This window comes from Leiobunum rupestre, chromosome 5 (assembly GCF_980474605.1).
Source record: "Leiobunum rupestre chromosome 5, qqLeiRupe1.1.hap1, whole genome shotgun sequence".
In the NCBI taxonomy this organism is placed as follows: Eukaryota; Metazoa; Arthropoda; class Arachnida; order Opiliones; family Sclerosomatidae; genus Leiobunum; species Leiobunum rupestre.
Genome location: NC_143388.1, coordinates 64,214,481 through 64,286,569, shown reverse-complemented (window position 1 = coordinate 64,286,569; position 72,089 = coordinate 64,214,481).

The window sequence follows — 72,089 nt, the reverse complement described above, 5'->3', positions numbered from 1 at the left end:
TCAAATCAGGATAAAATAATTTTTATCAAATCAGGATAAAATACTTTTTATCAAATCAGGATAAAATAGTTTTTATCAAATCAGGATAAAATACTTTTTATCAAATCAGGATAAAATACTTTTTATCAAATCATGTTTAAAGTTATTTTTATCAAATCACGTTTAAAATTATTTTTATCAAATCAGGATAAAATACTTTTTATCAAATCAGGATAAAATACTTTTTATCAAATCAGGATAAAATACTTTTTATCAAATCAGGAAAAAATACTTTTTATCAAATCATGTTTAAAGTTATTTGATCAAATCATGTTTAAAATTATTTTTATCAAATCATGTTTAAAATTATTTTTATCAAATCATGTTTAAAATTATTTTTATCAAATCATGTTTAAAATTATTTTTATCAAATCAGGATAAAATACTTTTTATCAAATCAGGATAAAATACTTTTTATCAAATAAGGATAAAATACTTTTTATCAAATAAGGATAAAGTGATTTTTATCAAATCAGGATAAAATACTTTTTATCAAATCAGGATAAAATACTTTTTATCAAATCAGGATAAAGAAAATTTTTATCAAATCAGGATAAAATACTATTTATCAAATCAGGATAAAATACTATTTATCAAATCAGGATAAAATACTTTTTATCAAATCAGGATAAAATACTTTTTATCAAATCAGGATAAAATACTTTTTATCAAATCAGGATAAAATATTTTTTATCAAATCAGGATAAAATACTTTTTATCAAATCAGGATAAAATACTTTTAATCAAATCAGGATAAAATACTTTTTATCAAATCAGGATAAAATACTTTTTATCAAATCACGTTTAAAATTATTTTTATCAAATCAGTATAAAATACTTTTTATCAAATCATGTTTAAAATTATTTTTATCAAATCATGTTTAAAATTATTTTTATCAAATCAGGATAAAATAATTTTTATCAAATCAGGATAAAATACTTTTTATCAAATCAGGATAAAATACTTTTTATCAATTCAGGATAAAATACTTTTTATCAAATCAGGATAAAATACTTTTTATCAAATCATGTTTAAAGTTATTTTTATCAAATCACGTTTAAAATTATTTTTATCAAATCAGGATAAAATACTTTTTATCAAATCAGGATAAAATACTTTTTATCAAATCAGGATAAAATGCTTTTTATCAAATCAGGAAAAAATACTTTTTATCAAATCATGTTTAAAGTTATTTGATCAAATCATGTTTAAAATTATTTTGATCAAATCATGTTTAAAATTATTTTGATCAAATCATGTTTAAAATTATTTTTATCTAATCATGTTTAAAATTATTTTTATTAAATCATGTTTAAATTTAGTTTTATCAAATCAGGATAAAATACTTTTTATCAAATCAGGATAAAATACTTTTTATCAAATCAGGATAAAATACTTTTTATCAAATCAGGATAAAATACTTTTTATCAAATCAGGATAAAATACTTTTTATCAAATCAGGATAAAATACTTTTTATCAAATCATGTTTAAAATTATTTTTATCAAATCAGGATAAAATACTTTTTATCAAATCAGGATAAAATACTTTTTATCAAATCACGTTTAAAATTATTTTTATCAAATCAGTATAAAATACTTTTTATCAAATCATGTTTAAAATTATTTTTATCAAATCATGTTTAAAATTATTTTTATCAAATCAGGATAAAATAATTTTTATCAAATCAGGATAAAATACTTTTTATCAAATCAGGATAAAATACTTTTTATCAAATCAGGATAAAATACTTTTTATCAAATCAGGATAAAATACTTTTTATCAAATAATGTTTAAAGTTATTTTTATCAAATCACGTTTAAAATTATTTTTATCAAATCAGGATAAAATACTTTTTATCAAATCAGGATAAAATACTTTTTATCAAATCAGGATAAAATGCTTTTTATCAAATCAGGAAAAAATACTTTTTATCAAATCATGTTTAAAGTTATTTGATCAAATCATGTTTAAAATTATTTTGATCAAATCATGTTTAAAATTATTTTGATCAAATCATGTTTAAAATTATTTTTATCTAATCATGTTTAAAATTATTTTTATCAAATCATGTTTAAATTTAGTTTTATCAAATCAGGATAAAATACTTTTTATCAAATCAGGATAAAATACTTTTTATCAAATCAGGATAAAATACTTTTTATCAAATCAGGATAAAATACTTTTTATCAAATCAGGATAAAATACTTTTTATCAAATCAGGATAAAATACTTTTTATCAAATCAGGATAAAATACTTTTTATCAAATCAGGATAAAATACTTTTTATCAAATCAGGATAAAATACTTTTTATCAAATCATGTTTAAAATTATTTTTATCAAATCAGGATAAAATACTTTTTATCAAATCAGGATAAAATAATTTTTATCAAATCAGGATAAAATACTTTTTATCAAATCAGGATAAAATACTTTTTATCAAATCAGGATAAAATACTTTTTATCAAATCAGGATAAAATACTTTTTATCAAATCAGGATAAAATACTTTTTATCAAATCATGTTTAAAGTTATTTTTATCAAATCACTTTTAAAATTATTTTTATCAAATCAGGATAAAATACTTTTTATCAAATCAGGATAAAATACTTTTTATCAAATCATGTTTAAAGTTATTTTTACCAAATCACGTTTAAAATTATTTTTATCAAATCAGGATAAAATATTTTTTATCAAATCAGAATAAAATACTTTTTATAAAATCAGGAAAAAACACTTTTTATCAAATCATGTTTAAAATTATTGTTATCAAATCATGTTTAAAATTATTTTTATCAAATCATGTTTAAAATTATTTTTATCAAATCAGGATAAAATACTTTTTATCAAATCAGGATAAAATACTTTTTATCAAATAAGGATAAAGTGATTTTTTTCAAATCATGTTTAAAATTATTTTTATCAAATCAGGATAAAATAATTTTTATCAAATCAGGATAAAATACTTTTTATCAAATCAGGATAAAATAGTTTTTATCAAATCAGGATAAAATACTTTTTATCAAATCAGGATAAAATACTTTTTATCAAATCATGTTTAAAGTTATTTTTATCAAATCACGTTTAAAATTATTTTTATCAAATCAGGATAAAATACTTTTTATCAAATCAGGATAAAATACTTTTTATCAAATCAGGATAAAATACTTTTTATCAAATCAGGAAAAAATACTTTTTATCAAATCATGTTTAAAGTTATTTGATCAAATCATGTTTAAAATTATTTTTATCAAATCATGTTTAAAATTATTTTTATCAAATCATGTTTAAAATTATTTTTATCAAATCATGTTTAAAATTATTTTTATCAAATCAGGATAAAATACTTTTTATCAAATCAGGATAAAATACTTTTTATCAAATAAGGATAAAGTGATTTTTATCAAATCAGGATAAAATACTTTTTATCAAATCAGGATAAAATACTTTTTATCAAATCAGGATAAAGAAAATTTTTATCAAATCAGGATAAAATACTATTTATCAAATCAGGATAAAATACTATTTATCAAATCAGGATAAAATACTTTTTATCAAATCAGGATAAAATACTTTTTATCAAATCAGGATAAAATACTTTTTATCAAATCAGGATAAAATATTTTTTATCAAATCAGGATAAAATACTTTATATCAAATCAGGATAAAATACTTTTTATCAAATCATGTTTAAAATTAATTTGATCAAATCATGTTTAAAATTATTTTTATCAAATCAGGATAAAATACTTTATATCAAATCAGGATAAAATACTTTTTATCAAATCAGGATAAAATACTTTTTATCAAATCAGGATAAAATACTTTTAATCAAATCAGGATAAAATACTTTTTATCAAATCAGGATAAAATACTTTTTATCAAATCACGTTTAAAATTATTTTTATCAAATCAGTATAAAATACTTTTTATCAAATCATGTTTAAAATTATTTTTATCAAATCATGTTTAAAATTATTTTTATCAAATCAGGATAAAATAATTTTTATCAAATCAGGATAAAATACTTTTTATCAAATCAGGATAAAATACTTTTTATCAAATTAGGATAAAATACTTTTTATCAAATCAGGATAAAATACTTTTTATCAAATCATGTTTAAAGTTATTTTTATCAAATCACGTTTAAAATTATTTTTATCAAATCAGGATAAAATACTTTTTATCAAATCAGGATAAAATACTTTTTATCAAATCAGGATAAAATGCTTTTTATCAAATCAGGAAAAAATACTTTTTATCAAATCATGTTTAAAGTTATTTGATCAAATCATGTTTAAAATTATTTTGATCAAATCATGTTTAAAATTATTTTGATCAAATCATGTTTAAAATTATTTTTATCTAATCATGTTTAAAATTATTTTTATCAAATCATGTTTAAATTTAGTTTTATCAAATCAGGATAAAATACTTTTTATCAAATCAGGATAAAATACTTTTTATCAAATCAGGATAAAATACTTTTTATCAAATCAGGATAAAATACTTTTTATCAAATCAGGATAAAATACTTTTTATCAAATCAGGATAAAATACTTTTTATCAAATCATGTTTAAAATTATTTTTATCAAATCAGGATAAAATACTTTTTATCAAATCAGGATAAAATAATTTTTATCAAATCAGGATAAAATACTTTTTATCAAATCAGGATAAAATACTTTTTATCAAATCAGGATAAAATACTTTTTATCAAATCAGGATAAAATAATTTTTATCAAATCAGGATAAAATACTTTTTATCAAATCATGTTTAAAGTTATTTTTATCAAATCACTTTTAAAATTATTTTTATCAAATCAGGATAAAATACTTTTTATCAAATCAGGATAAAATACTTTTTATCAAATCATGTTTAAAGTTATTTTTATCAAATCACGTTTAAAATTATTTTTATCAAATCAGGATAAAATACTTTTTATCAAATCAGAATAAAATACTTTTTATAAAATCAGGAAAAAACACTTTTTATCAAATCATGTTTAAAATTATTGTTATCAAATCATGTTTAAAATTATTTTTATCAAATCATGTTTAAAATTATTTTTATCAAATCATGTTTAAAATTATTTTTATCAAATCATGTTTAAAATTATTTTTATCAAATCAGGATAAAATACTTTTTATCAAATCGGGATAAAATACTTTTTATGAAATCAGGATAAAATACTTTTTATCAAATCAGGATAAAATACCTTTTATCATATCACGTTTAACATTATTTTGATCAAATCATGTTTAAAATTATTTTGATCAAATCATGTTTAAAATTATTTTAATCAAATCATGTTTAAAATTATTTTTATCAAATCATGTTTAAAATTATTTTTATCAAATCATGTTTTAAATTATTTTTATCAAATCAGGATAAAATACTTTTTATCAAATCAGGATAAAATACTTTTTATCAAATCAGGATAAAATACTTTTTATCAAATCAGGATAAAATACTTTTTATCAAATCAGGATAAAATACTTTTTATCAAATCATGTTTAAAATTATTTTGATCAAATCATGTTTAAAATTATTTTATCAAATCAGGATAAAATACTTTTTATCAAATCAGGATAAAATAATTTTTATCAAATCAGGATAAAATACTTTTTATCAAATCAGGATAAAATAGTTTTTATCAAATCAGGATAAAATACTTTTTATCAAATCAGGATAAAATACTTTTTATCAAATCAGGATAAAATACTTTTTATCAAATCAGGATAAAATACTTTTTATCAAATCAGGATAAAATACTTGTTATCAAATCAGGATAAAATACTTTTTATCAAATCATGTTTAAAATAATTTTGATCAAATCATGTTTAAAATTATTTTATCAAATCAGGATAAAATACTTTTTATCAAATCAGGATAAAATAATTTTTATCAAATCAGGATAAAATACTTTTTATCAAATCAGGATAAAATAGTTTTTATCAAATCAGGATAAAATACTTTTTATCAAATCAGGATAAAATACTTTTTATCAAATCATGTTTAAAGTTATTTTTATCAAATCACGTTTAAAATTATTTTTATCAAATCAGGATAAAATACTTTTTATCAAATCAGGATAAATTACTTTTTATCAAATCAGGATAAAATACTTTTTATCAAATCAGGAAAAAATACTTTTTATCAAATCATGTTTAAAGTTATTTGATCAAATCATGTTTAAAATTATTTTTATCAAATCATGTTTAAAATTATTTTTATCAAATCATGTTTAAAATTATTTTTATCAAATCATGTTTAAAATTATTTTTATCAAATCAGGATAAAATACTTTTTATCAAATCAGGATAAAATACTTTTTATCAAATAAGGATAAAGTGATTTTTATCAAATCAGGATAAAATACTTTTTATCAAATCAGGATAAAATACTTTTTATCAAATCATTATAAAATAATTTTTATCAAATCAGGATAAAATACTATTTATCTAATCAGGATAAAATACTATTTATCAAATCAGGATAAAATACTTTTTATCAAATCAGGATAAAATACTTTTTATCAAATCAGGATAAAATAATTTTTATCAAATCAGGATAAAATATTTTTTATCAAATCAGGATAAAATACTTTTTATCAAATCAGGATAAAATACTTTTTATCAAATCAGGATAAAATACTTTTTATCAAATCATGTTTAAAATTAATTTGATCAAATCATGTTTAAAATAATTTTTATCAAATCAGGATAAAATACTTTATATCAAATCAGGATAAAATACTTTTTATCAAATCAGGATAAAATGCTTTTTATCAAATCAGGATAAAATACTTTTAATCAAATCAGGATAAAATACTTTTTATCAAATCAGGATAAAATACTTTTTATCAAATCACGTTTAAAATTATTTTTATAAAATCAGTATAAAATACTTTTTATCAAATTATGTTTAAAATTATTTTTATCAAATCATTTTTAAAATTATTTTTATCAAATCAGGATAAAATAATTTTTATCAAATCAGGATAAAATACTTTTTATCAAATCAGGATAAAATACTTTTTATCAAATCAGGATAAAATACTTTTTATCAAATCATGTTTAAAATTATTTTTATCAAATCAGGATAAAATACTTTTTATCAAATCAGGATAAAATATTTTTTATCAAATCAGGATAAAATACTTTTTTATCAAATCAGGATAAAATACTTTTTATCAAATCAGGATAAAATACCATTTAAATAAAATCAGGATAAAATATTTTTTTATCAAATCAGGATAAAATACTTTTTATCAAATCAGGATAAATTTTTTTTTATCAAATCAGGATAAAATACTTTTTTATCAAATCAGGATAAAATACTTTTTATCAAATCAGGATAAAATACTTTTTATCAAATCAGGATAAAATACTTTTTATCAAATCAGGATAAAATACTTTTTATCAAATCAGGATAAAATACCTTTTATCATATCATGTTTAACATTATTTTGATCAAATCATGTTTAAAATTATTTTTATCAAATCATGTTTAAAATTATTTTTATCAAATCAGGATAAAATAATTTTTATCAAATCAGGATAAAATACTTTTTATCAAATCATGTTTAAAATTAATTTGATCAAATCATGTTTAAAATTATTTTTATCAAATCAGGATAAAATACTTTATATCAAATCAGGATAAAATACTTTTTATTAAATCAGGATAAAATACTTTTTATCAAATCAGGATAAAATACTTTTAATCAAATCAGGATAAAATACTTTTTATCAAATCAGGATAAAATACTTTTTATCAAATCACGTTTAAAATTATTTTTATCAAATCAGTATAAAATACTTTTTATCAAATCATGTTTAAAATTATTTTTATCAAATCATGTTTAAAATTATTTTTATCAAATCAGGATAAAATAATTTTTATCAAATCAGGATAAAATACTTTTTATCAAATCAGGATAAAATACTTTTTATCAAATCAGGATAAAATACTTTTTATCAAATCAGGATAAAATACTTTTTATCAAATAATGTTTAAAGTTATTTTTATCAAATCACGTTTAAAATTATTTTTATCAAATCAGGATAAAATACTTTTTATCAAATCAGGATAAAATACTTTTTATCAAATCAGGATAAAATGCTTTTTATCAAATCAGGAAAAAATACTTTTTATCAAATCATGTTTAAAGTTATTTGATCAAATCATGTTTAAAATTATTTTGATCAAATCATGTTTAAAATTATTTTGATCAAATCATGTTTAAAATTATTTTTATCTAATCATGTTTAAAATTATTTTTATCAAATCATGTTTAAATTTAGTTTTATCAAATCAGGATAAAATACTTTTTATCAAATCAGGATAAAATACTTTTTATCAAATCAGGATAAAATACTTTTTATCAAATCAGGATAAAATACTTTTTATCAAATCAGGATAAAATACTTTTTATCAAATCAGGATAAAATACTTTTTATCAAATCAGGATAAAATACTTTTTATCAAATCATGTTTAAAATTATTTTTATCAAATCAGGATAAAATACTTTTTATCAAATCAGGATAAAATAATTTTTATCAAATCAGGATAAAATACTTTTTATCAAATCAGGATAAAATACTTTTTATCAAATCAGGATAAAATACTTTTTATCAAATCAGGATAAAATACTTTTTATCAAATCAGGATAAAATACTTTTTATCAAATCAGGATAAAATACTTTTTATCAAATCATGTTTAAAGTTATTTTTATCAAATCACTTTTAAAATTATTTTTATCAAATCAGGATAAAATACTTTTTATCAAATCAGGATAAAATACTTTTTATCAAATCATGTTTAAAGTTATTTTTACCAAATCACGTTTAAAATTATTTTTATCAAATCAGGATAAAATATTTTTTATCAAATCAGAATAAAATACTTTTTATAAAATCAGGAAAAAACACTTTTTATCAAATCATGTTTAAAATTATTGTTATCAAATCATGTTTAAAATTATTTTTATCAAATCATGTTTAAAATTATTTTTATCAAATCATGTTTAAAATTATTTTTATCAAATCAGGATAAAATACTTTTTATCAAATCAGGATAAAATACTTTTTATCAAATAAGGATAAAGTGATTTTTTTCAAATCATGTTTAAAATTATTTTTATCAAATCAGGATAAAATAATTTTTATCAAATCAGGATAAAATACTTTTTATCAAATCAGGATAAAATAGTTTTTATCAAATCAGGATAAAATACTTTTTATCAAATCAGGATAAAATACTTTTTATCAAATCAGGATAAAATACTTTTTATCAAATCATGTTTAAAGTTATTTTTATCAAATCACGTTTAAAATTATTTTTATCAAATCAGGATAAAATACTTTTTATCAAATCAGGATAAAATACTTTTTATCAAATCAGGATAAAATACTTTTTATCAAATCAGGATAAAATACTTTTTATCAAATCAGGAAAAAATACTTTTTATCAAATCATGTTTAAAGTTATTTGATCAAATCATGTTTAAAATTATTTTTATCAAATCATGTTTAAAATTATTTTTATCAAATCAGGATAAAATACTTTTTATCAAATCAGGATAAAATACTTTTTATCAAATCAGGATAAAATACTTTTTATCAAATCATGTTTAAAATTAATTTGATCAAATCATGTTTAAAATTATTTTTATCAAATCAGGATAAAATACTTTATATCAAATCAGGATAAAATACTTTTTATCAAATCAGGATAAAATACTTTTTATCAAATCAGGATAAAATACTTTTAATCAAATCAGGATAAAATACTTTTTATCAAATCAGGATAAAATACTTTTTATCAAATCACGTTTAAAATTATTTTTATCAAATCAGTATAAAATACTTTTTATCAAATCATGTTTAAAATTATTTTTATCAAATCATGTTTAAAATTATTTTTATCAAATCAGGATAAAATAATTTTTATCAAATCAGGATAAAATACTTTTTATCAAATCAGGATAAAATACTTTTTATCAAATCAGGATAAAATACTTTTTATCAAATCAGGATAAAATACTTTTTATCAAATCATGTTTAAAGTTATTTTTATCAAATCACGTTTAAAATTATTTTTATCAAATCAGGATAAAATACTTTTTATCAAATCAGGATAAAATACTTTTTATCAAATCAGGATAAAATGCTTTTTATCAAATCAGGAAAAAATACTTTTTATCAAATCATGTTTAAAGTTATTTGATCAAATCATGTTTAAAATTATTTTGATCAAATCATGTTTAAAATTATTTTGATCAAATCATGTTTAAAATTATTTTTATCTAATCATGTTTAAAATTATTTTTATCAAATCATGTTTAAATTTAGTTTTATCAAATCAGGATAAAATACTTTTTATCAAATCAGGATAAAATACTTTTTATCAAATCAGGATAAAATACTTTTTATCAAATCAGGATAAAATACTTTTTATCAAATCAGGATAAAATACTTTTTATCAAATCATGTTTAAAATTATTTTTATCAAATCAGGATAAAATACTTTTTATCAAATCAGGATAAAATAATTTTTATCAAATCAGGATAAAATACTTTTTATCAAATCAGGATAAAATACTTTTTATCAAATCAGGATAAAATACTTTTTATCAAATCAGGATAAAATACTTTTTATCAAATCATGTTTAAAATTATTTTTATCAAATCAGGATAAAATACTTTTTATCAAATCAGGATAAAATAATTTTTATCAAATCAGGATAAAATACTTTTTATAAAATCAGGAAAAAACACTTTTTATCAAATCAGGATAAAATACCTTTTATCATATCATGTTTAACATTATTTTGATCAAATCATGTTTAAAATTATTTTTATCAAATCAGGATAAAATACTTTTTATCAAATCGGGATAAAATACTTTTTATGAAATCAGGATAAAATACTTTTTATCAAATCAGGATAAAATACCTTTTATCATATCATGTTTAACATTATTTTGATCAAATCATGTTTAAAATTATTTTTATCAAATCATGTTTAAAATTATTTTTATCAAATCAGGATAAAATAATTTTTATCAAATCAGGATAAAATACTTTTTATCAAATCATGTTTAAAATTAATTTGATCAAATCATGTTTAAAATTATTTTTATCAAATCAGGATAAAATACTTTATATCAAATCAGGATAAAATATTTTTTATCAAATCAGGATAAAATACTTTTTTATCAAATCAGGATAAAATAATTTTTATCAAATCAGGATAAAATACTTTTTATCAAATCATGTTTAAAATTAATTTGATCAAATCATGTTTAAAATTATTTTTATCAAATCAGGATAAAATACTTTATATCAAATCAGGATAAAATACTTTTTATCAAATCAGGATAAAATACTTTTTATCAAATCAGGATAAAATACTTTTTATCAAATCATGTTTAAAATTATTTTTATCAAATCAGGATAAAATACTTTTTATCAAATCAGGATAAAATAATTTTTATCAAATCAGGATAAAATACTTTTTATCAAATCAGGATAAAATACTTTTTATCAAATCAGGATAAAATACTTTTTATCAAATCAGGATAAAATACTTTTTATCAAATCAGGATAAAATACTTTTTATCAAATCATGTTTAAAGTTATTTTTATCAAATCACTTTTAAAATTATTTTTATCAAATCAGGATAAAATACTTTTTATCAAATCAGGATAAAATACTTTTTATCAAATCATGTTTAAAGTTATTTTTACCAAATCACGTTTAAAATTATTTTTATCAAATCAGGATAAAATATTTTTTATCAAATCAGAATAAAATACTTTTTATAAAATCAGGAAAAAACACTTTTTATCAAATCATGTTTAAAATTATTGTTATCAAATCATGTTTAAAATTATTTTTATCAAATCATGTTTAAAATTATTTTTATCAAATCATGTTTAAAATTATTTTTATCAAATCAGGATAAAATACTTTTTATCAAATCAGGATAAAATACTTTTTATCAAATAAGGATAAAGTGATTTTTTTCAAATCATGTTTAAAATTATTTTTATCAAATCAGGATAAAATAATTTTTATCAAATCAGGATAAAATACTTTTTATCAAATCAGGATAAAATAGTTTTTATCAAATCAGGATAAAATACTTTTTATCAAATCAGGATAAAATACTTTTTATCAAATCATGTTTAAAGTTATTTTTATCAAATCACGTTTAAAATTATTTTTATCAAATCAGGATAAAATACTTTTTATCAAATCAGGATAAAATACTTTTTATCAAATCAGGATAAAATACTTTTTATCAAATCAGGATAAAATACTTTTTATCAAATCAGGAAAAAATACTTTTTATCAAATCATGTTTAAAGTTATTTGATCAAATCATGTTTAAAATTATTTTTATCAAATCATGTTTAAAATTATTTTTATCAAATCATGTTTAAAATTATTTTTATCAAATCATGTTTAAAATTATTTTTATCAAATCAGGATAAAATACTTTTTATCAAATCAGGATAAAATACTTTTTATCAAATCAGGATAAAATACTTTTTATCAAATCATGTTTAAAATTAATTTGATCAAATCATGTTTAAAATTATTTTTATCAAATCAGGATAAAATACTTTATATCAAATCAGGATAAAATACTTTTTATCAAATCAGGATAAAATACTTTTTATCAAATCAGGATAAAATACTTTTAATCAAATCAGGATAAAATACTTTTTATCAAATCAGGATAAAATACTTTTTATCAAATCACGTTTAAAATTATTTTTATCAAATCAGTATAAAATACTTTTTATCAAATCATGTTTAAAATTATTTTTATCAAATCATGTTTAAAATTATTTTTATCAAATCAGGATAAAATAATTTTTATCAAATCAGGATAAAATACTTTTTATCAAATCAGGATAAAATACTTTTTATCAAATCAGGATAAAATACTTTTTATCAAATCAGGATAAAATACTTTTTATCAAATCATGTTTAAAGTTATTTTTATCAAATCACGTTTAAAATTATTTTTATCAAATCAGGATAAAATACTTTTTATCAAATCAGGATAAAATACTTTTTATCAAATCAGGATAAAATGCTTTTTATCAAATCAGGAAAAAATACTTTTTATCAAATCATGTTTAAAGTTATTTGATCAAATCATGTTTAAAATTATTTTGATCAAATCATGTTTAAAATTATTTTGATCAAATCATGTTTAAAATTATTTTTATCTAATCATGTTTAAAATTATTTTTATCAAATCATGTTTAAATTTAGTTTTATCAAATCAGGATAAAATACTTTTTATCAAATCAGGATAAAATACTTTTTATCAAATCAGGATAAAATACTTTTTATCAAATCAGGATAAAATACTTTTTATCAAATCAGGATAAAATACTTTTTATCAAATCATGTTTAAAATTATTTTTATCAAATCAGGATAAAATACTTTTTATCAAATCAGGATAAAATAATTTTTATCAAATCAGGATAAAATACTTTTTATCAAATCAGGATAAAATACTTTTTATCAAATCAGGATAAAATACTTTTTATCAAATCAGGATAAAATACTTTTTATCAAATCATGTTTAAAATTATTTTTATCAAATCAGGATAAAATACTTTTTATCAAATCAGGATAAAATAATTTTTATCAAATCAGGATAAAATACTTTTTATAAAATCAGGAAAAAACACTTTTTATCAAATCAGGATAAAATACCTTTTATCATATCATGTTTAACATTATTTTGATCAAATCATGTTTAAAATTATTTTTATCAAATCAGGATAAAATACTTTTTATCAAATCGGGATAAAATACTTTTTATGAAATCAGGATAAAATACTTTTTATCAAATCAGGATAAAATACCTTTTATCATATCATGTTTAACATTATTTTGATCAAATCATGTTTAAAATTATTTTTATCAAATCATGTTTAAAATTATTTTTATCAAATCAGGATAAAATAATTTTTATCAAATCAGGATAAAATACTTTTTATCAAATCATGTTTAAAATTAATTTGATCAAATCATGTTTAAAATTATTTTTATCAAATCAGGATAAAATACTTTATATCAAATCAGGATAAAATAATTTTTATTAAATCAGGATAAAATACTTTTTATCAAATCAGGATAAAATACTTTTAATCAAATCAGGATAAAATACTTTTTATCAAATCAGGATAAAATACTTTTTATCAAATCACGTTTAAAATTATTTTTATCAAATCAGTATAAAATACTTTTTATCAAATCATGTTTAAAATTATTTTTATCAAATCATGTTTAAAATTATTTTTATCAAATCAGGATAAAATAATTTTTATCAAATCAGGATAAAATACTTTTTATCAAATCAGGATAAAATACTTTTTATCAAATCAGGATAAAATACTTTTTATCAAATCAGGATAAAATACTTTTTATCAAATAATGTTTAAAGTTATTTTTATCAAATCACGTTTAAAATTATTTTTATCAAATCAGGATAAAATACTTTTTATCAAATCAGGATAAAATACTTTTTATCAAATCAGGATAAAATGCTTTTTATCAAATCAGGAAAAAATACTTTTTATCAAATCATGTTTAAAGTTATTTGATCAAATCATGTTTAAAATTATTTTGATCAAATCATGTTTAAAATTATTTTGATCAAATCATGTTTAAAATTATTTTTATCTAATCATGTTTAAAATTATTTTTATCAAATCATGTTTAAATTTAGTTTTATCAAATCAGGATAAAATACTTTTTATCAAATCAGGATAAAATACTTTTTATCAAATCAGGATAAAATACTTTTTATCAAATCAGGATAAAATACTTTTTATGAAATCAGGATAAAATACTTTTTATCAAATCAGGATAAAATACTTTTTATCAAATCAGGATAAAATACTTTTTATCAAATCATGTTTAAAATTATTTTTATCAAATCAGGATAAAATACTTTTTATCAAATCAGGATAAAATAATTTTTATCAAATCAGGATAAAATACTTTTTATCAAATCAGGATAAAATACTTTTTATCAAATCAGGATAAAATACTTTTTATCAAATCAGGATAAAATACTTTTTATCAAATCAGGATAAAATACTTTTTATCAAATCATGTTTAAAGTTATTTTTATCAAATCACTTTTAAAATTATTTTTATCAAATCAGGATAAAATACTTTTTATCAAATCAGGATAAAATACTTTTTATCAAATCATGTTTAAAGTTATTTTTACCAAATCACGTTTAAAATTATTTTTATCAAATCAGGATAAAATATTTTTTATCAAATCAGAATAAAATACTTTTTATAAAATCAGGAAAAAACACTTTTTATCAAATCATGTTTAAAATTATTGTTATCAAATCATGTTTAAAATTATTTTTATCAAATCAGGATAAAATAATTTTTATCAAATCAGGATAAAATACTTTTTATCAAATCAGGATAAAATACTTTTTATCAAATCAGGATAAAATACTTTTTATCAAATCAGGATAAAATACTTTTTATCAAATAATGTTTAAAGTTATTTTTATCAAATCACGTTTAAAATTATTTTTATCAAATCAGGATAAAATACTTTTTATCAAATCAGGATAAAATACTTTTTATCAAATCAGGATAAAATGCTTTTTATCAAATCAGGAAAAAATACTTTTTATCAAATCATGTTTAAAGTTATTTGATCAAATCATGTTTAAAATTATTTTGATCAAATCATGTTTAAAATTATTTTGATCAAATCATGTTTAAAATTATTTTTATCTAATCATGTTTAAAATTATTTTTATCAAATCATGTTTAAATTTAGTTTTATCAAATCAGGATAAAATACTTTTTATCAAATCAGGATAAAATACTTTTTATCAAATCAGGATAAAATACTTTTTATCAAATCAGGATAAAATACTTTTTATGAAATCAGGATAAAATACTTTTTATCAAATCAGGATAAAATACTTTTTATCAAATCAGGATAAAATACTTTTTATCAAATCATGTTTAAAATTATTTTTATCAAATCAGGATAAAATACTTTTTATCAAATCAGGATAAAATAATTTTTATCAAATCAGGATAAAATACTTTTTATCAAATCAGGATAAAATACTTTTTATCAAATCAGGATAAAATACTTTTTATCAAATCATGTTTAAAGTTATTTTTATCAAATCACTTTTAAAATTATTTTTATCAAATCAGGATAAAATACTTTTTATCAAATCAGGATAAAATACTTTTTATCAAATCATGTTTAAAGTTATTTTTACCAAATCACGTTTAAAATTATTTTTATCAAATCAGGATAAAATATTTTTTATCAAATCAGAATAAAATACTTTTTATAAAATCAGGAAAAAACACTTTTTATCAAATCATGTTTAAAATTATTGTTATCAAATCATGTTTAAAATTATTTTTATCAAATCAGGATAAAATAATTTTTATCAAATCAGGATAAAATACTTTTTATCAAATCAGGATAAAATACTTTTTATCAAATCAGGATAAAATACTTTTTATCAAATCAGGATAAAATACTTTTTATCAAATAATGTTTAAAGTTATTTTTATCAAATCACGTTTAAAATTATTTTTATCAAATCAGGATAAAATACTTTTTATCAAATCAGGATAAAATACTTTTTATCAAATCAGGATAAAATGCTTTTTATCAAATCAGGAAAAAATACTTTTTATCAAATCATGTTTAAAGTTATTTGATCAAATCATGTTTAAAATTATTTTGATCAAATCATGTTTAAAATTATTTTGATCAAATCATGTTTAAAATTATTTTTATCTAATCATGTTTAAAATTATTTTTATCAAATCATGTTTAAATTTAGTTTTATCAAATCAGGATAAAATACTTTTTATCAAATCAGGATAAAATACTTTTTATCAAATCAGGATAAAATACTTTTTATCAAATCAGGATAAAATACTTTTTATGAAATCAGGATAAAATACTTTTTATCAAATCAGGATAAAATACTTTTTATCAAATCAGGATAAAATACTTTTTATCAAATCATGTTTAAAATTATTTTTATCAAATCAGGATAAAATACTTTTTATCAAATCAGGATAAAATAATTTTTATCAAATCAGGATAAAATACTTTTTATCAAATCAGGATAAAATACTTTTTATCAAATCAGGATAAAATACTTTTTATCAAATCAGGATAAAATACTTTTTATCAAATCAGGATAAAATACTTTTTATCAAATCATGTTTAAAGTTATTTTTATCAAATCACTTTTAAAATTATTTTTATCAAATCAGGATAAAATACTTTTTATCAAATCAGGATAAAATACTTTTTATCAAATCATGTTTAAAGTTATTTTTACCAAATCACGTTTAAAATTATTTTTATCAAATCAGGATAAAATATTTTTTATCAAATCAGAATAAAATACTTTTTATAAAATCAGGAAAAAACACTTTTTATCAAATCATGTTTAAAATTATTGTTATCAAATCATGTTTAAAATTATTTTTATCAAATCATGTTTAAAATTATTTTTATCAAATCATGTTTAAAATTATTTTTATCAAATCAGGATAAAATACTTTTTATCAAATCAGGATAAAATACTTTTTATCAAATAAGGATAAAGTGATTTTTATCAAATCATGTTTAAAATTATTTTTATCAAATCAGGATAAAATAATTTTTATCAAATCAGGATAAAATACTTTTTATCAAATCAGGATAAAATAGTTTTTATCAAATCAGGATAAAATACTTTTTATCAAATCAGGATAAAATACTTTTTATCAAATCATGTTTAAAGTTATTTTTATCAAATCACGTTTAAAATTATTTTTATCAAATCAGGATAAAATACTTTTTATCAAATCAGGATAAAATACTTTTTATCAAATCAGGATAAAATACTTTTTATCAAATCAGGATAAAATACTTTTTATCAAATCAGGAAAAAATACTTTTTATCAAATCATGTTTAAAGTTATTTGATCAAATCATGTTTAAAATTATTTTTATCAAATCATGTTTAAAATTATTTTTATCAAATCATGTTTAAAATTATTTTTATCAAATCATGTTTAAAATTATTTTTATCAAATCATGTTTAAAATTATTTTTATCAAATCAGGATAAAATACTTTTTATCAAATCAGGATAAAATACTTTTTATCAAATAAGGATAAAGTGATTTTTATCAAATCAGGATAAAATACTTTTTATCAAATCAGGATAAAATACTTTTTATCAAATCAGGATAAAGAAAATTTTTATCAAATCAGGATAAAATACTATTTATCAAATCAGGATAAAATACTATTTATCAAATCAGGATAAAATACTTTTTATCAAATCAGGATAAAATACTTTTTATCAAATCAGGATAAAATATTTTTTATCAAATCAGGATAAAATACTTTTTATCAAATCAGGATAAAATACTTTTTATCAAATCATGTTTAAAATTAATTTGATCAAATCATGTTTAAAATTATTTTTATCAAATCAGGATAAAATACTTTATATCAAATCAGGATAAAATACTTTTTATCAAATCAGGATAAAATACTTTTTATCAAATCAGGATAAAATACTTTTAATCAAATCAGGATAAAATACTTTTTATCAAATCAGGATAAAATACTTTTTATCAAATCACGTTTAAAATTATTTTTATCAAATCAGTATAAAATACTTTTTATCAAATCATGTTTAAAATTATTTTTATCAAATCATGTTTAAAATTATTTTTATCAAATCAGGATAAAATAATTTTTATCAAATCAGGATAAAATACTTTTTATCAAATCAGGATAAAATACTTTTTATCAAATCAGGATAAAATACTTTTTATCAAATCAGGATAAAATACTTTTTATCAAATCATGTTTAAAGTTATTTTTATCAAATCACGTTTAAAATTATTTTTATCAAATCAGGATAAAATACTTTTTATCAAATCAGGATAAAATACTTTTTATCAAATCAGGATAAAATGCTTTTTATCAAATCAGGAAAAAATACTTTTTATCAAATCATGTTTAAAGTTATTTGATCAAATCATGTTTAAAATTATTTTGATCAAATCATGTTTAAAATTATTTTGATCAAATCATGTTTAAAATTATTTTGATCAAATCATGTTTAAAATTATTTTTATCTAATCATGTTTAAAATTATTTTTATTAAATCATGTTTAAATTTAGTTTTATCAAATCAGGATAAAATACTTTTTATCAAATCAGGATAAAATACTTTTTATCAAATCAGGATAAAATACTTTTTATCAAATCAGGATAAAATACTTTTTATCAAATCAGGATAAAATACTTTTTATCAAATCATGTTTAAAATTATTTTTATCAAATCAGGATAAAATACTTTTTATCAAATCAGGATAAAATAATTTTTATCAAATCAGGATAAAATACTTTTTATCAAATCAGGATAAAATACTTTTTATCAAATCAGGATAAAATACTTTTTATCAAATCAGGATAAAATACTTTTTATCAAATCAGGATAAAATACTTTTTATCAAATCATGTTTAAAGTTATTTTTATCAAATCACTTTTAAAATTATTTTTATCAAATCAGGATAAAATACTTTTTATCAAATCAGGATAAAATACTTTTTATCAAATCATGTTTAAAGTTATTTTTATCAAATCACGTTTAAAATTATTTTTATCAAATCAGGATAAAATACTTTTTATCAAATCAGAATAAAATACTTTTTATAAAATCAGGAAAAAACACTTTTTATCAAATCAGGATAAAATACCTTTTATCATATCATGTTTAACATTATTTTGATCAAATCATGTTTAAAATTATTTTTATCAAATCATGTTTAAAATTATTTTTATCAAATCATGTTTAAAATTATTTTTATCAAATCATGTTTAAAATTATTTTTACCAAATCATGATTAAAATTATTTTTATCAAATCAGGATAAAATACTTTTTATCAAATCGGGATAAAATACTTTTTATGAAATCAGGATAAAATACTTTTTATCAAATCAGGATAAAATACCTTTTATCATATCATGTTTAACATTATTTTGATCAAATCATGTTTAAAATTATTTTTATCAAATCATGTTTAAAATTATTTTTATCAAATCAGGATAAAATAATTTTTATCAAATCAGGATAAAATACTTTTTATCAAATCATGTTTAAAATTAATTTGATCAAATCATGTTTAAAATTATTTTTATCAAATCAGGATAAAATACTTTATATCAAATCAGGATAAAATAATTTTTATTAAATCAGGATAAAATACTTTTTATCAAATCAGGATAAAATACTTTTAATCAAATCAGGATAAAATACTTTTTATCAAATCAGGATAAAATACTTTTTATCAAATCACGTTTAAAATTATTTTTATCAAATCAGTATAAAATACTTTTTATCAAATCATGTTTAAAATTATTTTTATCAAATCATGTTTAAAATTATTTTTATCAAATCAGGATAAAATAATTTTTATCAAATCAGGATAAAATACTTTTTATCAAATCAGGATAAAATACTTTTTATCAAATCAGGATAAAATACTTTTTATCAAATCAGGATAAAATACTTTTTATCAAATAATGTTTAAAGTTCTTTTTATCAAATCACGTTTAAAATTATTTTTATCAAATCAGGATAAAATACTTTTTATCAAATCAGGATAAAATACTTTTTATCAAATCAGGATAAAATGCTTTTTATCAAATCAGGAAAAAATACTTTATATCAAATCATGTTTAAAGTTATTTGATCAAATCATGTTTAAAATTATTTTGATCAAATCATGTTTAAAATTATTTTGATCAAATCATGTTTAAAATTATTTTTATCTAATCATGTTTAAAATTATTTTTATCAAATCATGTTTAAATTTAGTTTTATCAAATCAGGATAAAATACTTTTTATCAAATCAGGATAAAATACTTTTTATCAAATCAGGATAAAATACTTTTTATCAAATCAGGATAAAATACTTTTTATCAAATCAGGATAAAATACTTTTTATCAAATCAGGATAAAATACTTTTTATCAAATCAGGATAAAATACTTTTTATCAAATCAGGATAAAATACTTTTTATCAAATCATGTTTAAAATTATTTTTATCAAATCAGGATAAAATACTTTTTATCAAATCAGGATAAAATAATTTTTATCAAATCAGGATAAAATACTTTTTATCAAATCAGGATAAAATACTTTTTATCAAATCAGGATAAAATACTTTTTATCAAATCAGGATAAAATACTTTTTATCAAATCAGGATAAAATACTTTTTATCAAATCATGTTTAAAGTTATTTTTATCAAATCTTTTTTAAAATTATTTTTATCAAATCAGGATAAAATACTTTTTATCAAATCAGGATAAAATACTTTTTATCAAATCATGTTTAAAGTTATTTTTACCAAATCACGTTTAAAATTATTTTTATCAAATCAGGATAAAATATTTTTTATCAAATCAGAATAAAATACTTTTTATAAAATCAGGAAAAAACACTTTTTATCAAATCATGTTTAAAATTATTGTTATCAAATCATGTTTAAAATTATTTTTATCAAATCATGTTTAAAATTATTTTTATCAAATCAGGATAAAATACTTTTTATCAAATCAGGATAAAATACTTTTTATCAAATAAGGATAAAGTGATTTTTTTCAAATCATGTTTAAAATTATTTTTATCAAATCAGGATAAAATAATTTTTATCAAATCAGGATAAAATACTTTTTATCAAATCATGTTTAAAGTTATTTTTATCAAATCACGTTTAAAATTATTTTTATCAAATCAGGATAAAATACTTTTTATCAAATCAGGATAAAATACTTTTTATCAAATCAGGATAAAATACTTTTTATCAAATCAGGAAAAAATACTTTTTATCAAATCATGTTTAAAGTTATTTGATCAAATCATGTTTAAAATTATTTTTATCAAATCATGTTTAAAATTATTTTTATCAAATCATGTTTAAAATTATTTTTATCAAATCATGTTTAAAATTATTTTTATCAAATCAGGATAAAATACTTTTTATCAAATCAGGATAAAATACTTTTTATCAAATAAGGATAAAGTGATTTTTATCAAATCAGGATAAAATACTTTTTATCAAATCAGGATAAAATACTTTTTATCAAATCAGGATAAAGAAAATTTTTATCAAATCAGGATAAAATACTATTTATCAAATCAGGATAAAATACTATTTATCAAATCAGGATAAAATACTTTTTATCAAATCAGGATAAAATACTTTTTATCAAATCAGGATAAAATACTTTTTATCAAATCAGGATAAAATATTTTTTATCAAATCAGGATAAAATACTTTTTATCAAATCAGGATAAAATACTTTTTATCAAATCATGTTTAAAATTAATTTGATCAAATCATGTTTAAAATTATTTTTATCAAATCAGGATAAAATACTTTATATCAAATCAGGATAAAATACTTTTTATCAAATCAGGATAAAATACTTTTTATCAAATCAGGATAAAATACTTTTAATCAAATCAGGATAAAATACTTTTTATCAAATCAGGATAAAATACTTTTTATCAAATCACGTTTAAAATTATTTTTATCAAATCAGTATAAAATACTTTTTATCAAATCATGTTTAAAATTATTTTTATCAAATCATGTTTAAAATTATTTTTATCAAATCAGGATAAAATAATTTTTATCAAATCAGGATAAAATACTTTTTATCAAATCAGGATAAAATACTTTTTATCAAATTAGGATAAAATACTTTTTATCAAATCAGGATAAAATACTTTTTATCAAATCATGTTTAAAGTTATTTTTATCAAATCACGTTTAAAATTATTTTTATCAAATCAGGATAAAATACTTTTTATCAAATCAGGATAAAATACTTTTTATCAAATCAGGATAAAATGCTTTTTATCAAATCAGGAAAAAATACTTTTTATCAAATCATGTTTAAAGTTATTTGATCAAATCATGTTTAAAATTATTTTGATCAAATCATGTTTAAAATTATTTTGATCAAATCATGTTTAAAATTATTTTTATCTAATCATGTTTAAAATTATTTTTATCAAATCATGTTTAAATTTAGTTTTATCAAATCAGGATAAAATACTTTTTATCAAATCAGGATAAAATACTTTTTATCAAATCAGGATAAAATACTTTTTATCAAATCAGGATAAAATACTTTTTATCAAATCAGGATAAAATACTTTTTATCAAATCATGTTTAAAATTATTTTTATCAAATCAGGATAAAATACTTTTTATCAAATCAGGATAAAATAATTTTTATCAAATCAGGATAAAATACTTTTTATCAAATCAGGATAAAATACTTTTTATCAAATCAGGATAAAATACTTTTTATCAAATCAGGATAAAATACTTTTTATCAAATCAGGATAAAATACTTTTTATCAAATCATGTTTAAAGTTATTTTTATCAAATCACTTTTAAAATTATTTTTATCAAATCAGGATAAAATACTTTTTATCAAATCAGGATAAAATACTTTTTATCAAATCATGTTTAAAGTTATTTTTATCAAATCACGTTTAAAATTATTTTTATCAAATCAGGATAAAATACTTTTTATCAAATCAGAATAAAATACTTTTTATAAAATCAGGAAAAAACACTTTTTATCAAATCATGTTTAAAATTATTGTTATCAAATCATGTTTAAAATTATTTTTATCAAATCATGTTTAAAATTATTTTTATCAAATCATGTTTAAAATTATTTTTATCAAATCATGTTTAAAATTATTTTTATCAAATCAGGATAAAATACTTTTTATCAAATCGGGATAAAATACTTTTTATGAAATCAGGATAAAATACTTTTTATCAAATCAGGATAAAATACCTTTTATCATATCATGTTTAACATTATTTTGATCAAATCATGTTTAAAATTATTTTGATCAAATCATGTTTAAAATTATTTTAATCAAATCATGTTTAAAATTATTTTTATCAAATCATGTTTAAAATTATTTTTATCAAATCATGTTTTAAATTATTTTTATCAAATCAGGATAAAATACTTTTTATCAAATCAGGATAAAATACTTTTTATCAAATCAGGATAAAATACTTTTTATCAAATCAGGATAAAATACTTTTTATCAAATCAGGATAAAATACTTTTTATCAAATCATGTTTAAAATTATTTTGATCAAATCATGTTTAAAATTATTTTATCAAATCAGGATAAAATACTTTTTATCCAATCAGGATAAAATAATTTTTATCAAATCAGGATAAAATACTTTTTATCAAATCAGGATAAAATAGTTTTTATCAAATCAGGATAAAATACTTTTTATCAAATCAGGATAAAATACTTTTTATCAAATCAGGATAAAATACTTTTTATCAAATCAGGATAAAATACTTTTTATCAAATCAGGATAAAATACTTGTTATCAAATCAGGATAAAATACTTTTTATCAAATCATGTTTAAAATTATTTTGATCAAATCATGTTTAAAATTATTTTATCAAATCAGGATAAAATACTTTTTATCAAATCAGGATAAAATAATTTTTATCAAATCAGGATAAAATACTTTTTATCAAATCAGGATAAAATAGTTTTTATCAAATCAGGATAAAATACTTTTTATCAAATCAGGATAAAATACTTTTTATCAAATCATGTTTAAAGTTATTTTTATCAAATCACGTTTAAAATTATTTTTATCAAATCAGGATAAAATACTTTTTATCAAATCAGGATAAATTACTTTTTATCAAATCAGGATAAAATACTTTTTATCAAATCAGGAAAAAATACTTTTTATCAAATCATGTTTAAAGTTATTTGATCAAATCATGTTTAAAATTATTTTTATCAAATCATGTTTAAAATTATTTTTATCAAATCATGTTTAAAATTATTTTTATCAAATCATGTTTAAAATTATTTTTATCAAATCAGGATAAAATACTTTTTATCAAATCAGGATAAAATACTTTTTATCAAATAAGGATAAAGTGATTTTTATCAAATCAGGATAAAATACTTTTTATCAAATCAGGATAAAATACTTTTTATCAAATCAGGATAAAATAATTTTTATCAAATCAGGATAAAATACTATTTATCTAATCAGGATAAAATACTATTTATCAAATCAGGATAAAATACTTTTTATCAAATCAGGATAAAATACTTTTTATCAAATCAGGATAAAATAATTTTTATCAAATCAGGATAAAATATTTTTTATCAAATCAGGATAAAATACTTTTTATCAAATCAGGATAAAATACTTTTTATCAAATCAGGATAAAATACTTTTTATCAAATCATGTTTAAAATTAATTTGATCAAATCATGTTTAAAATAATTTTTATCAAATCAGGATAAAATACTTTATATCAAATCAGGATAAAATACTTTTTATCAAATCAGGATAAAATGCTTTTTATCAAATCAGGATAAAATACTTTTAATCAAATCAGGATAAAATACTTTTTATCAAATCAGGATAAAATACTTTTTATCAAATCACGTTTAAAATTATTTTTATCAAATCAGTATAAAATACTTTTTATCAAATTATGTTTAAAATTATTTTTATCAAATCATTTTTAAAATTATTTTTATCAAATCATTTTTAAAATTATTTTTATCAAATCAGGATAAAATAATTTTTATCAAATCAGGATAAAATACTTTTTATCAAATCAGGATAAAATACTTTTTATCAAATCATGTTTAAAATTATTTTTATCAAATCAGGATAAAATACTTTTTATCAAATCAGGATAAAATATTTTTTATCAAATCAGGATAAAATACTTTTTTATCAAATCAGGATAAAATACTTTTTATCAAATCAGGATAAAATACCATTTAAATAAAATCAGGATAAAATATTTTTTTATCAAATCAGGATAAAATACTTTTTATCAAATCAGGATAAAAATTTTTTTATCAAATCAGGATAAAATACTTTTTTATCAAATCAGGATAAAATACTTTTTATCAAATCAGGATAAAATACTTTTTATCAAATCAGGATAAAATACTTTTTATCAAATCAGGATAAAATACTTTTTATCAAATCAGGATAAAATACCTTTTATCATATCATGTTTAACATTATTTTGATCAAATCATGTTTAAAATTATTTTTATCAAATCATGTTTAAAATTATTTTTATCAAATCAGGATAAAATAATTTTTATCAAATCAGGATAAAATACTTTTTATCAAATCATGTTTAAAATTAATTTGATCAAATCATGTTTAAAATTATTTTTATCAAATCAGGATAAAATACTTTATATCAAATCAGGATAAAATACTTTTTATTAAATCAGGATAAAATACTTTTTATCAAATCAGGATAAAATACTTTTAATCAAATCAGGATAAAATACTTTTTATCAAATCAGGATAAAATACTTTTTATCAAATCACGTTTAAAATTATTTTTATCAAATCAGTATAAAATACTTTTTATCAAATCATGTTTAAAATTATTTTTATCAAATCATGTTTAAAATTATTTTTATCAAATCAGGATAAAATAATTTTTATCAAATCAGGATAAAATACTTTTTATCAAATCAGGATAAAATACTTTTTATCAAATCAGGATAAAATACTTTTTATCAAATCAGGATAAAATACTTTTTATCAAATAATGTTTAAAGTTATTTTTATCAAATCACGTTTAAAATTATTTTTATCAAATCAGGATAAAATACTTTTTATCAAATCAGGATAAAATACTTTTTATCAAATCAGGATAAAATGCTTTTTATCAAATCAGGAAAAAATACTTTTTATCAAATCATGTTTAAAGTTATTTGATCAAATCATGTTTAAAATTATTTTGATCAAATCATGTTTAAAATTATTTTGATCAAATCATGTTTAAAATTATTTTTATCTAATCATGTTTAAAATTATTTTTATCAAATCATGTTTAAATTTAGTTTTATCAAATCAGGATAAAATACTTTTTATCAAATCAGGATAAAATACTTTTTATCAAATCAGGATAAAATACTTTTTATCAAATCAGGATAAAATACTTTTTATCAAATCAGGATAAAATACTTTTTATCAAATCAGGATAAAATACTTTTTATCAAATCAGGATAAAATACTTTTTATCAAATCATGTTTAAAATTATTTTTATCAAATCAGGATAAAATACTTTTTATCAAATCAGGATAAAATAATTTTTATCAAATCAGGATAAAATACTTTTTATCAAATCAGGATAAAATACTTTTTATCAAATCAGGATAAAATACTTTTTATCAAATCAGGATAAAATACTTTTTATCAAATCAGGATAAAATACTTTTTATCAAATCATGTTTAAAGTTATTTTTATCAAATCACTTTTAAAATTATTTTTATCAAATCAGGATAAAATACTTTTTATCAAATCAGGATAAAATACTTTTTATCAAATCATGTTTAAAGTTATTTTTACCAAATCACGTTTAAAATTATTTTTATCAAATCAGGATAAAATATTTTTTATCAAATCAGAATAAAATACTTTTTATAAAATCAGGAAAAAACACTTTTTATCAAATCATGTTTAAAATTATTGTTATCAAATCATGTTTAAAATTATTTTTATCAAATCATGTTTAAAATTATTTTTATCAAATCATGTTTAAAATTATTTTTATCAAATCAGGATAAAATACTTTTTATCAAATCAGGATAAAATACTTTTTATCAAATAAGGATAAAGTGATTTTTTTCAAATCATGTTTAAAATTATTTTTATCAAATCAGGATAAAATAATTTTTATCAAATCAGGATAAAATACTTTTTATCAAATCAGGATAAAATAGTTTTTATCAAATCAGGATAAAATACTTTTTATCAAATCAGGATAAAATACTTTTAATCAAATCATGTTTAAAGTTATTTTTATCAAATCACGTTTAAAATTATTTTTATCAAATCAGGATAAAATACTTTTTATCAAATCAGGATAAAATACTTTTTATCAAATCAGGATAAAATACTTTTTATCAAATCAGGAAAAAATACTTTTTATCAAATCATGTTTAAAGTTATTTGATCAAATCATGTTTAAAATTATTTTTATCAAATCATGTTTAAAATTATTTTTATCAAATCATGTTTAAAATTATTTTTATCAAATCAGGATAAAATACTTTTTATCAAATCAGGATAAAATACTTTTTATCAAATCAGGATAAAATACTTTTTATCAAATCATGTTTAAAATTAATTTGATCAAATCATGTTTAAAATTATTTTTATCAAATCAGGATAAAATACTTTATATCAAATCAGGATAAAATACTTTTTATCAAATCAGGATAAAATACTTTTTATCAAATCAGGATAAAATACTTTTAATCAAATCAGGATAAAATACTTTTTATCAAATCAGGATAAAATACTTTTTATCAAATCACGTTTAAAATTATTTTTATCAAATCAGTATAAAATACTTTTTATCAAATCATGTTTAAAATTATTTTTATCAAATCATGTTTAAAATTATTTTTATCAAATCAGGATAAAATAATTTTTATCAAATCAGGATAAAATACTTTTTATCAAATCAGGATAAAATACTTTTTATCAAATCAGGATAAAATACTTTTTATCAAATCAGGATAAAATACTTTTTATCAAATCATGTTTAAAGTTATTTTTATCAAATCACGTTTAAAATTATTTTTATCAAATCAGGATAAAATACTTTTTATCAAATCAGGATAAAATACTTTTTATCAAATCAGGATAAAATGCTTTTTATCAAATCAGGAAAAAATACTTTTTATCAAATCATGTTTAAAGTTATTTGATCAAATCATGTTTAAAATTATTTTGATCAAATCATGTTTAAAATTATTTTGATCAAATCATGTTTAAAATTATTTTTATCTAATCATGTTTAAAATTATTTTTATCAAATCATGTTTAAATTTAGTTTTATCAAATCAGGATAAAATACTTTTTATCAAATCAGGATAAAATACTTTTTATCAAATCAGGATAAAATACTTTTTATCAAATCAGGATAAAATACTTTTTATCAAATCAGGATAAAATACTTTTTATCAAATCAGGATAAAATACTTTTTATCAAATCAGGATAAAATACTTTTTATCAAATCAGGATAAAATACTTTTTATCAAATCATGTTTAAAGTTATTTTTATCAAATCACTTTTAAAATTATTTTTATCAAATCAGGATAAAATACTTTTTATCAAATCAGGATAAAATACTTTTTATCAAATCATGTTTAAAGTTATTTTTATCAAATCACGTTTAAAATTATTTTTATCAAATCAGGATAAAATACTTTTTATCAAATCAGAATAAAATACTTTTTATAAAATCAGGAAAAAACACTTTTTATCAAATCATGTTTAAAATTATTGTTATCAAATCATGTTTAAAATTATTTTTATCAAATCATGTTTAAAATTATTTTTATCAAATCATGTTTAAAATTATTTTTATCAAATCATGTTTAAAATTATTTTTATCAAATCAGGATAAAATACTTTTTATCAAATCGGGATAAAATACTTTTTATGAAATCAGGATAAAATACTTTTTATCAAATCAGGATAAAATACCTTTTATCATATCATGTTTAACATTATTTTGATCAAATCATGTTTAAAATTATTTTGATCAAATCATGTTTTAAATTATTTTAATCAAATCATGTTTAAAATTATTTTTATCAAATCATGTTTAAAATTATTTTTATCAAATCATGTTTTAAATTATTTTTATCAAATCAGGATAAAATACTTTTTATCAAATCAGGATAAAATACTTTTTATCAAATCAGGATAAAATACTTTTTATCAAATCAGGATAAAATACTTTTTATCAAATCAGGATAAAATACTTTTTATCAAATCAGGATAAAATACTTTTTATCAAATCATGTTTAAAATTATTTTGATCAAATCATGTTTAAAATTATTTTATCAAATCAGGATAAAATACTTTTTATCAAATCAGGATAAAATAATTTTATCAAATCAGGATAAAATACTTTTTATCAAATCAGGATAAAATAGTTTTTATCAAATCAGGATAAAATACTTTTTATCAAATCAGGATAAAATACTTTTTATCAAATCAGGATAAAATACTTTTTATCAAATCAGGATAAAATACTTTTTATCAAATCAGGATAAAATACTTGTTATCAAATCAGGATAAAATACTTTTTATCAAATCATGTTTAAAATTATTTTGATCAAATCATGTTTAAAATTATTTTATCAAATCAGGATAAAATACTTTTTATCAAATCAGGATAAAATAATTTTTATCAAATCAGGATAAAATACTTTTTATCAAATCAGGATAAAATACTTTTTATCAAATCAGGATAAAATACTTTTTATCAAATCAGGATAAAATACTTGTTATCAAATCAGGATAAAATACTTTTTATCAAATCATGTTTAAAATTATTTTGATCAAATCATGTTTAAAATTATTTTATCAAATCAGGATAAAATACTTTTTATCAAATCAGGATAAAATAATTTTTATCAAATCAGGATAAAATACTTTTTATCAAATCAGGATAAAATACTTTTTATCAAATCAGGATAAAATACTTTTTATCAAATCATGTTTAAAGTTATTTTTATCAAATCACGTTTAAAATTATTTTTATCAAATCAGGATAAAATACTTTTTATCAAATCAGGATAAATTACTTTTTATCAAATCAGGATAAAATACTTTTTATCAAATCAGGATAAAATACTTGTTATCAAATCAGGATAAAATACTTTTTATCAAATCATGTTTAAAATTATTTTGATCAAATCATGTTTAAAATTATTTTATCAAATCAGGATAAAATACTTTTTATCAAATCAGGATAAAATAATTTTTATCAAATCAGGATAAAATACTTTTTATCAAATCAGGATAAAATAGTTTTTATCAAATCAGGATAAAATACTTTTTATCAAATCAGGATAAAATACTTTTTATCAAATCATGTTTAAAGTTATTTTTATCAAATCACGTTTAAAATTATTTTTATCAAATCAGGATAAAATACTTTTTATCAAATCAGGATAAATTACTTTTTATCAAATCAGGATAAAATACTTTTTATCAAATCAGGAAAAAATACTTTTTATCAAATCATGTTTAAAGTTATTTGATCAAATCATGTTTAAAATTATTTTTATCAAATCATGTTTAAAATTATTTTTATCAAATCATGTTTAAAATTATTTTTATCAAATCATGTTTAAAATTATTTTTATCAAATCAGGATAAAATACTTTTTATCAAATCAGGATAAAATACTTTTTATCAAATAAGGATAAAGTGATTTTTATCAAATCAGGATAAAATACTTTTTATCAAATCAGGATAAAATACTTTTTATCAAATCAGGATAAAATAATTTTTATCAAATCAGGATAAAATACTATTTATCTAATCAGGATAAAATACTATTTATCAAATCAGGATAAAATACTTTTTATCAAATCAGGATAAAATACTTTTTATCAAATCAGGATAAAATAATTTTTATCAAATCAGGATAAAATATTTTTTATCAAATCAGGATAAAATACTTTTTATCAAATCAGGATAAAATACTTTTTATCAAATCAGGATAAAATACTTTTTATCAAATCATGTTTAAAATTAATTTGATCAAATCATGTTTAAAATAATTTTTATCAAATCAGGATAAAATACTTTATATCAAATCAGGATAAAATACTTTTTATCAAATCAGGATAAAATGCTTTTTATCAAATCAGGATAAAATACTTTTAATCAAATCAGGATAAAATACTTTTTATCAAATCAGGATAAAATACTTTTTATCAAATCACGTTTAAAATTATTTTTATCAAATCAGTATAAAATACTTTTTATCAAATTATGTTTAAAATTATTTTTATCAAATCATTTTTAAAATTATTTTTATCAAATCAGGATAAAATAATTTTTATCAAATCAGGATAAAATACTTTTTATCAAATCAGGATAAAATACTTTTTATCAAATCAGGATAAAATACTTTTTATCAAATCATGTTTAAAATTATTTTTATCAAATCAGGATAAAATACTTTTTATCAAATCAGGATAAAATATTTTTTATCAAATCAGGATAAAATACTTTTTTATCAAATCAGGATAAAATACTTTTTATCAAATCAGGATAAAATACCATTTAAATAAAATCAGGATAAAATATTTTTTTATCAAATCAGGATAAAATAATTTTTATCAAATCAGGATAAAATTTTTTTTTATCAAATCAGGATAAAATACTTTTTTATCAAATCAGGATAAAATACTTTTTATCAAATCAGGATAAAATACTTTTTATCAAATCAGGATAAAATACTTTTTATCAAATCAGGATAAAATACTTTTTATCAAATCAGGATAAAATACCTTTTATCATATCATGTTTAACATTATTTTGATCAAATCATGTTTAAAATTATTTTTATCAAATCATGTTTAAAATTATTTTTATCAAATCAGGATAAAATAATTTTTATCAAATCAGGATAAAATACTTTTTATCAAATCATGTTTAAAATTAATTTGATCAAATCATGTTTAAAATTATTTTTATCAAATCAGGATAAAATACTTTATATCAAATCAGGATAAAATACTTTTTATTAAATCAGGATAAAATACTTTTTATCAAATCAGGATAAAATACTTTTAATCAAATCAGGATAAAATACTTTTTATCAAATCAGGATAAAATACTTTTTATCAAATCACGTTTAAAATTATTTTTATCAAATCAGTATAAAATACTTTTTATCAAATCATGTTTAAAATTATTTTTATCAAATCATGTTTAAAATTATTTTTATCAAATCAGGATAAAATAATTTTTATCAAATCAGGATAAAATACTTTTTATCAAATCAGGATAAAATACTTTTTATCAAATCAGGATAAAATACTTTTTATCAAATCAGGATAAAATACTTTTTATCAAATAATGTTTAAAGTTATTTTTATCAAATCACGTTTAAAATTATTTTTATCAAATCAGGATAAAATACTTTTTATCAAATCAGGATAAAATACTTTTTATCAAATCAGGATAAAATGCTTTTTATCAAATCAGGAAAAAATACTTTTTATCAAATCATGTTTAAAGTTATTTGATCAAATCATGTTTAAAATTATTTTGATCAAATCATGTTTAAAATTATTTTGATCAAATCATGTTTAAAATTATTTTTATCTAATCATGTTTAAAATTATTTTTATCAAATCATGTTTAAATTTAGTTTTATCAAATCAGGATAAAATACTTTTTATCAAATCAGGATAAAATACTTTTTATCAAATCAGGATAAAATACTTTTTATCAAATCAGGATAAAATACTTTTTATCAAATCAGGATAAAATACTTTTTATCAAATCAGGATAAAATACTTTTTATCAAATCAGGATAAAATACTTTTTATCAAATCAGGATAAAATACTTTTTATCAAATCATGTTTAAAATTATTTTTATCAAATCAGGATAAAATACTTTTTATCAAATCAGGATAAAATAATTTTTATCAAATCAGGATAAAATACTTTTTATCAAATCAGGATAAAATACTTTTTATCAAATCAGGATAAAATACTTTTTATCAAATCAGGATAAAATACTTTTTATCAAATCAGGATAAAATACTTTTTATCAAATCATGTTTAAAGTTATTTTTATCAAATCACTTTTAAAATTATTTTTATCAAATCAGGATAAAATACTTTTTATCAAATCAGGATAAAATACTTTTTATCAAATCATGTTTAAAGTTATTTTTACCAAATCACGTTTAAAATTATTTTTATCAAATCAGGATAAAATATTTTTTATCAAATCAGAATAAAATACTTTTTATAAAATCAGGAAAAAACACTTTTTATCAAATCATGTTTAAAATTATTGTTATCAAATCAGGTTTAAAATTATTTTTATCAAATCATGTTTAAAATTATTTTTATCAAATCATGTTTAAAATTATTTTTATCAAATCAGGATAAAATACTTTTTATCAAATCAGGATAAAATACTTTTTATCAAATAAGGATAAAGTGATTTTTTTCAAATCATGTTTAAAATTATTTTTATCAAATCAGGATAAAATAATTTTTATCAAATCAGGATAAAATACTTTTTATCAAATCAGGATAAAATAGTTTTTATCAAATCAGGATAAAATACTTTTTATCAAATCAGGATAAAATACTTTTTATCAAATCATGTTTAAAGTTATTTTTATCAAATCACGTTTAAAATTATTTTTATCAAATCAGGATAAAATACTTTTTATCAAATCAGGATAAAATACTTTTTATCAAATCAGGATAAAATACTTTTTATCAAATCAGGATAAAATACTTTTTATCAAATCAGGAAAAAATACTTTTTATCAAATCATGTTTAAAGTTATTTGATCAAATCATGTTTAAAATTATTTTTATCAAATCATGTTTAAAATTATTTTTATCAAATCATGTTTAAAATTATTTTTATCAAATCATGTTTAAAATTATTTTTATCAAATCATGTTTAAAATTATTTTTATCAAATCAGGATAAAATACTTTTTATCAAATCAGGATAAAATACTTTTTATCAAATAAGGATAAAGTGATTTTTATCAAATCAGGATAAAATACTTTTTATCAAATCAGGATAAAATACTTTTTATCAAATCAGGATAAAATAATTTTTATCAAATCAGGATAAAATACTATTTATCTAATCAGGATAAAATACTATTTATCAAATCAGGATAAAATACTTTTTATCAAATCAGGATAAAATACTTTTTATCAAATCAGGATAAAATAATTTTTATCAAATCAGGATAAAATATTTTTTATCAAATCAGGATAAAATACTTTTTATCAAATCAGGATAAAATACTTTTTATCAAATCAGGATAAAATACTTTTTATCAAATCATGTTTAAAATTAATTTGATCAAATCATGTTTAAAATAATTTTTATCAAATCAGGATAAAATACTTTATATCAAATCAGGATAAAATACTTTTTATCAAATCAGGATAAAATGCTTTTTATCAAATCAGGATAAAATACTTTTAATCAAATCAGGATAAAATACTTTTTATCAAATCAGGATAAAATACTTTTTATCAAATCACGTTTAAAATTATTTTTATCAAATCAGTATAAAATACTTTTTATCAAATTATGTTTAAAATTATTTTTATCAAATCATTTTTAAAATTATTTTTATCAAATCAGGATAAAATAATTTTTATCAAATCAGGATAAAATACTTTTTATCAAATCAGGATAAAATACTTTTTATCAAATCAGGATAAAATACTTTTTATCAAATCATGTTTAAAATTATTTTTATCAAATCAGGATAAAATACTTTTTATCAAATCAGGATAAAATATTTTTTATCAAATCAGGATAAAATACTTTTTTATCAAATCAGGATAAAATACTTTTTATCAAATCAGGATAAAATACCATTTAAATAAAACAGGATAAAATATTTTTTTATCAAATCAGGATAAAATAATTTTTATCAAATCAGGATAAAATTTTTTTTTATCAAATCAGGATAAAATACTTTTTTATCAAATCAGGATAAAATACTTTTTATCAAATCAGGATAAAATACTTTTTATCAAATCAGGATAAAATACTTTTTATCAAATCAGGATAAAATATTTTTTATCAAATCAGGATAAAATACCTTTTATCATATCATGTTTAACATTATTTTGATCAAATCATGTTTAAAATTATTTTTATCAAATCATGTTTAAAATTATTTTTATCAAATCAGGATAAAATAATTTTTATCAAATCAGGATAAAATACTTTTTATCAAATCATGTTTAAAATTAATTTGATCAAATCATGTTTAAAATTATTTTTATCAAATCAGGATAAAATACTTTATATCAAATCAGGATAAAATACTTTTTATTAAATCAGGATAAAATACTTTTTATCAAATCAGGATAAAATACTTTTAATCAAATCAGGATAAAATACTTTTTATCAAATCAGGATAAAATACTTTTTATCAAATCACGTTTAAAATTATTTTTATCAAATCAGTATAAAATACTTTTTATCAAATCATGTTTAAAATTATTTTTATCAAATCATGTTTAAAATTATTTTTATCAAATCAGGATAAAATAATTTTTATCAAATCAGGATAAAATACTTTTTATCAAATCAGGATAAAATACTTTTTATCAAATCAGGATAAAATACTTTTTATCAAATCAGGATAAAATACTTTTTATCAAATAATGTTTAAAGTTATTTTTATCAAATCACGTTTAAAATTATTTTTATCAAATCAGGATAAAATACTTTTTATCAAATCAGGATAAAATACTTTTTATCAAATCAGGATAAAATGCTTTTTATCAAATCAGGAAAAAATACTTTTTATCAAATCATGTTTAAAGTTATTTGATCAAATCATGTTTAAAATTATTTTGATCAAATCATGTTTAAAATTATTTTGATCAAATCATGTTTAAAATTATTTTTATCTAATCATGTTTAAAATTATTTTTATCAAATCATGTTTAAATTTAGTTTTATCAAATCAGGATAAAATACTTTTTATCAAATCAGGATAAAATACTTTTTATCAAATCAGGATAAAATACTTTTTATCAAATCAGGATAAAATACTTTTTATCAAATCAGGATAAAATACTTTTTATCAAATCAGGATAAAATACTTTTTATCAAATCAGGATAAAATACTTTTTATCAAATCATGTTTAAAATTATTTTTATCAAATCAGGATAAAATACTTTTTATCAAATCAGGATAAAATAATTTTTATCAAATCAGGATAAAATACTTTTTATCAAATCAGGATAAAATACTTTTTATCAAATCAGGATAAAATACTTTTTATCAAATCAGGATAAAATACTTTTTATCAAATCAGGATAAAATACTTTTTATCAAATCATGTTTAAAGTTATTTTTATCAAATCACTTTTAAAATTATTTTTATCAAATCAGGATAAAATACTTTTTATCAAATCAGGATAAAATACTTTTTATCAAATCATGTTTAAAGTTATTTTTACCAAATCACGTTTAAAATTATTTTTATCAAATCAGGATAAAATATTTTTTATCAAATCAGGATAAAATACCTTTTATCATATCATGTTTAACATTATTTTGATCAAATCATGTTTAAAATTATTTTTATCAAATCATGTTTAAAATTATTTTTATCAAATCAGGATAAAATAATTTTTATCAAATCAGGATAAAATACTTTTTATCAAATCATGTTTAAAATTAATTTGATCAAATCATGTTTAAAATTATTTTTATCAAATCAGGATAAAATACTTTATATCAAATCAGGATAAAATACTTTTTATTAAATCAGGATAAAATACTTTTTATCAAATCAGGATAAAATACTTTTAATCAAATCAGGATAAAATACTTTTTATCAAATCAGGATAAAATACTTTTTATCAAATCACGTTTAAAATTATTTTTATCAAATCAGTATAAAATACTTTTTATCAAATCATGTTTAAAATTATTTTTATCAAATCATGTTTAAAATTATTTTTATCAAATCAGGATAAAATAATTTTTATCAAATCAGGATAAAATAATTTTTATCAAATCAGGATAAAATACTTTTTATCAAATCAGGATAAAATACTTTTTATCAAATCAGGATAAAATAATTTTTATCAAATCAGGATAAAATACTTTTTATCAAATCAGGATAAAATACTTTTTATCAAATCAGGATAAAATACTTTTTATCAAATCAGGATAAAATACTTTTTATCAAATCAGGATAAAATGCTTTTTATCAAATCAGGAAAAAATACTTTTTATCAAATCATGTTTAAAGTTATTTGATCAAATCATGTTTAAAATTATTTTGATCAAATCATGTTTAAAATTATTTTGATCAAATCATGTTTAAAATTATTTTTATCTAATCATGTTTAAAATTATTTTTATCAAATCATGTTTAAATTTAGTTTTATCAAATCAGGATAAAATACTTTTTATCAAATCAGGATAAAATACTTTTTATCAAATCAGGATAAAATACTTTTTATCAAATCAGGATAAAATACTTTTTATCAAATCAGGATAAAATACTTTTTATCAAATCAGGATAAAATACTTTTTATCAAATCAGGATAAAATACTTTTTATCAAATCATGTTTAAAATTATTTTTATCAAATCAGAATAAAATACTTTTTATCAAATCAGGATAAAATAATTTTTATCAAATCAGGATAAAATACTTTTTATCAAATCAGGATAAAATACTTTTTATCAAATCAGGATAAAATACTTTTTATCAAATCAGGATAAAATACTTTTTATCAAATCAGGATAAAATACTTTTTATCAAATCATGTTTAAAGTTATTTTTATCAAATCACTTTTAAAATTATTTTTATCAAATCAGGATAAAATACTTTTTATCAAATCAGGATAAAATACTTTTTATCAAATCATGTTTAAAGTTATTTTTACCAAATCACGTTTAAAATTATTTTTATCAAATCAGGATAAAATATTTTTTATCAAATCAGAATAAAATACTTTTTATAAAATCAGGAAAAAACACTTTTTATCAAATCATGTTTAAAATTATTGTTATCAAATCATGTTTAAAATTATTTTTATCAAATCATGTTTAAAGTTATTTTTATCAAATCACGATTAAAATTATTTTTATCAAATCAGGATAAAATACTTTTTATCAAATCAGGATAAAATACTTTTTATCAAATCAGGATAAAATACTTTTTATCAAATCAGGAAAAAATACTTTTTATCAAATCATGTTTAAAGTTATTTGATCAAATCATGTTTAAAATTATTTTTATCAAATCATGTTTAAAATTATTTTTATCAAATCATGTTTAAAATTATTTTTATCAAATCATGTTTAAAATTATTTTTATCAAATCAGGATAAAATACTTTTTATCAAATCAGGATAAAATACTTTTTATCAAATAAGGATAAAGTGATTTTTATCAAATCAGGATAAAATACTTTTTATCAAATCAGGATAAAATACTTTTTATCAAATCAGGATAAAGAAAATTTTTATCAAATCAGGATAAAATACTATTTATCAAATCAGGATAAAATACTATTTATCAAATCAGGATAAAATACTTTTTATCAAATCAGGATAAAATACTTTTTATCAAATCAGGATAAAATACTTTTTATCAAATCAGGATAAAATATTTTTTATCAAATCAGGATAAAATACTTTTTATCAAATCAGGATAAAATACTTTTTATCAAATCATGTTTAAAATTAATTTGATCAAATCATGTTTAAAATTATTTTTATCAAATCAGGATAAAATACTTTATATCAAATCAGGATAAAATACTTTTTATCAAATCAGGATAAAATACTTTTTATCAAATCAGGATAAAATACTTTTAATCAAATCAGGATAAAATACTTTTTATCAAATCAGGATAAAATACTTTTTATCAAATCACGTTTAAAATTATTTTTATCAAATCAGTATAAAATACTTTTTATCAAATCATGTTTAAAATTATTTTTATCAAATCATGTTTAAAATTATTTTTATCAAATCAGGATAAAATAATTTTTATCAAATCAGGATAAAATACTTTTTATCAAATCAGGATAAAATACTTTTTATCAAATCAGGATAAAATACTTTTTATCAAATCAGGATAAAATACTTTTTATCAAATCATGTTTAAAGTTATTTTTATCAAATCACGTTTAAAATTATTTTTATCAAATCAGGATAAAATACTTTTTATCAAATCAGGATAAAATACTTTTTATCAAATCAGGATAAAATGCTTTTTATCAAATCAGGAAAAAATACTTTTTATCAAATCATGTTTAAAGTTATTTGATCAAATCATGTTTAAAATTATTTTGATCAAATCATGTTTAAAATTATTTTTATCTAATCATGTTTAAAATTATTTTTATCAAATCATGTTTAAATTTAGTTTTATCAAATCAGGATAAAATACTTTTTATCAAATCAGGATAAAATACTTTTTATCAAATCAGGATAAAATACTTTTTATCAAATCAGGATAAAATACTTTTTATCAAATCAGGATAAAATACTTTTTATCAAATCAGGATAAAATACTTTTTATCAAATCAGGATAAAATAATTTTTATCAAATCAGGATAAAATACTTTTTATCAAATCAGGATAAAATACTTTTTATCAAATCAGGATAAAATACTTTTTATCAAATCAGGATAAAATACTTTTTATCAAATCAGGATAAAATACTTTTTATCAAATCATGTTTAAAGTTATTTTTATCAAATCACTTTTAAAATTATTTTTATCAAATCAGGATAAAATACTTTTTATCAAATCAGGATAAAATACTTTTTATCAAATCATGTTTAAAGTTATTTTTATCAAATCACGTTTAAAATTATTTTTATCAAATCAGGATAAAATACTTTTTATCAAATCAGAATAAAATACTTTTTATAAAATCAGGAAAAAACACTTTTTATCAAATCATGTTTAAAATTATTGTTATCAAATCATGTTTAAAATTATTTTTATCAAATCATGTTTAAAATTATTTTTATCAAATCATGTTTAAAATTATTTTTATCAAATCATGTTTAAAATTATTTTTATCAAATCAGGATAAAATACTTTTTATCAAATCGGGATAAAATACTTTTTATGAAATCAGGATAAAATACTTTTTATCAAATCAGGATAAAATACCTTTTATCATATCATGTTTAACATTATTTTGATCAAATCATGTTTAAAATTATTTTGATCAAATCATGTTTAAAATTATTTTAATCAAATCATGTTTAAAATTATTTTTATCAAATCATGTTTAAAATTATTTTTATCAAATCATGTTTTAAATTATTTTTATCAAATCAGGATAAAATACTTTTTATCAAATCAGGATAAAATACTTTTTATCAAATCAGGATAAAATACTTTTTATCAAATCAGGATAAAATACTTTTTATCAAATCAGGATAAAATACTTTTTATCAAATCATGTTTAAAATTATTTTGATCAAATCATGTTTAAAATTATTTTATCAAATCAGGATAAAATACTTTTTATCAAATCAGGATAAAATAATTTTTATCAAATCAGGATAAAATACTTTTTATCAAATCAGGATAAAATAGTTTTTATCAAATCAGGATAAAATACTTTTTATCAAATCAGGATAAAATACTTTTTATCAAATCAGGATAAAATACTTTTTATCAAATCAGGATAAAATACTTTTTATCAAATCAGGATAAAATACTTGTTATCAAATCAGGATAAAATACTTTTTATCAAATCATGTTTAAAATTATTTTGATCAAATCATGTTTAAAATTATTTTATCAAATCAGGATAAAATACTTTTTATCAAATCAGGATAAAATAATTTTTATCAAATCAGGATAAAATACTTTTTATCAAATCAGGATAAAATAGTTTTTATCAAATCAGGATAAAATACTTTTTATCAAATCAGGATAAAACACTTTTTATCAAATCATGTTTAAAGTTATTTTTATCAAATCACGTTTAAAATTATTTTTATCAAATCAGGATAAAATACTTTTTATCAAATCAGGATAAATTACTTTTTATCAAATCAGGATAAAATACTTTTTATCAAATCAGGAAAAAATACTTTTTATCAAATCATGTTTAAAGTTATTTGATCAAATCATGTTTAAAATTATTTTTATCAAATCATGTTTAAAATTATTTTTATCAAATCATGTTTAAAATTATTTTTATCAAATCATGTTTAAAATTATTTTTATCAAATCAGGATAAAATACTTTTTATCAAATCAGGATAAAATACTTTTTATCAAATAAGGATAAAGTGATTTTTATCAAATCAGGATAAAATACTTTTTATCAAATCAGGATAAAATACTTTTTATCAAATCAGGATAAAATAATTTTTATCAAATCAGGATAAAATACTATTTATCAAATCAGGATAAAATACTTTTTATCAAATCAGGATAAAATACTTTTTATCAAATCAGGATAAAATACTTTTTATCAAATCATGTTTAAAGTTATTTTTAACAAATCACTTTTAAAATTATTTTTATCAAATCAGGATAAAATACTTTTTATCAAATCAGGATAAAATACTTTTTATCAAATCATGTTTAAAGTTATTTTTACCAAATCACGTTTAAAATTATTTTTATCAAATCAGGATAAAATATTTTTTATCAAATCAGAATAAAATACTTTTTATAAAATCAGGAAAAAACACTTTTTATCAAATCATGTTTAAAATTATTGTTATCAAATCATGTTTAAAATTATTTTTATCAAATCATGTTTAAAATTATTTTTATCAAATCATGTTTAAAATTATTTTTATCAAATCAGGATAAAATACTTTTTATCAAATCAGGATAAAATACTTTTTATCAAATAAGGATAAAGTGATTTTTTTCAAATCATGTTTAAAATTATTTTTATCAAATCAGGATAAAATAATTTTTATCAAATCAGGATAAAATACTTTTTATCAAATCAGGATAAAATAGTTTTTATCAAATCAGGATAAAATACTTTTTATCAAATCAGGATAAAATACTTTTTATCAAATCATGTTTAAAGTTATTTTTATCAAATCACGTTTAAAATTATTTTTATCAAATCAGGATAAAATACTTTTTATCAAATCAGGATAAAATACTTTTTATCAAATCAGGATAAAATACTTTTTATCAAATCAGGATAAAATACTTTTTATCAAATCAGGATAAAATACTTTTTATCAAATCAGGATAAAATACTTTTTATCAAATCAGGAAAAAATACTTTTTATCAAATCATGTTTAAAGTTATTTGATCAAATCATGTTTAAAATTATTTTTATCAAATCATGTTTAAAATTATTTTTATCAAATCATGTTTAAAATTATTTTTATCAAATCATGTTTAAAATTATTTTTATCAAATCAGGATAAAATACTTTTTATCAAATCAGGATAAAATACTTTTTATCAAATAAGGATAAAGTGATTTTTATCAAATCAGGATAAAATACTTTTTATCAAATCAGGATAAAATACTTTTTATCAAATCAGGATAAAGAAAATTTTTTATCAAATCAGGATAAAATACTATTTATCAAATCAGGATAAAATACTATTTATCAAATCAGGATAAAATACTTTTTATCAAATCAGGATAAAATACTTTTTATCAAATCAGGATAAAATACTTTTTATCAAATCAGGATAAAATATTTTTTATCAAATCAGGATAAAATACTTTTTATCAAATCAGGATAAAATACTTTTTATCAAATCATGTTTAAAATTAATTTGATCAAATCATGTTTAAAATTATTTTTATCAAATCAGGATAAAATACTTTATATCAAATCAGGATAAAATACTTTTTATCAAATCAGGATAAAATACTTTTTATCAAATCAGGATAAAATACTTTTAATCAAATCAGGATAAAATACTTTTTATCAAATCAGGATAAAATACTTTTTATCAAATCACGTTTAAAATTATTTTTATCAAATCAGTATAAAATACTTTTTATCAAATCATGTTTAAAATTATTTTTATCAAATCATGTTTAAAATTATTTTTATCAAATCAGGATAAAATAATTTTTATCAAATCAGGATAAAATACTTTTTATCAAATCAGGATAAAATACTTTTTATCAAATCAGGATAAAATACTTTTTATCAAATCAGGATAAAATACTTTTTATCAAATCATGTTTAAAGTTATTTTTATCAAATCACGTTTAAAATTATTTTTATCAAATCAGGATAAAATACTTTTTATCAAATCAGGATAAAATACTTTTTATCAAATCAGGATAAAATGCTTTTTATCAAATCAGGAAAAAATACTTTTTATCAAATCATGTTTAAAGTTATTTGATCAAATCATGTTTAAAATTATTTTGATCAAATCATGTTTAAAATTATTTTTATCTAATCATGTTTAAAATTATTTTTATCAAATCATGTTTAAATTTAGTTTTATCAAATCAGGATAAAATACTTTTTATCAAATCAGGATAAAATACTTTTTATCAAATCAGGATAAAATACTTTTTATCAAATCAGGATAAAATACTTTTTATCAAATCAGGATAAAATACTTTTTATCAAATCAGGATAAAATACTTTTTATCAAATCAGGATAAAATACTTTTTATCAAATCAGGATAAAATACTTTTTATCAAATCAGGATAAAATAATTTTTATCAAATCAGGATAAAATACTTTTTATCAAATCAGGATAAAATACTTTTTATCAAATCAGGATAAAATACTTTTTATCAAATCATGTTTAAAGTTATTTTTATCAAATCACTTTTAAAATTATTTTTATCAAATCAGGATAAAATACTTTTTATCAAATCAGGATAAAATACTTTTTATCAAATCATGTTTAAAGTTATTTTTATCAAATCACGTTTAAAATTATTTTTATCAAATCAGGATAAAATACTTTTTATCAAATCAGAATAAAATACTTTTTATAAAATCAGGAAAAAACACTTTTTATCAAATCATGTTTAAAATTATTGTTATCAAATCATGTTTAAAATTATTTTTATCAAATCATGTTTAAAATTATTTTTATCAAATCATGTTTAAAATTATTTTTATCAAATCATGTTTAAAATTATTTTTATCAAATCAGGATAAAATACTTTTTATCAAATCGGGATAAAATACTTTTTATGAAATCAGGATAAAATACTTTTTATCAAATCAGGATAAAATACCTTTTATCATATCATGTTTAACATTATTTTGATCAAATCATGTTTAAAATTATTTTGATCAAATCATGTTTAAAATTATTTTAATCAAATCATGTTTAAAATTATTTTTATCAAATCATGTTTAAAATTATTTTTATCAAATCATGTTTTAAATTATTTTTATCAAATCAGGATAAAATACTTTTTATCAAATCAGGATAAAATACTTTTTATCAAATCAGGATAAAATACTTTTTATCAAATCAGGATAAAATACTTTTTATCAAATCAGGATAAAATACTTTTTATCAAATCAGGATAAAATACTTTTTATCAAATCATGTTTAAAATTATTTTGATCAAATCATGTTTAAAATTATTTTATCAAATCAGGATAAAATACTTTTTATCAAATCAGGATAAAATAATTTTTATCAAATCAGGATAAAATACTTTTTATCAAATCAGGATAAAATAGTTTTTATCAAATCAGGATAAAATACTTTTTATCAAATCAGGATAAAATACTTTTTATCAAATCAGGATAAAATACTTTTTATTAAATCAGGATAAAATACTTTTTATCAAATCAGGATAAAATACTTGTTATCAAATCAGGATAAAATACTTTTTATCAAATCATGTTTAAAATTATTTTGATCAAATCATGTTTAAAATTATTTTATCAAATCAGGATAAAATACTTTTTATCAAATCAGGATAAAATAATTTTTATCAAATCAGGATAAAATACTTTTTATCAAATCAGGATAAAATAGTTTTTATCAAATCAGGATAAAATACTTTTTATCAAATCAGGATAAAACACTTTTTATCAAATCATGTTTAAAGTTATTTTTATCAAATCACGTTTAAAATTATTTTTATCAAATCAGGATAAAATACTTTTTATCAAATCAGGATAAATTACTTTTTATCAAATCAGGATAAAATACTTTTTATCAAATCAGGAAAAAATACTTTTTATCAAATCATGTTTAAAGTTATTTGATCAAATCATGTTTAAAATTATTTTTATCAAATCATGTTTAAAATTATTTTTATCAAATCATGTTTAAAATTATTTTTATCAAATCATGTTTAAAATTATTTTTATCAAATCAGGATAAAATACTTTTTATCAAATCAGGATAAAATACTTTTTATCAAATAAGGATAAAGTGATTTTTATCAAATCAGGATAAAATAATTTTTATCAAATCAGGATAAAATACTTTTTATCAAATCAGGATAAAATAATTTTTATCAAATCAGGATAAAATACTATTTATCAAATCAGGATAAAATACTATTTATCAAATCAGGATAAAATACTTTTTATCAAATCAGGATAAAATACTTTTTATCAAATCAGGATAAAATACTTTTTATCAAATCATGTTTAAAATTAATTTGATCAAATCATGTTTAAAATTATTTTTATCAAATCAGGATAAAATACTTTATATCAAATCAGGATAAAATACTTTTTATCAAATCAGGATAAAATGCTTTTTATCAAATCAGGATAAAATACTTTTAATCAAATCAGGATAAAATACTTTTTATTAAATCAGGATAAAATACTTTTTATCAAATCACGTTTAAAATTATTTTTATCAAATCAGTATAAAATACTTTTTATCAAATTATGTTTAAAATTATTTTTATCAAATCATGTTTAAAATTATTTTTATCAAATCAGGATAAAATAATTTTTATCAAATCAGGATAAAATACTTTTTATCAAATCAGGATAAAATACTTTTTATCAAATCATGTTTAAAATTATTTTGATCAAATCATGTTTAAAATTATTTTATCAAATCAGGATAAAATACTTTTTATCAAATCAGGATAAAATAATTTTTATCAAATCAGGATAAAATACTTTTTATCAAATCAGGATAAAATAGTTTTTATCAAATCAGGATAAAATACTTTTTATCAAATCAGGATAAAACACTTTTTATCAAATCATGTTTAAAGTTATTTTTATCAAATCACGTTTAAAATTATTTTTATCAAATCAGGATAAAATACTTTTTATCAAATCAGGATAAATTACTTTTTATCAAATCAGGATAAAATACTTTTTATCAAATCAGGAAAAAATACTTTTTATCAAATCATGTTTAAAGTTATTTGATCAAATCATGTTTAAAATTATTTTTATCAAATCATGTTTAAAATTATTTTTATCAAATCATGTTTAAAATTATTTTTATCAAATCATGTTTAAAATTATTTTTATCAAATCAGGATAAAATACTTTTTATCAAATCAGGATAAAATACTTTTTATCAAATAAGGATAAAGTGATTTTTATCAAATCAGGATAAAATACTTTTTATCAAATCAGGATAAAATACTTTTTATCAAATCAGGATAAAATAATTTTTATCAAATCAGGATAAAATACTATTTATCAAATCAGGATAAAATACTATTTATCAAATCAGGATAAAATAATTTTTATCAAATCAGGATAAAATACTTTTTATCAAATCAGGATAAAATAATTTTTATCAAATCAGGATAAAATATTTTTTATCAAATCAGGATAAAATACTTTTTATCAAATCAGGATAAAATACTTTTTATCAAATCAGGATAAAATACTTTTTATCAAATCATGTTTAAAATTAATTTGATCAAATCATGTTTAAAATTATTTTTATCAAATCAGGATAAAATACTTTATATCAAATCAGGATAAAATACTTTTTATCAAATCAGGATAAAATGCTTTTTATCAAATCAGGATAAAATACTTTTAATCAAATCAGGATAAAATACTTTTTATTAAATCAGGATAAAATACTTTTTATCAAATCACGTTTAAAATTATTTTTATCAAATCTGTATAAAATACTTTTTATCAAATTATGTTTAAAATTATTTTTATCAAATCATGTTTAAAATTATTTTTATCAAATCAGGATAAAATAATTTTTATCAAATCAGGATAAAATACTTTTTATCAAATCAGGATAAAATACTTTTTATCAAATCAGGATAAAATATTTTTATCAAATCAGGATAAAATATTTTTTATCAAATCAGGATAAAATACTTTTTTATCAAATCAGGATAAAATACTTTTTATCAAATCAGGATAAAATACCATTTAAATAAAATCAGGATAAAATACTTTTTATCAAATCAGGATAAAATGCTTTTTATCAAATCAGGATAAAATACTTTTAATCAAATCAGGATAAAATACTTTTTATTAAATCAGGATAAAATACTTTTTATCAAATCACGTTTAAAATTATTTTTATCAAATCTGTATAAAATACTTTTTATCAAATTATGTTTAAAATTATTTTTATCAAATCATGTTTAAAATTATTTTTATCAAATCAGGATAAAATAATTTTTATCAAATCAGGATAAAATACTTTTTATCAAATCAGGATAAAATACTTTTTATCAAATCAGGATAAAATACTTTTTATCAAATCAGGATAAAATATTTTTTATCAAATCAGGATAAAATACTTTTTTATCAAATCAGGATAAAATACTTTTTATCAAATCAGGATAAAATACCATTTAAATAAAATCAGGATAAAATATTTTTTTATCAAATCAGGATAAAATACTTTTTATCAAATCAGGATAAAATTTTTTTTATCAAATCAGGATAAAATACTTTTTTATCAAATCAGGATAAAATACTTTTTATCAAATCAGGATAAAATACTTTTTATCAAATCAGGATAAAATACTTTTTATCAAATCAGGATAAAATACTTTTTATCAAATCAGGATAAAATACTTTTTATCAAATCAGGATAAAATATTTTTTATCAAATCAGGATAAAATACTTGTTATCAAATCAGGATAAAATACTTTTTATCAAATCATGTTTAAAATTATTTTATCAAATCAGGATAAAATACTTTTTATCAAATCAGGATAAAATAATTTTTATCAAATCAGGATAAAATACTTTTTATCAAATCAGGATAAAATTTTTTTTATCAAATCAGGATAAAATACTTTTTATCAAATCAGGATAAAATACTTTTTATCAAATCAGGAAAAAATACTTTTTATCAAATCATGTTTAAAGTTATTTGATCAAATCATGTTTAAAATTATTTTTATCAAATCATGTTTAAAATTATTTTTATCAAATCATGTTTAAAATTATTTTTATCAAATCATGTTTAAAATTATTTTTATCAAATCAGGATAAAATACTTTTTATCAAATCAGGATAAAATACTTTTTATCAAATAAGGATAAAGTGATTTTTATCAAATCAGGATAAAATACTTTTTATCAAATCAGGATAAAATACTTTTTATCAAATCAGGATAAAATAATTTTTATCAAATCAGGATAAAATACTATTTATCAAATCAGGATAAAATACTATTTATCAAATCAGGATAAAATACTTTTTATCAAATCAGGATAAAATACTTTTTATCAAATCAGGATAAAATACTTTTTATCAAATCAGGATAAAATACTTTTTATCAAATCATGTTTAAAATTAATTTGATCAAATCATGTTTAAAATTATTTTTATCAAATCAGGATAAAATACTTTATATCAAATCAGGATAAAATACTTTTTATCAAATCAGGATAAAATGCTTTTTATCAAATCAGGATAAAATACTTTTAATCAAATCAGGATAAAATACTTTTTATCAAATCAGGATAAAATACTTTTTATCAAATCACGTTTAAAATTATTTTTATCAAATCAGTATAAAATACTTTTTATCAAATCATGTTTAAAATTATTTTTATCAAATCATGTTTAAAATTATTTTTATCAAATCAGGATAAAATAATTTTTATCAAATCAGGATAAAATACTTTTTATCAAATCAGGATAAAATACTTTTTATCAAATCAGGATAAAATACTTTTTATCAAATCATGTTTAAAATTATTTTTATCAAATCAGGATTAAATACTTTTTATCAAATCAGGATAAAATATTTTTTATCAAATCAGGATAAAATACTTTTTTATCAAATCAGGATAAAATACTTTTTATCAAATCAGGATAAAATACCATTTAAATAAAATCAGGATAAAATATTTTTTATCAAATCAGGATAAAATACTTTTTATCAAATCAGGATAAAATATTTTTTATCAAATCAGGATAAAATACTTTTTTATCAAATCAGGATAAAATACTTTTTATCAAATCAGGATAAAATACCATTTAAATAAAATCAGGATAAAATATTTTTTATCAAATCAGGATAAAATACTTTTTATCAAATCAGGATAAAATACTTTTTATCAAATCAGGATAAAATACTTTTTATCAAATCAGGATAAAATACTTTTTATCAAATCATGTTTAAAATTATTTTTATCAAATCAGGATAAAATACTTTTTATCAAATCAGGATAAAATACTATTTATCAAATCAGGATAAAATACTTTTTATCAAATCAGGATAAAATACTTTTTATCAAATCAGGATAAAATACTTTTTATCAAATCAGGATAAAATACTTTTTATCAAATCAGGATAAAATACTTTTTATCAAATCAGGATAAAATACTTTTTATCAAATCAGGATAAAATACTTTTTATCAAATCAGGATAAAATACTTTTTATCAAATCAGGATAAAATACTTTTTATCAAATCAGGATAAAATACTTTTTATCAAATCAGGATAAAATACTTTTTATCAAATCAGGATAAAATACTTTTTATCAAATCAGGATAAAATATTTTTATCAAATCAGGATAAAATACTTTTTATCAAATCATGTTTAAAATTATTTTTATCAAATCAGGATAAAATACTTTTTATCAAATCAGGATAAAATACTTTTTATCAAATCAGGATAAAATACTTTTTATCAAATCAGGATAAAATACTTTTTATCAAATCAGGATAAAATACTTTTTATCAAATCAGGATAAAATACTTTTTATCAAATCAGGATAAAATACTTTTTATCAAATCAGGATAAAATACTTTTTATCAAATCAGGATAAAATACTTTTTATCAAATCAGGATAAAATACTTTTTATCAAATCAGGATAAAATACTTTTTATCAAATCAGGATAAAATACTTTTTATCAAATCAGGATAAAATATTTTTATCAAATCAGGATTAAATACTTTTTATCAAATCATGTTTAAAATTATTTTTATCAAATCAGGATAAAATACTTTTTATCAAATCAGGATAAAATAATTTTTATCAAATCAGGATAAAATACTTTTTATCAAATCAGGATAAAATACTTTTTATCAAATCAGGATAAAATACTTTTTATCAAATCAGGATAAAATACTTTTTATCAAATCAGGATAAAATACTTTTTATCAAATCATGTTTAAAGTTATTTTTATCAAATCACTTTTAAAATTATTTTTATCAAATCAGGATAAAATACTTTTTATCAAATCAGGATAAAATACTTTTTATCAAATCATGTTTAAAGTTATTTTTATCAAATCACGTTTAAAATTATTTTTATCAAATCAGGATAAAATACTTTTTATCAAATCAGAATAAAATACTTTTTATAAAATCAGGAAAAAACACTTTTTATCAAATCATGTTTAAAATTATTGTTATCAAATCATGTTTAAAATTATTTTTATCAAATCATGTTTAAAATTATTTTTATCAAATCATGTTTAAAATTATTTTTATCAAATCAGGATAAAATACTTTTTATCAAATCGGGATAAAATACTTTTTATGAAATCAGGATAAAATACTTTTTATCAAATCAGGATAAAATACCTTTTATCATATCATGTTTAACATTATTTTGATCAAATCATGTTTAAAATTATTTTGATCAAATCATGTTTAAAATTATTTTGATCAAATCATGTTTAAAATTATTTTTATCAAATCATGTTTAAAATTATTTTTATCAAATCATGTTTTAAATTATTTTTATCAAATCAGGATAAAATACTTTTTATCAAATCAGGATAAAATACTTTTTATGAAATAAGGATAAAATACTTTTTATCAAATCAGGATAAAATACCTTTTATCATATCATGTTTAACATTATTTTGATCAAATCATGTTTAAAATTATTTTGATCAAATCATGTTTAAAATTATTTTGATCAAATCATGTTTAAAATTGTTTTTATCAAATCATGTTTAAAATTATTTTTATCAAATCATGTTTTAAATTATTTTTATCAAATCAGGATAAAATACTTTTTATCAAATCAGGATAAAATACTTTTTATCAAATCAGGATAAAATACTTTTTATCAAATCAGGATAAAATACTTTTTATCAAATCAGGATAAAATACTTTTTATCAAATCAGGATAAAATACTTTTTATCAAATCAGGATAATATACTTGTTATCAAATCAGGATAAAATACTTTTTATCAAATCATGTTTAAAATTATTTTGATCAAATCATTTTTAAAATTATTTTATCAAATCAGGATAAAATACTTTATAACAAATCAGGATAAAATACTTTTTATCAAATCAGGATTAAATACTTTTTATCAAATCAGGATAAAATACTTTTAATCAAATCAGGATAAAATACTTTTTATCAAATCAGGATAAAATACTTTTTATCAAATCAGGATAAAATACTTTTTATCAAATCAGGATAAAATACTTTTTATCAAATCACGTTTAAAATTATTTTTATCAAATCAGTATAAAATACTTTTTATCAAATCATGTTTAAAATTATTTTTATCAAATCATGTTTAAAATTATTTTTATCAAATCAGGATAAAATAATTTTTATCAAATCAGGATAAAATACTTTTTATCAAATCACGTTTAAAATTATTTTTATCAAATCAGGATTAAATACTTTTTATCAAATCAGGATAAAATATTTTTTATCAAATCAGGATAAAATACTTTTTTATCAAATCAGGATAAAATACTTTTTATCAAATCAGGATAAAATACCATTTAAATAAAATCAGGATAAAATATTTTTTATCAAATCAGGATAAAATACTTTTTATCAAATCAGGATAAAATATTTTTTATCAAATCAGGATAAAATACTTTTTTATCAAATCAGGATAAAATACTTTTTATCAAATCAGGATAAAATACCATTTAAATAAAATCAGGATAAAATATTTTTTATCAAATCAGGATAAAATACTTTTTATCAAATCAGGATAAAATACTTTTTATCAAATCAGGATAAAATACTTTTTATCAAATCAGGATAAAATACTTTTTATCAAATCATGTTTAAAATTATTTTTATCAAATCAGGATAAAATACTTTTTATCAAATCAGGATAAAATACTATTTATCAAATCAGGATAAAATACTTTTTATCAAATCAGGATAAAATACTTTTTATCAAATCAGGATAAAATACTTTTTATCAAATCAGGATAAAATACTTTTTATCAAATCAGGATAAAATACTTTTTATCAAATCAGGATAAAATACTTTTTATCAAATCAGGATAAAATACTTTTTATCAAATCAGGATAAAATACTTTTTATCAAATCAGGATAAAATACTTTTTATCAAATCAGGATAAAATACTTTTTATCAAATCAGGATAAAATACTTTTTATCAAATCAGGATAAAATACTTTTTATCAAATCAGGATAAAATACTTTTTATCAAATCAGGATAAAATATTTTTATCAAATCAGGATAAAATACTTTTTATCAAATCATGTTTAAAATTATTTTTATCAAATCAGGATAAAATACTTTTTATCAAATCAGGATAAAATACTTTTTATCAAATCAGGATAAAATACTTTTTATCAAATCAGGATAAAATACTTTTTATCAAATCAGGATAAAATACTTTTTATCAAATCAGGATAAAATACTTTTTATCAAACCAGGATAAAATACTTTTTATCAAATCAGGATAAAATACTTTTTATCAAATCAGGATAAAATACTTTTTATCAAATCAGGATAAAATACTTTTTATCAAATCAGGATAAAATACTTTTTATCAAATCAGGATAAAATACTTTTTATCAAATCAGGATAAAATACTTTTTATCAAATCAGGATAAAATACTTTTTATCAAATCAGGATAAAATATTTTTATCAAATCAGGATTAAATACTTTTTATCAAATCATGTTTAAAATTATTTTTATCAAATCAGGATAAAATACTTTTTATCAAATCAGGATAAAATAATTTTTATCAAATCAGGATAAAATACTTTTTATCAAATCAGGATAAAATACTTTTTATCAAATCAGGATAAAATACTTTTTATCAAATCAGGATAAAATACTTTTTATCAAATCAGGATAAAATACTTTTTATCAAATCATGTTTAAAGTTATTTTTATCAAATCACTTTTAAAATTATTTTTATCAAATCAGGATAAAATACTTTTTATCAAATCAGGATAAAATACTTTTTATCAAATCATGTTTAAAGTTATTTTTATCAAATCACGTTTAAAATTATTTTTATCAAATCAGGATAAAATACTTTTAATCAAATCAGAATAAAATACTTTTTATAAAATCAGGAAAAAACACTTTTTATCAAATCATGTTTAAAATTATTGTTATCAAATCATGTTTAAAATTATTTTTATCAAATCATGTTTAAAATTATTTTTATCAAATCATGTTTAAAATTATTTTTATCAAATCAGGATAAAATACTTTTTATCAAATCGGGATAAAATACTTTTTATGAAATCAGGATAAAATACTTTTTATCAAATCAGGATAAAATACCTTTTATCATATCATGTTTAACATTATTTTGATCAAATCATGTTTAAAATTATTTTGATCAAATCATGTTTAAAATTATTTTGATCAAATCATGTTTAAAATTATTTTTATCAAATCATGTTTAAAATTATTTTTATCAAATCATGTTTTAAATTATTTTTATCAAATCAGGATAAAATACTTTTTATCAAATCAGGATAAAATACTTTTTATGAAATAAGGATAAAATACTTTTTATCAAATCAGGATAAAATACCTTTTATCATATCATGTTTAACATTATTTTGATCAAATCATGTTTAAAATTATTTTGATCAAATCATGTTTAAAATTATTTTGATCAAATCATGTTTAAAATTGTTTTTATCAAATCATGTTTAAAATTATTTTTATCAAATCATGTTTTAAATTATTTTTATCAAATCAGGATAAAATACTTTTTATCAAATCAGGATAAAATACTTTTTATCAAATCAGGATAAAATACTTTTTATCAAATCAGGATAAAATACTTTTTATCAAATCAGGATAAAATACTTTTTATCAAATCAGGATAAAATACTTTTTATCAAATCAGGATAATATACTTGTTATCAAATCAGGATAAAATACTTTTTATCAAATCATGTTTAAAATTATTTTGATCAAATCATTTTTAAAATTATTTTATCAAATCAGGATAAAATACTTTATATCAAATCAGGATAAAATACTTTTTATCAAATCAGGATTAAATACTTTTTATCAAATCAGGATAAAATACTTTTAATCAAATCAGGATAAAATACTTTTTATCAAATCAGGATAAAATACTTTTTATCAAATCAGGATAAAATACTTTTTATCAAATCAGGATAAAATACTTTTTATCAAATCACGTTTAAAATTATTTTTATCAAATCAGTATAAAATACTTTTTATCAAATCATGTTTAAAATTATTTTTATCAAATCATGTTTAAAATTATTTTTATCAAATCAGGATAAAATAATTTTTATCAAATCAGGATAAAATACTTTTTATCAAATCACGTTTAAAATTATTTTTATCAAATCAGTATAAAATACTTTTTATCAAATCATGTTTAAAATTATTTTTATCAAATCATGTTTAAAATTATTTTTATCAAATCAGGATAAAATAATTTTTATCAAATCAGGATAAAATACTTTTTATCACATCAGGATAAAATACTTTTTATCAAATCAGGATAAAATACTTTTTATCAAATCAGGATAAAATACTTTTTATCAAATCATGTTTAAAGTTATTTTTATCAAATCACGTTTAAAATTATTCTTATCAAATCAGGATAAAATACTTTTTATCAAATCAGGATAAAATACTTTTTATCAAATCAGGATAAAATACTTTTTATCAAATCAGGAATAAATTCTTTTTATCAAATCATGTTTAAAGTTATTTGATCAAATCATGTTTAAAATTATTTTGATCAAATCATGTTTAAAATTATTTTGATCAAATCATGTTTAAAATTATTTTTATCTAATCATGTTTAAAATTATTTTTATCAAATCATGTTTAAATTTAGTTTTATCAAATCAGGATAAAATACTTTTTATCAAATCAGGATAAAATACTTTTTATCAAATCAGGATAAAATACTTTTTATCAAATCAGGATAAAATACTTTTTATCAAATCAGGATAAAATACTTTTTATCAAATCAGGATAAAATACTTTTTATCAAATCAGGATAAAATACTTTTTATCAAATCAGGATAAAATACTTTTTATCAAATCATGTTTAAAATTATTTTTATCAAATCAGGATAAAATACTTTTTATCAAATCAGGATAAAATATGTTTTATCAAATCAGGATAAAATACTTTTTATCAAATCAGAATAAAATACTTTTTATCAAATCAGGATAAAATACTTTTTATCAAATCAGGATAAAACACTTTTTATCAAATCAGGATAAAATACTTTTTATCAAATCATGTTTAAAGTTATTTTTATCAAATCACTTTTAAAATTATTTTTATCAAATCAGGATAAAATACTTTTTATCAAATCAGGATAAAATACTTTTTATCAAATCATGTTTAAAGTTATTTTTATCAAATCTCGTTTAAAATTATTTTTATCAAATCAGGATAAAATACTTTTTATCAAATCAGAATAAAATACTTTTTATCAAATCAGGAAAAAACACTTTTTATCAAATCATGTTTAAAATTATTGTTATCAAATCATGTTTAAAATTATTTTTATCAAATCATGTTTAAAATTATTTTTATCAAATCATGTTTAAAATTATTTTTATCAAATCATGTTTAAAATTATTTTTATCAAATCAGGATAAAATACTTTTTATCAAATCAGGATAAAATACTTTTTATGAAATCAGGATAAAATACTTTTTATCAAATCAGGATAAAATACCTATTATCATATCATGTTTAACATTATTTTGATCAAATCATGTTTAAAATTATTTTGATCAAATCATGTTTAAAATTATTTTGATCAAATCATGTTTAAAATTATTTTTATCAAATCATGTTTAAAATTATTTTTATCAAATCATGTTTTAAATTATTTTTATCAAATCAGGATAAAATACTTTTTATCAAATCAGGATAAAATAGTAGGATGTGCCCCAATCATCAAGGGTTTTTCAATGTACAGGTAGAAAGGGGGTCGGCACCGGAAGTCCCCGCTTCCTTCCCCCTTCCGGCAGGTGGCGCGGGGGGGTCGGCATTTTCCTCCCCTCGGGGTCATTGACCTCCGCAGAGTGGCGCGCGCTGATAGGCGCGTACCTACGCGGCGCGGGGAGCACGTGGTTACCTGCACGTTGATTGGCTGGCGCGTAACAACGCGGCGCGGGAACCACGTGGTAACTACGCGGCGCGGATACTGCGCGCTTATTGGCTGGCGCGAAATTATTCAAAATGGCGCCGATTGGTTGGTATTTTGGCGCGAAAAGGGGTCAGTACTCCTTTAAAGGAATTCCCAGGCTCGCTATACTCGGGCATTGTTAAAGTGGTGACAGGTTTGATTGATTACGAGCAGGTGTTTATCGAGGAATGCGCCGTTGCTAGGTTACCCCGCTCGCTGTTAGAGACTCGGGAATTTAGACAAAGGGTTAACATAAGTTTGTAACTCTCTTTTAACGGTTATTATATGAACTCTTAGTATTTTGGAAAATTCACGTGATTTGGCCGCCATCTTTAATGTCGCATATTCAAACGGGTAGGGTGGCCATCTTTATTTTTTTAGGAAATTTACCATATTTACGTCAATTTTTTAACGCTTTTTAAACAAGTTGTTCCTAACGGATTTTTATATCGTTACGTACCTAGATGGCTCGAACTTGATTATTATGACATATACATCATATATTACCGTCACTTAACCTTTAATAACGACGCGAGGGAAAGCTTTCTAATTTATATTCAATACATTACCACTATACGAAATATTTACATAAATTAAACAAGGTCGGTTCGCGCTCATGAATTTTAAATAAACGTTAATAATGCAGTAAAAAGCTAAGCCTAACAAATACTTTGTCGTCAAAACTACTGTTACACTTTTTGTTATAATCTCCCGCGTATTGACTTAATAATAATGGTATTTTATAGCGTCATATGAAATAACGGGCGGAAATAACTTACTTACGAGTTTAAGGTGAATCCTACGAAGCAAGAATTACATTTGTATAATAACCAACAAAACATTTACTAATAAAAAAATTATAAACTGAAAATGTTTTTGAAATATATTAGATCATTTAAACAATGACCAATCAAATCCCTTACGTCAAATGGACAATGTAATAGTATTATGTAAATTTATAACGCTACCAAGTAAAAACGGTTTTAAATGTGCGGTAGATGGCCAAGTCAAACAGCGATTTATAGTCCTCCTGTATTCATCCATATTATAAATATAACTCTTAAAATATAACTTAACATTTTTAAATACAAAAGTAAATTAATTAAAAAACGCAGCCGATACATGTAAGCGATCATACAAAATAGTAAGAAATCAATTTCATTACACGAAACATTTGTTTGATTTATAATACATTTTTAACGGTCTGCTACGTTTTACATTCTGTGATGTTAATATGTTTGGGTTTTAGTTCTTTAACAATTAAACTACTTTACATCTAAAAAACCAATGTGTTGCTTATTTGAATAAAATTGATAATAAAACTTTTTTACAAAACTCAAAAATGAATAATACAATGTTATAAAATAATTTTCAACTCTGAACCTGAAATTAAATATGTTTGTCAAATTGTTATCACTTTTTTTTAAATTATCTTACATCCTTCTAAGTTTAAAATAAAAAACTCTGATTTAATTTTAAGACTTTATTTTACAACATTTGTTGTTGACACAAAGGAACTATCGTTAATAACATTTAACACGCTATCAATAAAAACCACTAACTCGTCTATCGCCTTTAAGAATCCAGTTGTTGCGGCTCGTTCCAAAAGAATTTCGTGAGAATTATGCTCTTTTTGAAAATATCTCATTCTTTGTGCATTCAAATCCATTTCAAGTTGACGATTAATTTTTTTCAATTCTTTATTTATATGTTTAATCAGTTCATAGTCCTTGTTTTCTTTATAAGTCATTATTCCACAACAAAAACAAAGCGAAACTAGTTTGTATAAAACGCGATGTGGTTAGTTCAGTACAGGTCGAACACAAAGGAATCTGATTACCGCTAACTATCTCTCTACGCCGTTAGAGCTCCTCTGATTACCGCGAACTATATCTCTCTCCGCGTTTATCTCCATTGTTGATTTATTTAGAACAGGTGTTGAGCGGAGAATCCCCCGTTGCTATGGTGACCTCGGCGCGACGTTTATTTGAGTATCAACAAACTTAGCAAATACCTTTAGATTGTTTCAATGTTCAATTCGTTAACCTCGCATGGTTTAAAAGTTCTCCACTTAAATATACGAAGTTTGAGAAAAAAACTTTGACCAATTTTGGGTTTATTTAGAATCAATTAACATATCAAATTATGGAAAATAATAAGTTCAAAACAAATGGTTATAATTACTGTTTTACAAAAATGTGTTAAAACCGAAACGGTGGCATAGGTATTTCCGTAATAAATGATTTAAGTTTAGTTGAGAGTGTATTTACGATAGCCGAAGCAACTATCAAAAGTATCGACGTCAAATTACCTAATAATAAAATTTACAGGATTATAGGATGTTACCGAGTAACAGTGCTCTAGAATTTATTAGTGATATGAATTCCAAATTGCCTTATTATACGAATATTGAAAATGTAATTTGGGCTGGAGATATAGATATAGATCTTTTATTGCCACGCAAGAAAATAGTTACTGAGTACCTAAACGTACTACACGAAAACGGCTTTTTTCCATGTATAAATAACCCTACTCGAGTAACTTCCACTACTAAAACGAGTATTGACCACTTTTCATTAAGCAAAACGTAAAAAATGAAGAGTTATCCACTACTCATATAGTTAATATTTATATTAGTGTCCCTAACATACGCGAAACAAATAAACTGAATAATTCAAAAGAAGTTATCGAAATTGATTATGAAATTTTAACCAAAAATATCGGAAAAGAAACGTGGAACTCAGTTTTTGAAGAAAACGACCCCAATGAAGCCTCGAAACTATTTGTTGATGTATTAAAAAACCTATTGATCTAACGTCATATTTCTTTCACTCATAAAAATAAATAAAACCTTGGATAACAAATTCAATAATTGTATCGATAAGGAAAAGAGATGCACTAGCTAAGCGTATTAAAAAAGAACCATTTAACGTTGCATTAAAAAATTATTATATAATTGCCCTTCTTAGTAACATTTCTAAAATATTTGAAAAAGTTATAAAAAATCAGTTAATTAACTTCCTGGAGAGCTCAAAATATTTATCGAAAAATCAATACGGTTTTAGAAAAGGTCTATTTTTGAGCTAACAGAAATGCTATATAAAACTATTGATCAAAATGTAAAATCTATTGGCGTGTTTTTTGGACTTAAAAAAGACATTCGATACTGTCTCCCACCCTATATTAATACAGAAATTAGAAAAATCTGGTATACGTGGAATTGTATTAGATTGGTTTAGAAGTTATTTACTCGAGAGATATACAATAGTTAAAATAAATAATACCATAAGTACCTCACTATTAATTAAATTTGGTATACCTCAAGGTACAATGATTGGCCCGATATTGTTTTTAATATACATAAATAATTTATGTAACATCGAAATTGATGAGAAACTCGCATCGTTTGCGGATGATACTGCGGACACAAAGGGCTCTAAATATAGTTTATATGAAACTTAAGGAAAATTTATTAACATTCAACATAAATAAAACTAATTACATTTGTTTCTCCTCGAGAACGACTATAGATTTGTTACATGAATTTAAAATTCACGAAAATAATAATTGTAGAGAAAATGTTTAAAGTTTGAAAGAGTAAATAAACTAAAATATCTGGGGGTAATAATAGACAGTAATCTAAAGTGGAATGTACATGTGACCTATATCACTAATAAAATTCGACTATGTATAAATTCCTTGAAATTAAAAACTTTCTAGAAATACCGTGGTTAAAAACAGTATATTACGCCCTAATTCAATCAATTATATCATACGGAATAATCGGCTGGGGTGGTACTTATGATACTACAATCGTACCTTTAGAAATATTACAAAGAAAATTCTACGCATATGTACGAAATTATTATTACCCAAATCAATTACTATATGATGAATTTAAAGTTTTTCTGCTAAAGAAATTTTATTATACCCTTTCAAACACAAACAACTTATCGACTTGACTAAAACTTACGACAACAGATATGTAGAAGTAGGAAATTTATTTACGCCAAGATCCTATAAAACGATCGGTCAAAAACATGCTCGCTATCTAGGCCCTAAAATATATAAGGCAAAAAGTTTTGATAAAGTGTAACAAAAGATGATAAATTTGACTATTGAATAAACCGGCTGTATTCAATTGATTGCTATTTCAACATTTTCATGGTTAACTTCTCTGGTTTTATTTAAGAAAATAAGATGTTAAATGGTTGCAGATTGTTAAAATGTTAAGGTGTTGGTTGCACGAAAAATCTTTAGCGATAAAAACGAATGAATGCCCTGGACGTTCTCTTTAAAAAAATGTCATTGTCGAAACAAATTTCAAGTCTAAGTGTACTAGTAAGTGTCACACTTATTTGTTACTTCAGGTCATACGTTTTAAGCATCGCGTATTACACCGATAAGTGTCACACCTATTTGTTATTTCAGGTCATACGTTGTAAGCATCGCGTATTACTCCGATAAGGTGTAAAGTTAATCTAACAATGCCTCACGTACATAAATCGGTTACGTATACATTAAACTATTATAACGGAAATGTAATGTTTTACCCTTTGGGGATTTTCATGTACACTGTTTGAAAATGTATTAATAAACATTTATTAGTTTTTGGATAAATCTTGGGGTTTTTTCATGTCATTACATTTATTAGTTTGAATAAATCTTGGTAATATTTTAAACAATTTTATATCCCTATTACAAATTGCTTATCAAATAATTGTTATTAATTTTTTTTATTTTCATGTAATAACATTTTCTTGCCATTACACATCACATGGGATAATATTTTTTCACAGAAATCAACCCCTAAAAATGTGTTATTAATGATTGTAGAAGTGATATCGGAATAACTTAAATTATTAGCTGCATTTAGGAAATTAATTTCCACTCGTTCATCCCTCGTTAACATTAAACAATCGTGTTGGATTTGGGATGGATGATCAATTTCGCAACCGTTACACGTTTTTCGTATATAACCCTCAATTTGACTAATTGCGGCAAGTTTTATTTCACCGTAAACACGTTTAACCTCATTGAGGCACGCTATAACCTCATCTTACTTGTTGACAAACGCTTTCCATGTATAAACGGAGATGGCGAACCCAACCTTGGTGGGGGAAATCGTTCCGTAATTCACCCCCACCCCGCGTACCATTTCTCGGATGTTCAATATTCTTCGACCTTGATAAATACTTAAGTCAATTTTCCTTGTATTCGACCCTTCTAAAAACCACGAGGACGGTGGTGTGGATTCGCTTTTGAAAAATGTTGTAATTCGCTCTCGATCCATCCACACTTGTTTAAGTTCAAATTCCGATAGTGTAATACCAGAATCACCGTCAACCCGCCCGAGACGTATCGAGCAATCGGGGGTAACAGCGACCGCCTTTATCGGGGAGATTAGGAAAACTTTCATCCCTTCCCTGAAAACAAACACCAAGATATAAACACATTTAATTTATATTAGCTTAACCATACTCGCATTTTTAGTTGCACCACCGTTCGTGAAGTCGCAAATAGATTTTATAGTTCGCGTCTGGGGTTTTAATCATTTTCTTTGAAGGTTCTTTGTGACTTTTATACCCGGAATGTGTCGACCTTTGAGTCTTTCAGATCTAATGAAAGTCACATGTCGAAATGTTGGACTGACGTTTGATACGGGTCTTTCAGATTTACTCTTATGCTTAAAACGTATGACCTGAAGAAAACAAATAAGTGTGACACTTACTAGTACACTTAGACTTGAAATTTGTTTCGACAATGACATTTTTTTAAAGAGAACGTCCAGGGCATTCATTCGTTTTTATCGCTAAAGATTTTTCGTGCAACCAACACCTTAACATTTTAACAATCTGCAACCATTTAACATCTTATTTTCTTAAAAAAAACCAGAGAAGGTAACCATGAAAATGTTGAAATAGCAATCAATTGAATACAGCCGGTTTATTCAATAGTCAAATTTATCATCTTTTGTTACACTTTATCAAAACTTTTTGCCTTATATATTTTAGGGCCTAGATAGCGAGCATGTTTTTGACCGATCGTTTTATAGGATCTTGGCGTAAATAAATTTCTTCTTCTACATATCTGTTGTCGTAAGTTTTAGTCAAGTCGATAAGTTGTTTGTGTTTGAAAGGGTATAATAAAATTTCTTTAGCAGAAAAACTTTAAATTCATCATATAGTAATTGATTTGGGTAATAATAATTTCGTACATATGCGTAGAATTTTTCTTTGTAATATTTCTAAAGGTACGATTGTAGTATCATAAGTACCACCCCAGCCGATTATTCCGTATGATATAATTGATTGAATTAGGGCGTAATATACTGTTTTTAACCACGGTATTTCTAGAAAGTTTTTAATTTCACGGAATTTATACATAGTCGAATTTTATTAGTGATATAGGTCACATGTACATTCCACTTTAGATTACTGTCTATTATTACCCCCAGATATTTTAGTTTATTTACTCTTTCAAACTTTAAACATTTTCTCTACAATTATTATTTTCGTGAATTTTAAATTCATGTAACAAATCTATAGTCGTTCTCGAGGAGAAACAAATGTAATTAGTTTTATTTATGTTGAATGTTAATAAATTTTCCTTAAGTTTCATATAAACTATATTTAGAGCCCTTTGTGTCCGCAGTATCATCCGCAAACGATGCGAGTTTCTCATCAATTTCGATGTTACATAAATTATTTATGTATATTAAAAACAATATCGGGCCAATCATTGTACCTTGAGGTATACCAAATTTAATTAATAGTGAGTTACTTATGGTATTATTTATTTTAACTATTGTATATCTCTCGAGTAAATAACTTCTAAACCAATCTAATACAATTCCACGTATACCAGATTTTTCTAATTTCTGTATTAATATAGGGTGGGAGACAGTATCGAATGTCTTTTTTAAGTCCAAAAAACACGCCAATAGATTTTACATTTTGATCAATAGTTTTATATAGCATTTCTGTTAGCTCAAAAATAGACCTTTTCTAAAACCGTATTGATTTTTCGATAAATATTTTGAGCTCTCCAGGAAGTTAATTAACTGATTTTTTATAACTTTTTCAAATATTTTAGAAATGTTACTAAGAAGGGCAATTATATAATAATTTTTTAATGCAACGTTAAATGGTTCTTTTTTAATACGCTTAGCTAATGCATCTCTTTTCCTTATCGATACAATTATTGAATTTGTTATCCAAGGTTTTATTTATTTTTATGAGTGAAAGAAATATGACGTTAGATCAATAGGTTTTTTAATACATCAACAAATAGTTTCGAGGCTTCATTGGGGTCGTTTTCTTCAAAAACTGAGTTCCACGTTTCTTTTCCGATATTTTTGGTTAAAATTTCATAATCAATTTCGATAACTTCTTTTGAATTATTCAGTTTATTTGTTTCGCGTATGTTAGGGACACTAATATAAATATTAACTATATGAGTAGTGGATAACTCTTCATTTTTTACGTTTTGCTTAATGAAAAGTGGTCAATACTCGTTTTAGTAGTGGAAGTTACTCGAGTAGGGTTATTTATACATGGAAAAAAGCCGTTTTCGTGTAGTACGTTTAGGTACTCAGTAACTATTTTCTTGCGTGGCAATAAAAGATCTATATCTATATCTCCAGCCCAAATTACATTTTCAATATTCGTATAATAAGGCAATTTGGAATTCATATCACTAATAAATTCTAGAGCACTGTTACTCGGTAACATCCTATAATCCTGTAAATTTTATTATTAGGTAATTTGACGTCGATACTTTTGATAGTTGCTTCGGCTATCGTAAATACACTCTCAACTAAACTTAAATCATTTATTACGGAAATACCTATGCCACCGTTTCGGTTTTAACACATTTTTGTAAAACAGTAATTATAACCATTTGTTTTGAACTTATTATTTTCCATAATTTGATATGTTAATTGATTCTAAATAAACCCAAAATTGGTCAAAGTTTTTTTCTCAAACTTCGTATATTTAAGTGGAGAACTTTTAAACCATGCGAGGTTAACGAATTGAACATTGAAACAATCTAAAGGTATTTGCTAAGTTTGTTGATACTCAAATAAACGTCGCGCCGAGGTCACCATAGCAACGGGGGATTCTCCGCTCAACACCTGTTCTAAATAAATCAACAATGGAGATAAACGCGGAGAGAGATATAGTTCGCGGTAATCAGAGGAGCTCTAACGGCGTAGAGAGATAGTTAGCGGTAATCAGATTCCTTTGTGTTCGACCTGTACTGAACTAACCACATCGCGTTTTATACAAACTAGTTTCGCTTTGTTTTTGTTGTGGAATAATGACTTATAAAGAAAACAAGGACTATGAACTGATTAAACATATAAATAAAGAATTGAAAAAAATTAATCGTCAACTTGAAATGGATTTGAATGCACAAAGAATGAGATATTTTCAAAAAGAGCATAATTCTCACGAAATTCTTTTGGAACGAGCCGCAACAACTGGATTCTTAAAGGCGATAGACGAGTTAGTGGTTTTTATTGATAGCGTGTTAAATGTTATTAACGATAGTTCCTTTGTGTCAACAACAAATGTTGTAAAATAAAGTCTTAAAATTAAATCAGAGTTTTTTATTTTAAACTTAGAAGGATGTAAGATAATTTAAAAAAAAGTGATAACAATTTGACAAACATATTTAATTTCAGGTTCAGAGTTGAAAATTATTTTATAACATTGTATTATTCATTTTTGAGTTTTGTAAAAAAGTTTTATTATCAATTTTATTCAAATAAGCAACACATTGGTTTTTTAGATGTAAAGTAGTTTAATTGTTAAAGAACTAAAACCCAAACATATTAACATCACAGAATGTAAAAATTAGCAGACCGTTAAAAATGTATTATAAATCAAACAAATGTTTCGTGTAATGAAATTGATTTCTTACTATTTTGTATGATCGCTTAAATGTATCGGCTGCGTTTTTTAATTAATTTACTTTTGTATTTAAAAATGTTAAGTTATATTTTAAGAGTTATATTTATAATATGGATGAATACAGGAGGACTATAAATCGCTGTTTGACTTGGCCATCTACCGCACATTTAAAACCGTTTTTACTTGGTAGCGTTATAAATTTACATAATACTGTTACATTGTCCATTTGACGTAAGGGATTTGATTGGTCATTGTTTAAATGATCTAATATATTTCAAAAACATTTTCAGTTTATAATTTTTTTATTAGTAAATGTTTTGTTGGTTATTATACAAATGTAATTCTTGCTTCGTAGGATTCACCTTAAACTCGTAAGTAAGTTATTTCCGCCCGTTATTTCATATGACGCTATAAAATACCATTATTATTAAGTCAATACGCGGGAGATTATAACAAAAAGTGTAACAGTAGTTTTGACGACAAAGTATTTGTTAGGCTTAGCTTTTTACTGCATTATTAACGTTTATTTAAATTTCATGAGCGCGAACCGACCTTGTTTAATATATGTAAATATTTCGTATAGTGGTAATGTATTGAATATAAATTAGAAAGCTTTCCCTCGCGTCGTTATTAAAGGTTAAGTGACGGTAATATATGATGTATATGTCATAATAATCAAGTTCGAGCCATCTAGGTACGTAACGATATAAAAATCCGTTAGGAACAACTTGTTTAAAAAGCGTAAAAAAATTGACGTAAATATGGTAAATTTCCTAAAAAAATAAAGATGGCCACCCTACCCGTTTGAATATGCGACATTAAAGATGGCGGCCAAATCACGTGAATTTTCCAAAATACTAAGAGTTCATATAATAACCGTTAAAAGAGAGTTACAAACTTATGTTAACCCTTTGTCTAAATTCCCGCCAAAAATGTTTTTATTATATAGCTACAAGGTCACACATTCCCCGAGTCTCTAACAGCGAGCGGAATAACCTAGCAACGGCGCATTCCTCGATAAACACCTGCTCGTAATCAATCAAACCTGTCACCACTTTAACAATGCCCGAGTATAGCGAGCCTGGGAATTCCTTTAAAGGAGTACTGACCCCTTTTCGCGCCAAAATACCAACCAATCGGCGCCATTTTGAATAATTTCGCGCCAGCCAATAAGCGCGCAGTATCCACGCCGCGTAGTTACCACGTGGTTCCCGCGCCGCGTTGTTACGCGCCAGCCAATCAACGTGCAGGTAACCACGTGCTCCCCGCGCCGCGTAGGTACGCGCCAATCAGCGCGCGCCACTCTGCGGAGGTCAATGACCCCGAGGGGAGGAAAATGCCGACCCCCCCGCGCCACCTGCCGGAAGGGGGAAGGAAGCGGGGACTTCCGGTGCCGACCCCCTTTCTACCTGTACATTGAAAAACCCTTGATGATTGGGGCACATCCTACTTAAAATACTTTTTATCAAATCAGGATAAAATACTTTTTATCAAATCAGGATAAAATACTTTTTATCAAATCAGGATAAAATACTTTTTATCAAATCATGTTTAAAATTATTTTGATCAAATCATGTTTAAAATTATTTTTATCAAATCAGGATAAAATACTTTATATCAAATCAGGATAAAATACTTTTTATCAAATCAGGATAAAATACTTTTTATCAAATCAGGATAAAATACTTTTAATCAAATCAGGATAAAATACTTTTTATCAAATCAGGATAAAATACTTTTTATCAAATCAGGATAAAATACTTTTTATCAAATCAGGATAAAATACTTTTTATCAAATCATGTTTTAAATTATTTTTATCAAATCAGGATACTTTTTATCAAATCATGTTTAAAATTATTTTTATCAAATCATGTTTAAAATTATTTTTATCAAATCAGGATAAAATATTTTTTATCAAATCAGGATAAAATACTTTTTATCAAATCAGGATAAAATACTTTTTATCAAATCAGGATAAAATACTTTTTATCAAATCAGGATAAAATACTTTTTATCAAATCAGGATAAAATACTTTTTATCAAATCATGTTTAAAGTTATTTGATCAAATCATGTTTAAAATTATTTTTATCAAATCATGTTTAAAATTATTTTTATCAAATCAGGATAAAATACTTTTTATCAAATCAGGATAAAATACTTTTTATCAAATAAGGATAAAGTGATTTTTATCAAATCAGGATAAAATACTTTTTATCAAATCAGGATAAAATACTTTTTATCAAATCAGGATAAAATAATTTTTATCAAATCAGGATAAAATACTATTTATCAAATCAGGATAAAATACTATTTATCAAATCAGGATAAAATACTTTTTATCAAATCAGGATAAAATACTTTTTATCAAATCAGGATAAAATACTTTTTATCAAATCAGGATAAAATACTTTTTATCAAATCAGGATAAAATACTTTTTATCAAATCAGGATAAAATACTTTTTATCAAATCATGTTTAAAGTTATTTGATCAAATCATGTTTAAAATTATTTTTATCAAATCATGTTTAAAATTATTTTTATCAAATCAGGATAAAATACTTTTTATCAAATCAGGATAAAATACTTTTTATCAAATAAGGATAAAGTGATTTTTATCAAATCAGGATAAAATACTTTTTATCAAATCAGGATAAAATACTTTTTATCAAATCAGGATAAAATAATTTTTATCAAATCAGGATAAAATACTATTTATCAAATCAGGATAAAATACTATTTATCAAATCAGGATAAAATACTTTTTATCAAATCAGGATAAAATACTTTTTATCAAATCAGGATAAAATACTTTTTATCAAATCAGGATAAAATATTTTTTATCAAATCAGGATAAAATACTTTTTATCAAATCAGGATAAAATACTTTTTATCAAATCAGGATAAAATACTTTTTATCAAATCATGTTTAAAATTATTTTGATCAAATCATGTTTAAAATTATTTTTATCAAATCAGGATAAAATACTTTATATCAAATCAGGATAAAATAATTTTTATCAAATCAGGATAAAATACTTTTTATCAAATCAGGATAAAATACTTTTAATCAAATCAGGATAAAATACTTTTTATCAAATCAGGATAAAATACTTTTTATCAAATCAGGATAAAATACTTTTTATCAAATCAGGATAAAATACTTTTTATCAAATCATGTTTTAAATTATTTTTATCAAATCAGGATACTTTTTATCAAATCATGTTTAAAATTATTTTTATCAAATCATGTTTAAAATTATTTTTATCAAATCAGGATAAAATATTTTTTATCAAATCAGGATAAAATACTTTTTATCAAATCAGGATAAAATACTTTTTATCAAATCAGGATAAAATACTTTATATCAAATCAGGATAAAATACTTTTTATCAAATCATGTTTAAAATTATTTTTATCAAATCAGGATAAAATACTTTTTATCAAATCAGGATAAAATACTTTTTATCAAATCAGGATAAAATACTTTTTATCAAATCAGGATAAAATACTTTTTATCAAATCAGGATAAAATACTTTTTATCAAATCAGGATAAAATACTTTTTATCAAATCAGGATAAAATACTTTTTATCAAATCAGGATAAAATACTTTTTATCAAATCATGTTTTAAATTATTTTTATCAAATCAGGATACTTTTTATCAAATCATGTTTAAAATTATTTTTATCAAATCATGTTTAAAATTATTTTTATCAAATCAGGATAAAATATTTTTTATCAAATCAGGATAAAATACTTTTTATCAAATCAGGATAAAATACTTTTTATCAAATCAGGATAAAATACTTTTTATCAAATCAGGATAAAATACTTTTTATCAAATCATGTTTAAAATTATTTTTATCAAATCAGGATAAAATACTTTTTATCAAATCAGGATAAAATACTTTTTATCAAATCAGGATAAAATACTTTTTATCAAATCAGGATAAAATTCTTTTTATCAAATCAGGATAAAATACTTTTTATCAAATCAGGATAAAATACTTTTTATCAAATCAGGATAAAATACTTTTTATCAAATCAGGATAAAATACTTTTTATCAAATCAGGATAAAATACTTTTTATCAAATCAGGATAAAATACTTTTTATCAAATCAGGATAAAATACTTTTTATCAAATCAGGAAAAAATACTTTTTATCAAATCATGTTTAAAGTTATTTGATCAAATCATGTTTAAAATTATTTTTATCAAATCATGTTTAAAATTATTTTTATCAAATCATGTTTAAAATTATTTTTATCAAATCAGGATAAAATACTTTTTATCAAATCAGGAAAAAACACTTTTTATCAAATCATGTTTAAAATAATTGTTATCAAATCATGTTTAAAATTATTTTTATCAAATAATGTTTAAAATTATTTTTATCAAATCATGTTTAAAATTATTTTTATCAAATCATGTTTAAAATTATTTTTATCAAATCAGGATAAAATACTTTTTAACAAATCAGGATAAAATACTTTTTATGAAATCAGGATAAAATACTTTTTATCAAATCAGGATAAAATACCTTTTATCATATCATGTTTAACATTATTTTGATCAAATCATGTTTAAAATTATTTTGATCAAATCATGTTTAAAATTATTTTGATCAAATCATGTTTAAAATTATTTTTATCAAATCATGTTTAAAATTATTTTTATCAAATCATGTTTTAAATTATTTTTATCAAATCAGGATAAAATACTTTTTATCAAATCAGGATAAAATACTTTTTATCAAATCAGGATAAAATACTTTTTATCAAATCAGGATAAAATACTTTTTATCAAATCAGGATAAAATACTTTTTATCAAATCAGGATAAAATACTTTTTATCAAATCAGGATAAAATACTTTTTATCAAATCAGGATAAAATACTTGTTATCAAATCAGGATAAAATACTTTTTATCAAATCATGTTTAAAATTATTTTGATCAAAACATGTTTAAAATTATTTTTATCAAATCATGTTTAAAATTATTTTTATCAAATCAGGATAAAATACTTTTTATCAAATCAGGATAAAATACTTTTTATGAAATCAGGATAAAATACTTTTTATCAAATCAGGATAAAATACCTTTTATCATATCATGTTTAACATTATTTTGATCAAATCATGTTTAAAATTATTTTGATCAAATCATGTTTAAAATTATTTTGATCAAATCATGTTTAAAATTATTTTTATCAAATCATGTTTAAAATTATTTTTATCAAATCATGTTTTAAATTATTTTTATCAAATCAGGATAAAATACTTTTTATCAAATCAGGATAAAATACTTTTTATCAAATCAGGATAAAATACTTTTTATCAAATCAGGATAAAATACTTTTTATCAAATCAGGATAAAATAATTTTTATCAAATCAGGATAAAATACTTGTTATCAAATCAGGATAAAATACTTTTTATCAAATCATGTTTAAAATTATTTTGATCAAATCATGTTTAAAATTATTTTATCAAATCAGGATAAAATACTTTATATCAAATCAGGATAAAATACTTTTTATCAAATCAGGATAAAATACTTTTTATCAAATCAGGATA